Raw genomic sequence first — 68,224 nt, forward strand, 5'->3', positions numbered from 1 at the left:
CAGGTCATCTGCAGCCCACCAGAACCTAGAACCAGAAAGCAAGTAAGGGAATTCCTAGGAGCTGTGGGGTTTTACAGATTATGGATTCCAAACTTTGCAGTACTAGCCAAACCTTTGTACGGGGTTACAAAGGGTGGCAACCAGGAGCCTTTTGAATGGGGGCCTCCACAACAGCAAGTCTTTTGTAAGTTAAAGGAAAAACTTATGTCAGCCCCAGCTGACTACCAGATTTGACAAAGTCCTTTACACTCTATGTGTCAGAAAGAGAAAAAATAGCAGTTGGAGTTTTAACCCAGACTGTGGGGCCCTGGCCAAGGCCAGTGGCCTATCTCTCAAAACAACTAGATGGGGTTTCCAAAGGCTGGCCCCCATGTCTAAGGGCCCTGGCAGCAACGACCCTGTTAGCACAAGAAGCAGATAAACTAACCCTTGGGCAAAACCTGAATATAAAGGCTCCCCTTGCTGTGGTAACTTTGATGAATGCCAAAGGACATCATTGGTTAACAAATGCTAGATTAACCAAGTACCAAAGCCTGCTATGTGAAAATCCCCGCGTAACTATTGAAGTCTATAACACCCTAAATCCCGCCTTCCCGCTCCCAGTATCAGAGAGCCCGGCCAAGCATAACTGTGTAGAGGTGTTGGACTCAGTCTATTCTAGCAGACCTGACGTTCGAGACCAGCCATGGGCATCAGTAGACTGGGAGTGATAAGTGGACTGCAGCAGCTTCATCAACCCACAAGGAGAAAGATGTGCAGGATATGCGGTGGTAACTTTGGATGCTGTCATTGAAGCCAAACCGTTGCCACAGGGCACTTTAGCCCAGAAGGCTGAGCCCATTGCTTTAACTCGGGCTCTAGAACTCAGGGAAGGTAAGACTGTAAACATCTACGCTGACTCTCGATATGCCTTTCTAATCCTCCAAGTGCATAGAGCATTATATAAAGAAAAGGGCCTGTTAAACTCTGGGGGAAAGGACATAAAATATCAACAAGAAATTCTACAATTATTAGAGGCAGTGTGGAAACTTCAGAAGGTGGGCAGTCATGCACTGCAGGGGACACCAGCGAGCCTCCACCTCAGTGGCCTTAGGAAACTCTCGAGCTGAATCAGAAGCTCGAAAAGCAGCATCCACCCCTTACCGGGCATCGGTAGCAGCCCCTTACTCCCTCAAACACCTGACCTGGTACCTACCTATTCCAAGGAAGAAAAAGACTTCTTCCATGCAGTAGGTGGGCAAGTAATAAAAGGAGGATGGATCAGACTGCCAGATGGGAGGGCAGCTGTGCCGCAGTTGTTGGTAGCCACAATGGTATTGGCCATGCACGAAACCACTCATTTAAGACAAGAGTCACTTGAAAAATTATTAGGCTGGTACTTCTACGTCTCATACTTGCCAGCCCTTGACAAAGCAGTAGTACAACGGTGCGTTACTTGCTAACAACACAATGCGAGGCAGGGCCCCACTGTTCTGCCCGGCATACAAGCTTATGGAGCCGCTCCTTTTGAGGATCTTCAGGTAGATTTCACAGAAATGCCAAAATGTGGAGATAACAAGTATTTGCTGGTTCTTGTGTATACTTACTCTGGGTGGGTGGAGATTTATCCAACATGAACCGAAAAGGCCTACGAGGTAACCCATATGCTTCTTCGAGATCTTATTACTAGGTTTGGACTGCCTTTACGAATCGGCTCAGATAATAGGCTGGCATTTGTGGCTGACTTGGTACAGAAGACAGCAAAGGCATTAGGAATCACTTGGAAGCTACATGCCGCCTATCGACCTCAGAGTTCCGGAAAGGTGGAGCGAATGAATCACACTGTCAAAAATAGTTTAGGGAAAGTATGTCAGGAAACAGGATTAAAGTGGATACAGGCCCTTCCTATGGTATTGTTTAAAATTAGATGCACCCCTTCTAAGAAAACAGGATACTCCCCTTACGAAATACTGTATCATAGGCCTCCTCCTATACTACGGGAGCTTGCAGGCACTCCCTGAGAGTTAGGTGAAATTGAATTACAGCGACAGCTACAGGCTTTAGGAAAAATTACACAAACAATCTCAACTTGGGTAAATGAGAGGTGTCCCATCAGCTTATTCTCTCCAGGTGATCGCGTGTGGATCAAGGACTGGAATGTAGCCCCTTTGCGGCCACGGTGGAAAGGACCTCAGACTGTCATCCTGACCACCCCCACGGCTATAAAGGTAGAAGGAATCCCAGCCTGGATCCACCACATCCATGTGAAACCTCCAGCCACTGAAACCTGGGAGGCAAAACCGAGCCTGGACAACCCCTGCAAAGTGACTCTGAGGAGGACGACAAGCCCTGCTCCAGTCACACTCGGAAGCTGACTAGTCTATGCATGGCCGAAGCATGAGGAGAATCATCATGGGACTCATTTTCCTTATAATTTAGACTTGCATAGTAAAAACTTCCACTGATTTTCCCCGCATGGAGGACTGTTCCCAGTGTATACATCAAGTCACTAAGGTAGGACAAAAAGTTGCTCCAGTCCTATTATTTTATGGTTATTATAAGTGTACCAGAACTCTAAAAAGAACTTGTTTGTATAATGCTATTCTATGCAAGGTATGTAGCCCAGGAAATGACCAACCTGATATGTGTTATGACCCATCTGAGCCTCCATGACCACAGTTTTTAAAATAAGATTAAGGACTGAGAACTGGTGGGGACTCATAAATGATACGAGTAAAGTTTCAGCCAAAGCAAAAGAAAAAGGGGTGCCCAAACAAGTCACCTTGAAGTTTGATGCCTGTGCTGTCATTAATAGCAATAAGTTAGGAATGGGATGTGGCTCTTTTAGTTGGGAAAAAGGCTATATGGCTGAAAATGAGTACATTTGTCATAAATTAAGACTGTGTGAAAATGAATATAGGTACTGGTTTTGTGTAATTTAGACCACTTGGATAAAAAATGAAAAGGATCCAGTCTACCTTCAGAAAGGAAAAAATGGCCCTGCCTCGCCTCCCGAGTAGCTGGGATTACAAGATCCTGCCACCACATGTGGCTAATTTTTTTGTATTTTTAGTAGAGATGGGGTTTCACCATGTTGGCCAGGCTGGTCTCACACTTCTGACCTCAGGTGATCCGCCTGCCTCAGCCCGCCAAAGTGTTGGGATTACAGGCGTGAGCCACTGCGCCCGGCTTCCTTTTTAATTTTGTAGGCAAAACTTTCCAAAATAATTTCTTATGAAGTTTCCACTAAAGAAAGAAAACAATTACTAAATTCTGTGGTTTCTAAACAGCTAATAGATAGGAGCCTTAGGGCAAAGTTCTTACTTTCCTTCTTTCTTATTTCACCATGCAAGCTGGTGCTGAGGGCAAAATTCTTATTTATTTACTTATTTATTTATACATACTTTAAGTTCTGGGGTACATGTGCAGAACGTGCAGGTTTTTTGTTGTTTTGTTGTTGTTGTTTTTTTGAGACAGAGTCTCGCTCTGTCGCCCAAACTGGAGTATAGTGGCCAGATCTCAGCTCACTGCAAGCTCCGCCTTTGGGGTTCACACCATTCTCCTGCCTCAGCCTCCTGAGTAGCCGGGACTATAGGCGCCCGCCACCTCGCCCGGCTAGTTTTTTTTTTTTGTGCAGGTTTGTTACATAGGTATACACGTGCCCTGGTGGTTTGCTGCACGCATCAACATTAGTTATTTCTCCTAATGCTATCCCTCCCCAAAATTCTTTTTTTTTTTTTTTTTTTTTTTTGAGACGGAGTCTCGCTCTGTCGCCCAGGCTGGAGTGCAGTGGCCCTATCTCAGCTCACTGCAAGCTCCGCCTTTGGGGTTCACGCCATTCTTCTGCCTCAGCCTCCAGAGTGGCTGGGACTACAGGCGCCCGCCACCTCACCCGGCCAGTTTTTTGTATTTTTTAGTAGAGATGGGGTTTCACCATGTTGGCCAGGCTGGTCTCACACTTCTGACCTCAGGTGATCCGCCTGCCTCAGCCCGCCAAAGTGTTGGGATTACAGGCGTGAGCCACTGCGCCCGGCTTCCTTTTTAATTTTGTAGGCAAAACTTTCCAAAATAATTTCTTATGAAGTTTCCACTAAAGAAAGAAAACAATTACTAAATTCTGTGGTTTCTAAACAGCTAATAGATAGGAGCCTTAGGGCAAAGTTCTTACTTTCCTTCTTTCTTATTTCACCATGCAAGCTGGTGCTGAGGGCAAAATTCTTATTTATTTACTTATTTATTATACATACTTTAAGTTCTGGGGTACATGTGCAGAACGTGCAGGTTTTTGTTGTTTTGTTGTTGTTGTTTTTTTGAGACAGAGTCTCGCTCTGTCGCCCAAACTGGAGTATAGTGGCCAGATCTCAGCTCACTGCAAGCTCCGCCTTGGGGTTCACGCCATTCTCCTGCCTCAGCCTCCTGAGTAGCCGGGACTATAGGCGCCCGCCACCTCGCCCGGCTAGTTTTTTTTTTTTGTGCAGGTTTGTTACATAGGTATACACGTGCCCTGGTGGTTTGCTGCACGCATCAACATTAGTTATTTCTCCTAATGCTATCCCTCCCCAAAATTCTTTTTTTTTTTTTTTTTTTTTTTTGAGACGGAGTCTCGCTCTGTCGCCCAGGCTGGAGTGCAGTGGCCCTATCTCAGCTCACTGCAAGCTCCGCCTTTGGGGTTCACGCCATTCTTCTGCCTCAGCCTCCAGAGTGGCTGGGACTACAGGCGCCCGCCACCTCACCCGGCCAGTTTTTTTGTATTTTTTAGTAGAGACGGGGTTTCACCGTGTTCGCCAGGATGATCTCGATCTCCTGACCTCGTGATCCGCCCGTCTCAGCCTCCCAAAGTGCTGGGATTACAGGCTTGAGCCACCGCGTCCGGCCTTTTTTTTTTTTTTTTTTTTTGAGACAAGGTCTCTCTGTGTTGCCAAGGCTGGAGTGCAGTGGCACGATTTTGTATTTTTTGTAGAGACAGCATCTCATGATGTTGCCCATGCTGGTCTCAAACTCCTGGCCTCAAGTGCTGAGATTACAGGTGTGAGCCACCTCACCTGGTCACAATATTCTTTCACACACACACACACGCACGCACACACAACAATAAACACAACAGGAAAACTGCTTAGTTGGAAACAAATATCGACATTGGAAATTCCAAGAGATGTCCTTTTAGGGGTGTGTGTGTGCGTGTGTGTGTGTGTGTGTGTGCATTCTTGGTGTGTGTAGCCTGGGCAGAATCATCTTGGCGACCCACCCACCAGACTTTGAAGACTTAGTATGAAAAAAAAAAAAAAGGCTGGGCATGGTGGCTCACACCTGTAATCCCAGTACTCTGGGAGGCAGAGGCAGGTAGATTGCTTGAGTCCAGGAGCTCCAGACCAGCCTGCGCAGCATAGCAAAACCCTGTCTCTACTAAAAATACAAAAAATTAGCCAGGCATGGTGATGTGCACCTGTAATCCCAGCTTCTTGGGAGGCTGAGGTGGGAGGATGGTTTGAGCCCCGGAGTTCAAGGCTGCAGTGAGCCATGATCCCCACCACTGTACTCCAGCCTGGGTGACAGAGTGAGAACCTGTCTCGAAAAAAAAAAAAAAAATGATTCCAGTAAGGTGACCTCTAAGGGGACAGGGCTCTTGAAGGCCTTTGTGGGCCAGAAGAGTTCCTTCCTGGTGGACTGCAGCAAAGCCAGCTCCAACATGCTGCTGCTCCGGGTCCATGGGCCCACCACCCCCTACGAGGAGGTCTCCATGAAGCATGTAGGCAACCAGCAATACAACGTCACATACATCGTCAAGGAGAGGGGCGATTACGTGCTGGCTGTGAAGTGGGGGGAGGAACACATCCCTGGCAGCCCTTTTCATGTCACAGTGCCTTAAAACAGTTTTCTCAAAACAAACAAACAAACAAAAAAAATGTAGCTCCTAGAAAATTTAAAATTACGGCCGGGCGCAGTGGCTCACACCTGTAATCCCAGCACTTTGGGAGGCTGAGGCGGGCGGATGACTAGGTCAGCAGTTCGAAACCAGCCTGGCCAACATCGTGAAATCCCATCTTTACTAAAAATACAAAATTAGCCGGGCATGGTGGCAGAGGCCTGTAGTCCTAGCTACTCGGGAAACTGAGGTAGAATAATCGCTTGAACCCGGGAGGCAGAGGTTGCAGTGAGCCAGGACTGCACCATTACACTCTAGCCTGAGCAACAAGAGTGAAACTCCATCTTAAAAAAACAAAACAAAAAAAAATTAAAAAATATGTGTACGCCGGGTGTGGTGGCTCATGCCTGTAATCCCAGCACTTTGGGAGGTCGAGATGGACAGATTGCCTGAGCTTGGAAGTTTGAAACCAGCCTGGGCAACATGGCGAAACCTCATCTCTACTAAAAATACAAAAAATTAGCCGGGTGTGGTGGTGGGTACCTGTAATCCCAGCTACTCAGGAGGCTGAGGCAGGAGAATTGCTTGAACCGGGAGATGGAGGTTGCAGTGAGCCGACATCATGTCATTGCTCTCCAGCCTGGCGACAGAGTAAGACTCTGTCTAAAAAAAAATAAGGCAAGGCTAGGTGGCTCACGACTGTAATCCCAGCACTTTGGGAGGCCGAGGCAGGCGTATCACGAGGTCAGGAGATCGAGACCATCCTGGCTAACACAGTGAAACCCCATCTCTACTAAAAATACAAAAAATTAGCTGGGTGTGGTGGCGGGCATCTGTAGTCCCAGCGACTCAGGAGGCTGAGGCAGAAGAATGGCGTGAACCCGGGAGGCGGAGCTTGCAGTGAGCTGAGATCGTGCCACTGCACTCCAGCCTGGGCAACAAAGAGAGACTCCGTCTCGAAAAAAAATAAAATAAAATAAAAAATAAATATGTGTAATTTTTTTTTTTTTCAAGACGGAGTCTGACTCTGTCACCCAGGCTAGAGTGCAGTGGCGTGATCTCGGCTCACTGCAACCTCCACCTCCCGTGTTCAAGTGATGTCCTGCCTCAGCCTCTTGAGTAGCTGGGATTACAGGCACCCACCACCACACCTGGCTAATTTTTGTATTTTTAGTAGAGACGGGGTTTCACCATGTTGGCCAGGCTAGTCTTGAACTCCTGACCTCGTTATCTGCCTGCCTCAGCCTCCCAAAGTGCTGGGATTACAGGCGTGAGCCACATGCCTGGCCAAATATGTGTAATTTTTGTTTTAGCTGTCCCACAGAGAAAGTCAGAACTCTTCTCAGTAGTTTTACATGTATCTTCCTGGAAATATTTGCAAATTAATCTGAAAAAAAGTATACATACATATTTGGCATGTTAGGGTTTAAATCTCCTTGCAGGGTCAAACATAAACAAGTTTCTTTCTTTCTTTTTTTTCCTTTGAAACAGAGTCTCTGTCTCCCAGGCTGAAGTGTGGTGGCGCAATCACGACTCACTGCAGCCTTGAACTCCTGGGCTCAAATGATCCTGCCTCTTCAGCCTCCCCAGTAGCTGGGACTACAGGCATGTACCACTATGCCCAGCTAATTTTTTTATTTTTTATTTTTTTGAGACGGAGTTTGAGTCTTATTGCCCAGGATAGAGTGCAATGGCGCGATCTCAGCTCACTCCAACGTCTGTCTCCCGGGTTCAAGCGATCCTCTTGCCTCAGCTGCCCAAGTAGCTGGGATTATGGGCATGGGCCACCATGCCTGGTTAATTTTGTATTTTTTTAGTAGAGACAGGGTTTCTCCATGTTGGTCAGGCTGGTCTCCAACTCCTGACCTCAGGTGATCCTCCCGCCTTGGCCTTCCAAAGTGTTGGGATTACAGGGGTAGACCACTGTGCCCGGCCTAATTTTTTAAAGTTTTTGTAGAGACTGGGTCTGGCTATGTTTCCCAGGCTGATCTTGAACTCCTGGGCTCAAGTGATCCTCCAACGCTGGCCTCCCAGAGTGCTGGGATTACAGGTGTGAGCCACTGAGCTTAGCTTGAAGCATAAAGAAGTTTCTTCGTTCTTTTGCATATTTGTCCTGAAGCCCCTGTACTGATACTCTCTCTCACTCTTCTCCCTTCTCCTATTTAGAGCTAGAAAATCTGTAGCACTGAGTCCTTGAAAAAGGCAAACGATATGGAATTGTTAACAGATACTTTTACGTTACACCTTTTTTTTTTTGTTTTGAGACAGAATTTCACTCTTGTTGCCAGGCTGGAGTGCAATGGCACGATCTCGCCTCACTGCAACTTCCGCCTGCTGGGTTCAAGCGATTCTCCTGACTCAGCCTCCCGAGTAGCTGGGATTACAGGCCCCTGCCACCATGCACAGCTAACTTTTTGTATTTTTAGTAGAGACAGGATTTTACCATGTTGGCCAGGCTGGTCTCAAACTGCTGACCTCAGGTGATCCACCTGCCTCGGCCTCCCAAAGTGCTGGGAATACAGTGTGAGCCACCACGCCCAGCCTAAGTTACACTTTTGTTTTGTTTGTTTGTTTGAGACAGTGCCTGTTGCCTAGGCTGGAATGCAGTGGTACCATCTTGGTTCACTGCAACCTCTGCCTCCTGGGTTCAAGTGATTCTCCCACCTCAGCCTCCTGAGTAGCTGGGACTACAGGCACGTGCCACCACGCCTGGCTTATTTTTGTATTTTTAGTAGAGACAAGATTTCACCATGTTGATCAGGCTGGTCTCGAACTCCTGACCTCAGGTGATGCACCTGCCTCAGCCTCCCAAAGCGCTGGAATTACAGGCGTGAGCCACGGTGCCCCGCACACTTTTGTTTTTGTCCTTGAGAAACAGAGTTTTCTTCTGTGGCCCAGGCTGGAGTACAGTGGTTCAATCATAGCTCACTACAGCCTTGACCTCCTGGGCTCAAGCAATATCCCCCACCATCTCAGCCTCCCAAAGCCCTGGGATGACAGGTGTCAGCCACTGTGCCTGACCACACTATGTTTTTGCAAACCAGGTACCAGGATGCTCAATTTGTTTCCCTGGGACTTTAACCTGTTTGGAGATGGACCTGGCACAACAATGGTCAATTTCCCATTTGTTGCTGTGACTATTGCATACCTTGCCCCAGGCCCTTTTCCTGCCTCCAGGGGGACTTTCTGCAGTTTTCCCTCAGACCCAGCACTGTGTTGCTCTTTTCTAGCTGGTCCAAGCAGGTCTTTTCTTAGCATAGGCCAATTATCTGCCCAGCATTTACTTTCCCAGGCTGTTTACCATGACAACCTCTCCTAGAGACACAAAATCTGAGTGGGCCCCATGCAGACAGGGGCACTTCCTGTCCTGGGCACTGCCCAAGAAGATAATAAAGCAATTATTTCTCGCTTGAAGCAGTACATCTTGAGGGACGAGTGAGAGAGAAAAGGTCATTTATTCATGCCTACTATGTTCTAGGCCCAGTTAAGGGTAATTTGCAGATGGAAATGTCATTTAATATTCCCAGAAGTTGCTTTTTTTTTTGAGACAGTTCTTGCTCTGTTCTCCAGGCTGGAGTGCATTGGTGCAATCTCCAGTTGTTGCAACCTCTGCCTCTGGGGCTCAAGAGATCCTCCTACCTCAGCCTCCCGAGTAGCTGGGACCACAGGCGTGCACCACCAAGCCTGGCGAATTTTTGTATTTTTTGTAGAGACTTGGTTTCGCCATGTTCAAGATCAACCTGGGGTCTTGAACTGCTGGACTCAAGAAATCCACATGCTTTTGCTTCCCAAATTGCTGTGATTAAGAGGTGTGAGCAACCCCACGCCTGTTGTTTTGAGTGATGTGAAATAGCAGGTTGTCTCATACCTCAGGGCCTCTGCTTAGGAGTGTGACCATTTCGTCCTGCATGGAATTCTCTGTCCAGAGTTGAAATGGGGTGGAGAAAAATTCAGCTCCTGCTCTCCTTCCCAAGCCTTGGGCCCTGGGGGGCAGGGTAGGGGGTGGGTTTCTGCCTGGAGTAACGGATGCCTTTTCCTAATTTGCACAAAGATGTGCAGCAGGTTAGAGGTGGGGCCTGGGTCTGGCCCGAGCTGCACTCTCACCATCCCTCCACACTGCTCCCCAGGTCAGAGTGCTCCTGAGGGGAGGGCCTTGCCTGCTCTTCCTCCCTTGCCCTTCTATAGGGACCTAGGTAGGGCAGTGGCATACATCTGTGGTCCCAGCACTTTGGGAGGCTGAGGCGGGAGGACTGCTTGAGGCCAGGAGTTCGATGTTACAGTGAGCTATGATTGCACCACTGCACTCAAGAAGCCTGGGCAACAGAGCAAGATCCTGTCTCTAAAATATAAATACATACATACAAGAACCCAGCTAAAGTGCCTGGCCAGGACGGGCTCTGGGTCAAGCTTACTCTCTTCTGTTTGTGCAGTTTTTGTACTGAGAAATGCTTCATTCGTTCAGTTGAAATGTCAACTCCTCGCTGGGCACAGCTGCGCATGCCTGTAATACCAGCACTTTGGGAGGGTGGGGCAGGAGGATTGCTTGAGCCCAGGAGTTTGAGACCAGCCTGGGCAATGTGATGAGACCCCGTCTCTACAAAAAACAAAAATTACTGGGGCATGGTGGTGTGAGCTGCTGGGGAGGCTGAGGTGGGATGATCTTCTGAACCCAAGAGATTGAGGCTGCGGTGAGCAGAGATTGTGCCACTGTACTCCAGCCTGGGTGACAGGGTGAGACCCTATCTCAAAAAAAAAAAAAAAAAAGTCAACTCCTCAGTGAAGGCTGACCCAGCCTACTCACTGTAAAACTAATCACTCTTCCCCTGTGACTGGTCTTACCCTGTATAGTACTCTCCTCACCTACTATGCTGTGGTGCTTTGTAGGAGTCAGTTTGCTTTTAAATTGGTCATTATAGGCACATGATGAAAAATTAAAATATAAAAGGATCTAGAAAAAGTGAATTTCCTTCAATCCTTGATCCCAAGTTCCCCAGATTCCTTCCTCAGAAATAGGCTAGGAATTGTTGTTCTTCTTCCAGAGATATTTTATGCATAAGTAAACATACATAATTATCCCTAACTGTCCTCCTTCTCTTTATTTTATTTTATTTTTTTTTTGCTACAGGGTCTCACTCTGTTCAGGCTGAAGTACAGTGGGGCAGTCATAGGTCACTGCAGCCTTGACCTTTTGGGTAGTAACCCCCACCCCACCCCCGACTCAGCCTCCCAAGTAGCTGGGACCACAGTCACATACCACCAAACCCAGCGAATTTTTAATTTTTTTGTAGAGATAGGGTCTCACTATGTTATTAAGTGATCCTCCTGCCTCAGCCTCCCAAAGTGCTGGCATTACAGGAATGAGCCACTGCCTGGCCCTCTTTCTTTTTTAGAAACCCAAATAGAGGCCGGGCACGGTGGCTCACACCTTTTATCCCAGCACTTTGGGAGGCTGAGGCAGGCAGATCATGAGGTCAGGAGATTGAGACCATCCTGGCTAACACGGTGAAACCCCATCTTTACAGGCCGGGCACGGTGGTTCACGCCTGTAATCCCAGCACTTTGGGAGGCCGAGGTGGGCAGATCATGAGGTCAGAAGATCGAGACCATCCTGGCTAACACGGTGAAACCCCATCCTGGCTAACACGGTGAAACCCCATCCTGGCTAACACGGTGAAACCCTGTCTCTACTAAAAATACAAAAAACTAGCCGGGCCTGGTGGTGGGCGCCTGTAGTCCCAGCTACTCCAGAGGCTGAGGCAGGAGAATGGCGTGAACCCGGGAGGCGGAGCTTGCAGTGAGGCAAGACAGCACCACTGCACTCCAGCCTGGGCGACAGATCGAGACTCTGTCTCAAAAAAAAAAAAAAAAAAAATTAGAAGCTGGGGCTGGTGGTGCAGGCCTGTAGGCCCAGATGCTGGTGAGGCCAAATTTGGAGGATTGCTTGAACCCAGGAATTTGAGGCTGCAGTGAGCTTTGATTGCGCCACTGCACTCCAGCCTGGGCGACAGATTGAGATCCTATCTCAAAAAAAAAGAAAAAAAGAAAAAAGAGGCCAGGCGTGATGGCTCACGCCTGTAATCCCAGCACTTTGGGAGGCCTAGGCAGGCAGATCACGAGGTCAGGAGTTCGAGAGCAGCCTGGCCAACATGGTGAAACCCCATTTCTACTAAACATACAAAAATTAGCTGGGTGTGGTGGCACGCGCCTATAATCCCAGCTACTCAGGAGCCTGAGGCAGGGGAATTGCTTGAACCTGTGAGGCAGAGGTTGCAGTGAGCCGAGATCACGCTACTGCACTCCAGCCTGGGTGACAGAGCAAGATTCAATCTCAAAAAAAAAAAAAAAGGCCACTGTCGCCACCACCAAGACCAAGATGGCCACGAGACTCAGCATTTTCCTCAAGATTTCCTGGGCCAGGGAGCCAGTGCTGGTCGGGTCCTTCATCATCTGGAGCCTCGCTGTAATTCTACCCCCACTTAGCCCCTACACCAAGTACTCCACCATGATCAATGAGGCAATGCCCTACGTGCCCGACGTGCCCAGCCACCCCCAGGACCCCCAAGGCCCCAGTTTGGAGTGGTTGAAGAAATTGTGAGCACCTCCACTGACAGAGGAGGACCCTCCCATGGCTCCCACTAAAAACATGAAAACCAACCTCTCCCCACCCAAAAAAAAAAAAGAAAGAGAAAGAAAAATTGCATTAAATATCTGATCTAGGCCAGGCACAGTGGCTCAGGCCTGTAACTGTAACTCTAGCACTTTGGGAGGCCGAGGCAGGAAGATTGCTTGAGGCCATGGGTTCAAGACAAAACTGGCCAACAAAATGAGACCTCGTCTTTAAAAAACAAATTCTGGGGCCAGGCGTGGTGGCTCACGCCTGTAACAGCACTTTGGGAGGCCGAGGCGGGTGGATCACGAGGTCAGGTGTTTGAGACCAGCCTGGCCAACATAGTGAAATCCCATCTCTACTAAAAAAAAATACAAAAAATTAGCCAGGCGTGGTGGCGGGTGCCTGTAATCCCAGCTACTTGGGACGCTGAGGCAGGAGAATCGCTTGAACCTGGGAGGCGGAGGTTGTGGTGAGCCGAGATCACGCCATTGCACTCCAGCCCAGGCAACAGTGCAAGACTCCGTCTCAAAAAAATATATATAAATACAAATAAATAAATAAATAAATATAAATTCCTGGCACGGTGCACACGCCTGTAATCCCAGCACTTTGGGAGTCCGAGGCGGGTGGATCACGAGGTCAGGAGTTCAAGACCAGCCTGGCCAAGACGGTGAAATCCTGTCTCTACTAAAAACACAAAAAATTAGCCAGGTGTAATGGCGGGCGCCTGTAATCCCAGCTACTCAGGAGGCTGAGGCAGCGAATTGCTTGAACTCGGGAGGTGGAGGTTGCAGTGAGCCGAGATCGTGCCACTGCACTCCAGCCTGGGTGACAGAGTAAGACTCCATCTCAAAAAAAAAAAAAAATTAAATAAGTAAATTAAAAGTAACTAACTAAATATCTGGATATCTGAGCCGGGTGCGGTGGCTCATGCCTCTAATCCCAGCACTGTGGGAGGCCAAGGCAGGCAGATCATGAGGTCAGGAGTTAGAGACCAGCCTGGCCAACATAGGGAAACCTTGTCTCTACTAAAAAAATTAGCCGGTGTGGTGGTGCACATCTGTAATCTCAGTTACCCAGGAGGCTGAGGCAGGAGAATCGCTGGAACCTGGGAAGTAGAGGTTGCAGTAAGCCGAGATTGTACCACTGCTCTCCAGCCTAGGTGACAGAGTGAGACTCTGTCTCAAAAAAAAAAAAAAAATCAATATCTGATATACATGTTTGTTTGTTTGTTTATTTATTTATTTATTTATTTATTTTTGAGACGGAGTCTCGCTCTATCGCCGGGGCTGGAGTGCAGTGGCCAGATCTCAGCTCACTGCAAGCTCTGCCTCCTGGGTTCCCGCCATTCTCCTGCCTCAGCCTCCGGAGTAGCTGGGACTACAGGCGCCCGCCACCTCGCCCGGCTAGATTTTTGTATTTTTTTTTTAGTAGAGACGGGGTTTCACCGTGTTAGCCAGGATGGTCTCTATCTCCTGACCTCGTGATCCGCCCGTCTCGGCCTCCCAAAGTGCTGGGATTACAGGCTTGAGCCACTGCGCCCGGCCTCATTTATTTATTTACTGAGATGGAGTCTCACTCTGTCGCCCAGGCTGGAGTGCAATGGTGCAATCTCGGCTCACTGCAACCTCTGTCTCCCTGGCTCAAGCGATTCTCCTGCCTCAGCCTCCCGATTAGCTGGGACTACAGATGTGCACCACCACGCTCGGCCAGTTTCTGTATCTCTAGTAGAGACGGGGTTTCACCATCTCGGTCAGGCTGGTCTCGAACTCCTGACCTCGTGATCTGCCCGCCTCAGCCTCCCAAAGTGCTGGGATTACAGGTGTGAGCCAACATATCCGGCCCAATATCTGATATACATGTTAATTGAAGCTGGGTGTAGTGGTCACACCTTTAATCACAGCATTTTGGGAGGATCACTTGAGCCCAGGAGTTCAAGACCAGCTTGGGCAACATAGCAAGACCTTGTCTCAAAAAAAAAAATTTAACATTGACTTTCCTGTCAGAGATAGGAAGTAAATAAGACATTTATGGTGAATTTAAAGCACATATGGCAGCTAATGGTGACAGCATCTCACTCCAGCTGACCCTAGGCCTATGGAAGTGGGCCTGGAATGGCCCACTATTCTTAGTGTTGGCAACTAGTTAAAAAATTAAAACATTCGAGGTGGGCGGATCACTTGAGGTCAGGAGTTTGAGAACAGCCTGGGCAATATAGTAAAACCCTGTCTCTACTAAAAAATAGGAAAATTAGCTGGGCATGGTGATGCATGCCTGTAATCCCAGCTACTCGGGAGGCTGCGGCACGAGAATCACTTGAATCCGGGAGGCAGAGGTTGCAGTGAGCTGAGATAATGTCGCTGCACTCCGGGCTGGGTGACAGAGTGAGACTCCATCTCAAAAAAAAAAAAAAAAAAAAAAAAAAAAAAAAAGAAATGACCACTTGATGTAGTCTTTCAGAGTCACAAATATTTTTTTTGAGACCGAGTCTCATCTGCCACCACAACCGGCCAGAGTCACAGTTGGAGCCTGAACTCTGCCTCAGCATCTTCACCACTTGTGCCTTTATCTTTGCAGTTCTGCCTATTATAGCCTTTCCTCCCTTGCTGCTTGGCGAACTTCTACTTATCCAGTAAGGCCTGGCTTCAGTGTTACCATCTCTTTTTAGTGTCCTGTGGTTGTCCACCTGATGGATGACTTACCCTCCTGGGAGGGTTTCCAGTCTGATTCCATGTGATGGCACTTACTACACTCAAGTATACTTTGTGGTCTGTGTGTCTCACCCACATTCACCCACTGGCTGGTCCTGTGGTTTAGGGACTGAGCTTTTCTTTATCCATATCCATCCAGTCGGCCCCATGATTGGAACATACTATGCAGTGCTCAGGCAATGTTTGCTGAAGCGCAGGGGTTAAGAGCAGGCTACCTGGCTTGGGAACCCAGCTTTGCCACTTCCTGTGTAGCTTCGGCATAACTTTCCATCTTTCTTTTTTTTTTTTTTGAGATGGAGTCTTGCTCTGTCACCCACGCTGGAGTGCAGTGACGTGATCTTGGCTCACTGCAACCTCCGCCTCCTGGGTTCAAGCAATTCTCCTGCCTCAGCCTCCCGAGTAGCTGGGACTACAGGTGCCTACCACCATGCCCGGGTAATGTTTGTATTTTTAGTAGAGACAGGGTTTCACCATGTTCGTCAGGCTGGTCTCGAACTCCTGACCTTGTGATCTGCCCTCCTTGGCCTCCCAAAGTGCTGGGATTACAGGGGTGAGCCACTGTGCCCAGTCAGCTTTCTGTCTTTCTACGCTTATTTCCTCATCTGTAAAATGTCATCCTTAGCAGGGCGAGGTGGCTCACACCTGTAATTCCAGCAATGTGGGAGGCCGAAGCAGGTGGATCCTCTGAGGCCAGGAGTCCGAGACCAGCCTGGCCAACATGGTGAAACCCCGTCTCTACTAAAAATACAAACATTAGCCAGGTGTGGTGGCACACACCTGTACTCCCAGCTACTCAGGAGATTGAGGTGGTAGAATCGCTTGAATACAGGAGGTGGAGGTTGCAGTGAGCTGAGATGGCACCACTGCACTTCAACCTGGGTGACAGAGTGAGACCGTGTCTCAAAAAAAAAAAGATAAAATGTCATCCTCACATCAGCCTTTTGTTGTGAAAAATAAAATCAAGAGTTTACTCAAAGCAGTCAGAACAGTGCCTGACAGTAAGTCTTGTTAAAGTGTTAGCTATCATATATTATAGATGAGCACAATGTATACCATTATTAAATGTCAGCTTTATTATTATTATTTGTTTTGAGACAGAGTCTTCCTCTGTCGCCCAGGCTAGAGTGCAATGGCACGTCTTGGCTCACTGCAACCTCCGCCTACTGGGTTTAAGTGATTCTCCCGTCTCATCCTCATGAGTAGCTGGGATTACAGGTGTGCGCCACCATGCCTGGGTAATTTTTGTATTTTTAGTAGAGACGGGGTTTCACCACATTGGCCAGGTTGGTCTCAAACTCCTGACCTCATGATCTGCCCGCCTCGGCCTCCCAAAGTGCTGGGATTACAGACGTGAGCCACCGCGCTCGGTCAGCTTTATTATTAAATGTTAGCTTCATCTGCTTTGTACACTAATGCATACCCAGTGCCCAGAACAGTGCCTGGAACATACTAGGTGCTAAATAAATATTTATGACTTAATGTATGAATGAGGGTGGACTTCCTTTCTTTTGCTCCCACTGGAGAGTTGAACTCTCCTTCCAACGCGGGTGGGGTGGATATTGGCGTATTCAGGGCCATCAGGGCTGAAGTCAAGGGCTTAGTGGGGCTTAATTTGTTGGGGGGGCCCAGGGCAGGCCCTCATTGTTTCTCTAGAAGGAAAGGTCCAACCCTCAAAAGACCTTCCGAAATCCCGCTGAAAGTTAAGTTGGGAAGGAAAACCTGCATGCCTATGTATCAGGAATTAACGTCCTTTGTCTTGCTTTGTTCAGTAGTTTCAAATTGCCTTCTCCAGGCAAGGCTGATGAAAGTGCAAGTTGCAAGTTAATGTGAATTTTTCTTTCTGATTTTGCTCTCACAGGAAGTGGAAAGGGGACCAAACACTCTAGCATTCATGCCACCAAAAAGAGGAGTGTTTTGCAGTTACAAGACCTGGATTCCAATCACGACTCCTCTTAGCTGCCCTGTAATCAGGCACAATTACTTGGGTCTCTGAGTCTCACTTTTCTTATGTAGAAAACGGAGATATGTTTACTTCCTTCATAAGACTGATGAGAAGGAAATTATCTGTGCATTTTGAAACCACTGAAGCCTTGTACAGGTTTTATTTCTGGGATCGCCACTGGTTCCCTGGTAGGGCTTCAGAAAAATAAAAAGGAGGTCCCTGAGCAAAGGCTGGGGGGCCCTTCATCTGAGGCCAACCCTCTCTTGTCCCAAGGATGGCCTGGACTGCTCCGCCCCGCGGCTCCCCAGGGGCAAAGCCGTGAGGGTCCGGGTGAGAGCCCAGTGCTGGACCAGCCCGGCGCCCAGGGGTCCCTGCTGTCTTTCAGGTCAAACGTCATAATTCCCGAACCCCAGAAAGGCCGAAAAGCAAGGCAACCCCGAAAGATGACGAAGTCAACACCAGGGCGCAGGGCCAGTGTGCTGACGACGAGGGAGGCTGGAGCCGCGGGGACAAGGCGCCCCATACAGCGGCAAGAGGGCGGAGGGCAGGAGCTCGCCGTCCTGGGTGAAAGCGGGGCCCAGTGAAGAGGCCCGGCCACAGGAATCTCGGTTCCACCCCACGACTCCCGGCTGTGACTCCAGTTTTGTCCCCAGCCGCCCGGCCCGGCCCCGCCCCGCCCCCAGCGGGCACTCAGGCTTTACCACTGTGCCTTCATGGGGGTGGAGTTAGATCGTGGGCTAGTCCTGCCGATGAGAGAGGGGTTCTTCCTCAAAAAATATCATTGTGTATAGTATTCGCATTATTCTAGTTAACTCGTTTCCCTTCTGCATGCCCAGAACCCCTACCTGCGCTAGGAAGGGGGCGGAGCGCTTTCCTGCCTCCCCCTGGTCTTCCGCGTTTGGTGCGCGCCTGCGCGGTGCGTAGGCGGCGGGACGTACTTAAGCTTCGACGCAGGAGGCGGGGCTGCTCAGTCCTCCAGGCGTCGGTGCTCTGCGGTGTTGGAACATTGTTGCTTGCTTGGCTGTGCGCGCGTGCGCGGACATGGCCTCAAACGGTAGGTAAGGGCGCGAGGCGGCGGCGGCAGCGGCGCACCGGGCCGAGGCCTCCCAGCTGGGCTTTTCATTTTCGGTGGGACCGGGGTGGCGGTCCCGTGTGGGATTCTTTCGCGCCCCTGTGGCGGGAAACCGCGGAGAGGGGTAGCTGGAGGAGGCTGGTGTCGCCATTTTGTTTCGCTCTTCTGGCCCTCGCGCGCGGGGCGGTAAGTCTTCTCTTCGCAGTCCGTTTGCTTGGGGTGGTCGTTGGGAGGGACGCTTTTTAGGGGTTTGAAGCGTCAGGTGAGGGTGGAAAATGGCCGGTTTCCGTGGCCTCGCCTCCCCCAACTCCCGGCCCCGAGCTCAGGCCCGCTTTGTCGCAGTGCTGCATCCGGGCACTCGCGGCGCGCACGCGCTCTGCGGGCCCCTCCCCCTTCGCGGCGCGGGTACCCCTTCCCCGCCTCGTGTCGGTTCAGCTTTTTGTCGCGAGACCCTTCGCGGAAGACTCGGCGGCGCGCGTGCGGTGTGAGCCTTGTTCCTCTGTGGTCTTTCGCGAAGGGGCGGGACCGCTCCGTTCCCGCCTCGTTTGCCACGCGGCGGGGGCGGAGGCTGGGGATCGGGGCCGCGCTCCCGCTTAACGGTTTGGAGGCGGTGGTCGTGGTTCCGCCAACGGACTGGGGGACCTGGCCCGAGGGTTTTTCCCGCCTAAATTTCTTTCTTTCTTTTTTTTTTTTTTTTTGAGTCAGGGTCTCCCTCTCGCCCAGGCTGGAGTGCAGTGGTGCGATCTCAGTTTACTGCAATGTCCGCCTCCTGGGTTCAAGTAATTCTCCTGCCTCAGCTTCCTGAGTAGTTGGGATTACAGGCGCCTGCCACCACGGACCGGCTAATTTTTGTGTTTTTTAGTAGAGACGGGGTTTCACCATGTTGGTCAGGCCCGTCTCTACATGCTGGCCTCGGGTGATCCGCCCTCCTCGGCCTCCCAAAGTGGCAGGATTACAGGCGTGAGCTACCGCCCCTGGTCTAAATTTCTTTTTTCTGAGATAGGGACGGAGAATAAGAGCCATCCAGGCCACACCCTCTCCTGGTCCTTTTCCTGCGGGGGAAGCGCCGTGTTTCCTGCGCTGGGGGGATGAGTTGATCTTGTTCGTATATCTAAAGTGGGGCGTTTCAAAAGGGCTTTCGTTGCTTTTGGTTCGCCCAGGGGAAGGCAGGGTAGATGAGAAAACAGAACCATCTGGAGCCCCACGGCCGGGGACTCGAGTACCTGTTGACTTTCGCCTCTTAAGGCGAGCACTTGGGATGATCTTTGTCATTTGGGGTCCAAGGGCTCTTTTGATTCTCTGGCTTTGCACTAAAAAGCCCACTTCATCTCCGGAATTGGTCAAAGAGTGACCTTTTTTGAGACATTCTTGTTCTGTGGGTCTGGGCTGAGAGAGCAGAGGCCACGATCTGAACACTGCTCGAATTCAAACCTGTGCCACTTGGTAGCTCTGCGACTTTGGGCGAGTTAGTCTGTTTTGACTCCTGGCAATAATGGCATTGTCATAGAGTGGATGAAGCGAATGCGCGATGTTTTAGAGCAATCACTGACATGAATTGGTCTTGCAGAAAGTTGTGGCTGTCCACCAAGACCTTGGTTTTTCCAACGGTTAAGGCTTCTGGGACTCTGTAGAAACTTGCATTTTCTTCACTTTTTCTTTTTTGTAAGAACACTTGGCTGATAGGCCAGTTTGCTACTCGTCTCAACCAGTGTCTCATGGGGCAATTTTATGCCCTTTGTTGAAACGTGGTGCTATCTTTTTTTTTTTTTGAGACAGAGTCTGGCTCTGTCGCCCACGCTGGAGTGCAATGGCGCGATCTGCAACCTCCGTCTCATGGGTTCAGGCGATTCTTCTGCTTCAGCCTCCCAAATAGCTGGGATTACAGGCGTGCGCCACCATACCCGGCTAATTTTTTGTATTTTTATTAGAGAGGGGGCTTCATGTTGGTCAGGCCGGTCTCGAATTCCTGACCCCAAGTGATCCATCCACCTCAGCCTCCCAAAGTGCTGGGATTATAGGCGTGAGCGTCGGCACCTGGCCTGTGTGGTCCTATTTATTCATCAGTGCTTGAGTTAAGGAATTTAGCTTTAATTCAGCTCTTTCAGAGTGGCGGCTGAAAATAATATGATTTTTTTTTTTTTTTTTTTTTTTGCAGATTATACCCAACAAGCAACCCAAAGGTGAGTGCTATTTTTGGGCTTCCAGAGTTTGTAGAGGGGAAGGGTGGTCAAGCTGTGTTTTCTGATCACACTGGTTTTCCTTTCATCTAGCTATGGGGCCTACCCCACCCAGCCCGGGCAGGGCTATTCCCAGCAGAGCAGTCAGCCCTACGGACAGCAGAGTTACAGCGGTTACAGCCAGTCCACGGACACTTCAGGCTATGGCCAGAGCAGCTATTCTTCTTACGGCCAGAGCCAGAACAGTGAGTCTCTCTCAGCAGGTCACCTCTTCCTGCTCTTTCTGAATATTGCTTTTCTTTTTTTTTTTTTTTGGGAGACGGAGTCTCATCCTGTTGCCCAGGCTGGAGTGCAATGGTGCTATCTCAGCTCACTGCAATATCCACCTCCTGGGTTCAAACAATTCTCCTGCCTCAGCCTCCTGAGTAGCTGGAATTACAGGCACCTGCTACCACACCCTACTAATTTTTTTTATTTTTAGTAGAGATGGGGTTTCACCATGTTGGGCAGGCTGGTCTAGAACTCCTGACCTCGTGATCCACCTGCGTCGCTCTCCCAAAGTGCTGGGATTACAGGCGTGAGCCATCACGCCCTGAATGTTGCTTTTCTTAAACCTGAGGACTGAAGTGTTGAAACTCTTCCATATTCTTTTCCCTGAACGAGTGTATAATTCTTAAAACTGTTTGGGGTCTGAGTCCTTTACAGGGAATTGTGGCACACCCAGCTACTGAGGAGTCTGAGGCAGGAGGATCCCTTGAGTTTGGGGTTGCAGTGAGCTATGATGGTGACTGAACAGCAACTGCATTCTAGCCTGGGCAGTGTATTACGGCTCCATTTCAAAAAACAAACAAAAATGGTTATTGGTTTGTGATTCTGTTTACATTTGTTTTTTTTGGCTTTTAATTTTTTTGACTCTTATTTCCCATCTTAGCATGAAAGAGCATATTTTCTTAAGGGAGAACCAGTTTTAGGCCAATTCTTAAATGGAGAAAATGGTTTTGCTCGAAACAAATCTATGAAATCATGTGATACATAAGGAAGTGGGATTTGCCCCAAGGTCCTGAAGTGTAACTAAGAAAGGTGGTTGTCCTGTAGATACTGCATGCACAGCTGCATATCACAGTGCTGTTAACAGGAATCCTTGGGCCTGGGATTAGAGGGTGGTGCTGGAGATGGTTGGTGTTGGGGTTGGCGGGGTGAAATTGGAACTGTCTTAGAGAGATGATAGAAGTTGGAGCATTAACTTGGCTTTGAAAGGAGGGTAACTATATGAGTTGCAAGATTATGAACAGCTTCTGAAAGGCTGACTTTTTGAGTATAGGTGAGTATTAGGTCGTATATGTTTTAACACATTCCTTACATTTTTTCTTTCCTGGTGGCTTTTGCGACTTCTTTTTTCTTATTCTCGTAGCAGGCTATGGAACTCAGTCAGCTCCCCAGGGATATGGCTCGACTGGCGGCTATGGCAGTAGCCAGAGCTCCCAATCTTCTTACGGGCAGCAGTCCTCCTACCCTGGTTATGGCCAGCAGCCAGCTCCCAGCAGCACCTCGGGAAGGTACGGTGGTGTCAATGTTGGGGAAGGCTTGAAAAGAGGGGTGAATTGATGGGGAGTGATAAAGGGACCAGCAGCAGTAGAAGCAGTTTAGAGGTGTAATTGGGGTAGGGGACCCTGTGTTGAGTACAGAGAATGGAATCCACTACAAGGAAATTGGGGGGGTATGCTGGGATTGTGATTGTGTTTTTTTGTTTGTTTTCCTTAGTTACGGTAGCAGTTCTCAGACCAGCAGCTATGGGCAGCCCCCAAGTGGGGGCTACGGCCAGCAGCCTAGCTATGGTGGACAGCAGCAAAGCTATGGACAGCAGCAAAGCTATAATCCCCCTCAGGGCTATGGACAGCAAAACCAGTACAACAGCAGCAGCAGTGGTAGTGGAAGTGGAGGTGAGATGTCCTCAGCTTTGTCTGCAGCCCATTTTCTATAAGGATTTGTATTCTCGTGTTTTAGCCTAAAAGGGTTCCTGTTTTATTTCCTAGCTGTCTTTTTAATTTCTTTTGTACTTCATTGCCTGGCAGCCTGGCACTTGTCAAACCTTTTGTGCTACTTTGCAATTTTTTTTTTTTTTTTTTTTAAACCGTCCTTTCTTTTCTCAGGTAACTATGGGCAAGATCAACCCTCCATGAGTGGTGGTGGCGGCGGCGGCGGTGGTGGTGGCGGCGGCGGTGGCGGCTGTGGCAGTGGTGGTGGTTATGGCAATCAAGACCAGAGTGGTGGAGGCGGCGGTGGCTACGGACAGCAGGACCGTGGAGGCCGTGGCAGGGGCGGCAGCAGTGGTGGCGGCGGCGGCGGTGGTGGTTACAACCGCAGCAGTGGTGGCTATGAACCCAGAGGTCGTGGAGGTGGCCGTGGAGGCAGAGGTGGCATGGGGTAGGTGTCTCATGAGCCAGGGAGTATCTTTGGTGGGGAGTGTGGAGGATTGCATGAATCTCCCTGAAGCCAGTCCCTAATGCATGGTTTAGTATTCTTGTTGTCTAGGGATCTGTGAGGGCTTTGATTTGGGGGCAGTGATTTTCTTTTTACATCCCCATTTTATTTTTGTGAGAATTTGGGAGCCTGAACTCCCATCCATACCACCGAAAAGAGATTTTGAGTATTGATACTTGTTTCCAAAGAAAAGGAATCATACATAGATTTCCAACACGTATGGATTGGAGTCATTGATATCCTAGGCAAGAAACATGGAAGTGAAGACTTCTTTCTCTGCAAGGGAAACCGATGATCCCACTCCTGGGAAATAGTAGGGAAACTTGGTATGTGTATTCCCATGTGTCCTCTAGGGAGTTGGTAATGGTTAACCTGACTTCAGCTTCCAGGAATTGGTTATTCTTCCCGTTTTCTGTAGTCATTTGAATCCACGAGTTTGATTTGCACCAGTTTGACCGACATTGATTTTGGGTGTGACTTGGTTTATGGGGCCAACTGACTGAAGTGTGCAGACCTTTTGGGCAAAAATATGCTTGACAGTGGTCTCCCACCTAGTTGTTCCACTGTCTGCCTTACCCTGGTTACTTAAAATTCATCAGCTTGTCCAACTGGACCTTCTTCCTGCTGAAGTTGATTTGAAGTAAAACCTTAGATTTGATGTTAAAACAGTTGTCAGATCTGTCGGTAAATACGATTTGAAGGACCCTACTCTGTCTCTCTTGAAAAAGGGGAGGAATGTCAGTGTAACTGTTTTTGGAAAAAGTAAATTTTTAAACTGAGCTTGGATATGGTAAGTATGCAGAGGTGGGTGGGGGCAATCTCAAAAACGTACAAAAATGAGGAAAACTCTGTTGTGTGCGTGTGTTTAATGCAAAACTTTAAAAAGAAAAACAACTGTTATGTGACTGTTAACTTGCTCTGCATTTTATGTGCCACAGGTATGAAAGGTGACATTGCAAAATACTCCGCTCTTCTCGCAGTGTAGAAGGGGTGACCCCGGGGGTTGGGGGAGATCAAAAACAGCTCAGTAGTTAGGACAGAGCTTAGCTAAGTTTGTCTTGCTTTAAGGGGAAGTTGCCTTTGGTTTTGACTTTTTATGGAATGGGGTTGGGTCTGCTTGCTGCTTTCAAAGCAAAAACCACAAAAGTGTGTTCAAGGCTACCCCAGCCTGGTGTGAAACGTCTTCTGGGTAAATTGGGGTAGGGTTTTTAAACCAACTACTTGGTTGTCAACCACTTGCGACAAGAGGAAAAAAAAACATCTGCTCCATCGGAAGAACGACCAAGGAAAATGGGTCATTTTTTTTCCAGAGGAAATAGATACATAACCTTTTAAAGCAAAATCTTTATAAACTGTGTCTGAGAAATTGCACACGTGTGTGTGACATGCTCAAAGGTCAGACAAGGGGTGGTCAGGAAGGGATGTATTTTAGTAGCCACTTGTATCTTTTTCCAAAAACACCTACCCGTGTTTGGGAAATGTTAAACAAAATCAAAAAACACCCTTTTGTAGCCGTTGGAAGCTTCATGTCCTTTCTTCTAACTTGTCTTCTCCAGCGGAAGTGACCGTGGTGGCTTCAATAAATTTGGTGGTAAGTGAACAGAGTTTCCAAAATTCCCAACTCCCAGCAATGCTTTGTCTGATTGTTCATTTGCAGATGTCTTAGCGTGTTAATTTAAATGTCAAAGGTTTTGAGGTGTCCAGAACTACCTCCGTAAAGGGGTAGGGTAGAATGCCACCTGTTGCCTGGTGTTTGCTAACTCGGAGCAGGCAGGGGTATGACTCAATAGTCGTCTTTTACCAAATGGGTTTGCCCCAGGTTAATAAGAGGGGTTTAGTAGGCCTTGGACAGGGCTGTTGCCACACCTGGCACTTAGTGACCATCATCATGAGAAACTGGAGAGTGCGTGCTGGAACACGTGGTGCCATCTTGACTTTAGGATCCTTTTGATCATTGTGTCCAAGGCTTGTGTGTGTGTGTGAGAGTGGGAGACAACCTCCAAATGTTTTAATTCTGGAAGAGGGATGTAACATTGCCCTAAGAATGGTGAAGTTGGTATACCTTTATAAAGTACGGAATGGTGTCAATGAATGCAATTCTATGTATATGGACTTAACTCAGATGGGCAAATAGAAACTAGCTCTGGGAAGGAACATGTGCACTACTTCAAGAAAGATTGGAAGCATGTGTGGCTCATGGGAAATAACCAGGTCTTAAACAGCACAAACTGAATTCATGGACCAGGAAGGTCTTAAACAGCACAAACTGAATTCATGGAAAAATGACAAATTTGAGAAGTCTCCCAGTAAGCTGGAACTTTTCTGGTTTGGTTAACTAACAAAAGGTTTCTTGATTTGTCTCAACATTTAAAGCCAAAGGCTTGGGTTCATGACTTAGGTGTCATTGCGTGTGGGTACAATATTTATATATGGCGAATTCAGATAAACATTGGTCAAAGATGGTCTCTGGAAAAACAAAATAGAGGCTACATTACGGAAATAAGATTTCTGGTCTGTTCCCTGGGACATGCTTAAAAAATACAATAGCTATTATGTATGGTTTTAATTTTCATGTGGTTTTGGGGAAACAACACGGTTTTAAGGATGGTTTCTAAAGATGAAATTAAAAATTGTTCCACAAGGGATTAAGTGTCTTTGGTGGTAAAGTTGGGAGAAACTGGATGGATGCACATCTCATGGCTGGTGGCGAGCCCATCTCTCTTCTCTCGGGTGAGAGAACCGGGCCAAGCTGAGTTGGTTTGTTCACTTTAATGGGTCTCCCTTTCCCCTGCCATCTGTGCTGAGGACATTTCCCAGCTTGAGCTGGGGGAGGCAGCATTTTCTGAAGTGTGGGGTTGTCTCTGTGGAGACTCAAGTTACAGATCTTAAGGGGCCTGCCTAGAATTTTCTCCGGGCAGGCGACCCAGGAAAGGGTTTGGAGTGAGGCTATGAGCACTTACATGATATTTTACAAGTTTGGATTTGGTGTTAATTTTTTTCCTTGTCCGTTTTTTCCTGTTGACTAACGGCTCCTCTTTTCCTTGTTTTTGTTTTTTTTTTGTTCTTTTCTTCCATGTCACTTAAGGCCCTCGGGACCAAGGATCACGTCATGACTCCGGTGAGTTCACAGGTGGTGGCATGAAAAGAATGGCTAAAGTGGTATCAAGACTTTGCCTGGATATTCTTTGAAACTATTATAAAAAGGAAACTGAAAAAAAGGGGATAGAGAAGGAAGGGAGTTAGGTGTATCCTTAGCTAGCAGTGAGAAGTATTCATTATTAAGTATTTCTCAGAAATACGTGGCTTGTGGGTTCCACCCCCAGCGATTTAGAAGGTCTGAGATGACCCTGAAAATCTACCTTTCTATCAAGTCCCTAGTGATGTTGATGTGTCTGCACCACACTCAGATGGGTTTACAGCAGTGGTTTTTTTCAAAATGTGGATCATATCCAAGCTGGTAAATAAAAACTACTGAACGAAAGACCAGACCACATGAAGTAAAGCATTGAACTCTTGTTTAGATTGTATTGATGTTTGTGTACTAAATTTGAATGTAAAATGGGTCTCTTACTTAATTCGGGACCTTCAACTGAAAGTTGATAAGTACTGATGGGCTTTTTTGTGTGGTCTTGGGCATTTCACTCCTGAGCCCTGATTTCCATACTGTATACTGTGTGTTAACATGTTTCAAAGGATAATTTTCAAAGTAAATCTGAAATTTATCAGCATGGCTGGCATATAGGGACTCAAAAGGGATGTGGATTTTTCAGTTGTCTTCATAAACCAAATAATACGAGTTGCTTGATGGATACTAGGTGCTTTAGGTTTTTTCCTCTGTCATTTATTTTACCTTTTCACATTTGCATTTTTTTCTGTTCAACAAGCAGAACAGGATAATTCAGACAACAACACCATCTTTGTGCAAGGCCTGGGTGAGAATGTTACAATTGAGTCTGTGGCTGATTACTTCAAGCAGATTGGTATTATTAAGGTACTTGTGGAGCGGAGTGGGTGCTTTCTGTCAGTGTTGCAGGCTTTTGGATTTCACACATTAGTAAAAGCAAGTCTTTAATGGTTGCCAGCAGTAAAAATAAGTCTTAAGGGTTGTTGCCAGCTTAATTTGTTGAGGAAAGAACCTTAGTTACTGTTTTCTAAAAGAAGTTCTGTCTTAACACAAAAAGTATAACTGATAAGAATGCCCTAAACTCTGAGATTTGTACTTTATAGTAACTTTTAGTTTTATCCTTCAATATTGGAGGGAAGGACAGTTTTCCTCAATGGAGGTTTACATGTGAGGTAGGACGAAGTAACTGGGAAGAGGGGAGCTGAAGTTTGGGAGTGATAAACCTCATGTTCTAGAGGAAGAAGATGGAAAGGGAGTACTGGAGCCTTTAAAATTGATGTTACCTCATTTTGCTTTCTTCAGACAAACAAGAAAACGGGACAGCCCATGATTAATTTGTACACAGACAGGGAGACTGGCAAGCTGAAGGGAGAGGCAACGGTCTCTTTTGATGACCCACCTTCCGCTAAAGCAGCTATTGACTGGTTTGATGGTATGTATGAGAAGGCTGGCAGAGGTGGGGCTGGGGATATAGGGCAGCAGGCCATAGGAAGAAGGTCATGGTTTGAGGGTTCATTTGAGTCTTCCAACATTTTAGCTGTGGTATCAAGTAGTCTCATTTTTGCTTATGTGTCAGTAGATTATAAACCATTTGAGAAAGGCACGCTTATCTTGTGTTTTTGGATTAATGTATCTTGCATTTAAAGTCTCTTGATACTTTTTTATTTCTCTAGGTAAAGAATTCTCTGGAAATCCTATCAAGGTCTCATTTGCTACTCGCCGGGCAGACTTTAATCGGGGTGGTGGCAATGGTCGTGGAGGCCGAGGGCGAGGAGGTGAGGAGCTACCTGCTGTTGGTGCAGAGGGGTGATGGGGAGAGTGCAGAAGATGGTAAAGGCTTGCATGGAGTGGGTTAGGTTTACCAAACTTGGAGGGGGAGCAGACCCATACTTGTTTTATCTGCATTAGGACCCATGGGCCGTGGAGGCTATGGAGGTGGTGGCAGTGGTGGTGGTGGCCGGGGAGGATTTCCCAGTGGAGGTGGTGGCGGTGGAGGACAGCAGCGAGCTGGTGACTGGAAGTGTCCTAATCCGTGAGTGAAACTTAAATTTTTTTTAGTTCTCTCACATGCATTCTGTTTGATATTATGGTAATGAGGTGTGTGTGTGTTTTCCAAAGAAGTAAATGTCCAGGCCACACTGTTGGGGTCAAATTTAGCCAAAAGCTTACCTAGGTAAGGTTGATGTAATGGGAAAGGTAATGGATTGGGTTCAGTAATGATTTTTGTTCCTGGCTTTGAGAAGCAAGCCTTTTTGTCTTTCTGAAGCCTCAGTTTCCTCACTGTATCTCTAAAGTCATGGTAGTTTCTTCCTACTTCTAGGTCTCGCCTATTCCCCATGCCTCTAGACTAATTGTTTTCCTTCTCCTTAGCACCTGTGAGAATATGAACTTCTCTTGGAGGAATGAATGCAACCAGTGTAAGGCCCCTAAACCAGATGGCCCAGGAGGGGGTCCAGGTGGCTCTCACATGGGTAAGAAAGGCAGACCTGGTGCTAAGGAGCTGGGACCAAAGAATCCTTTATTTTTCAGCAGGGAGGCTCGGGGAAAGTAGAGGAATGGGAATGTGATAGATCTTATTTCTTTTGTCCTAGGGGGAAACTACGGGGATGATCGTCGTGGTGGCAGAGGAGGCTATGATCGAGGCGGCTACCGGGGCCGCGGAGGGGACCGTGGAGGCTTTCGAGGGGGCCGGGGTGGTGGGGACAGAGGCGGCTTTGGCCCTGGCAAGATGGATTCCAGGTGAGACTTTAAATCAGAATAAAAAAGTAGAGCAGGTAAACAGAGACCATAGGATAACAAGGTTTTGTTGAGAAAGTGGTTTCATTTTGAGGGCTAGATGGAAGGACCTGATATTATAACCAGTAGTGGAGAGGGAAGGAAAATTAACTCAGGAGGAATGAATCTGTAGACCCACTTGAGATAAGACTCGCTAGTGTAGGTAGGAGGGGCAGATAGGATATCTAGGCTTGGAGAGACTGGTAACTCAAATACAATGGATACTTAATTTTTTTTTTTTTTTTTTTGCAGGGGTGAGCACAGACAGGATCGCAGGGAGAGGCCGTATTAATTAGCCTGGCTCCCCAGGTTCTGGAACAGCTTTTTGTCCTGTACCCAGTGTTACCCTCGTTATTTTGTAACCTTCCAATTCCTGATCACCCAAGGGTTTTTTTGTGTCGGACTATGTAATTGTAACTATACCTCTGGTTCCCATTAAAAATGACCATTTTAGTTAAATTTTGTTCGTTCCTCTTCCCCCTCTTCACTTCCCTGGAAGATTGATGATGTCCCAATCAGGAAGGTGGGGAGTTTTCCTGTTCAGATTACCCTGTCCAGCAGGAACTGGAATACAGTGTTTGATCCAGGGGAGAAGGCCAAATGATACCCCTTGAGAGCAGATACGAAATTTTTCTATCATGGGCAAAGTGGGATGTATAAATGAGAAATGAAGAACATGGGGTGTCATGAGTGTTGGCCCAAATTTGCCCAGCTATGGGGAATTTTTCCTTTACCACATTTATTAGCATACTGGTCTTAGTTTATTTGCAGCAGTTTAAGAACTTTTTAAGAACTCTTGAATCTTTTGGCACATTTAATGGTGAGGCTTAAACAAATTAGATTTAAATGGGGCAGTATTCACATCTGACCATGGTGGAGAGTGCTTAGCCACTCTGGGTCTTTCACAGGGAGAGTAACTTAGTGCCTGCTGAGTGCTGCAGAGTTTGTGGAGTCAGGATCTAATCGTCAGCCCTGGGAAACCAGACAGTTAATGGCTGAGAAGGAAGTACATGAATTACATGGCTCTCAGAACCAGAAAATGGGAAAGCTGGAAGTGAGTCCTACTCAAGATTTCTTGACTACATTTCCATTTTACGGCGTTTTGATTTGAAACCATCATGCAGGAGATCCTGAAGAGGCCAAATTCCTATCCCAGACTGGTTTACTTAGGTCTTAATAGGTTGCTACAATAAGAGACTTGGGAAATGGAGATGGTGAAGAGGGGGAAGGTTTTCTGGGAAAGGAAGGTAGAGGGTAGTTGCTTGTATTTAAAAGAGGCGAGTGACTCCCTTCCTAGCTGCACTGGTGAATGGGGCTTGGGTAGATACTTGCTGTAAGGAGACTGGTCTGGCTGGGTCACTCACATCTTGCCTGTACTCAGAGGGCTTGAGGTCATTGACATTTTGAGATTTTAGGCTTGATCGTTTTTGATTGGAGGGTGGAAGGCCCTCCTGAGGGAATGAGTGATAGAGCGGAGAAGGGGTTGCAGCCAGTGAGTTAAAACCTTAGAGCAGTACCCCTCAGCCTCTTACCATGTGGCTGTAAGTTTGCACATATCTGGCAAGCAGTTACTTTAAAGCATGCTTTTTATTTTAATTATACAGAGCGTAAAATTAACCCAAGAGCAGAAAGGTTTTAGTTAACGGAGTTTTCAAACTTGGTTTGTAAGACAGCTGCCATCACAAGCATAGCTTACAAATGTGCTGGGGACCCCTGATTGGGAAGTGCTTTCCTCTCAAATTTTTATTTTTGGAGACTTGCTCTGTCATGCAGACTAGAGTGCACTCTTGGCTCACTGTAACCTCTGCCTCCCGAGTTCAAGCGATTCTCCTGCCTCAGCCTTCCGAGTAGCTGGGACTATAGGCCCACCTAATTTTTGTGTTTTTAGTAGAGATACGGTTTCACCATGTTGGCCAGGCTGGTCTCTTAATTCCTGACCTCAGGTGATCCACCCACCTTGGCCTCCCAAAGTGCTGGGATTACAGGCATGAGCCGCTGCACCCGGCCGTCCTCTCAAATTTTCGAGTGTGTTTGCTAAGTATGTTCTTTACAGAAGAGTTGCTGCAACCTTGAATCTTGGTGACTTGAGGCACAGAAGCTAGGACTTTATTTTTTGAGATGGAGCTTTGCTCTCGTTGCCCAGGCTGGAGTGCAGTGGCGCATTCTCGGCTCACTACAACCTCTGCCTCCTGGGTTCAAGCGGTAGCTGGGATTACAGGCATGCGCCACTATGCCCAGCTAATTTATTTGTATTTGTAGTAGAGACAGGGTTTCTCCATGTTGGTCAGGCTGGTCTTGAACTCCTCACCTCAGGTGATGCGCCCACCTCGGCCTCCCAAGAAACTGACTTTTAAAAGGAATAGCAGGTTTACCTTCCCTGCCAGCATTGAGGTGCTCTCTAAGCAACAGTAGGCTGAGAGTAGTCTGGCATATTGAAGGATTGTCAAGTGGGCCTTCCCAGGCATTGCTTTGACTTGGTACATGTAGAGAAGTTCTCTGAGAACAAGGATGTGGCAGTTCTCTCCCTGTCCCTGCTGCTGTTGGTTTCTTTGTTAAATGTTTAGTTGAAATGACTCGATAGGATATTTCTGAGTAGTTCACTGTTGGTGCTTTGCCTATCAGGATTCTAGCTTTGGTTGTGGTCCCCTGATCCCCTTCTTCCAGGAGTGGAGGAGGTTGAAGCTCCTTGTAAGAGCTGATTACTGGGACCATTAGTGTCAAATTCCTGTGCCCTTCAAATGGCTTATGTGATTGGCCTTGGCATTAAAAGGAAATAGGGTCCCAAGTGACTGTTCAGTGGGTAGGTCCAGTTTGGGGGGATTTTCCAGGAGAACGGATAGAGATACCTAGCAGCAGAGAGAACATTGGTGCCTCTGAAGCCAACCTCCCACCTCAACCTCCCAAGTAGCTGGGACTACAGGTGCTCCCTCGCTACCACACCTGGGTAATTTTTTTTTTTTTTTTTTTTTTAATTTTAGGAGGATTTCGCTGGGTTGCCCAGGCTGGTCTTGAACTGGGCTTAAGTGACTTTCCTACCTCAGCCTCCCAAAGTGCTGGGATTACAGGTGTGACCCACCGTGCTTGGCCAGAATACTCTTTTTTTTTTTTTTTTTTTTTCAAGATGGAGTCTCGCTCTGTTGCCCAGGCTGGAGTGCAGTGGCACAATCTTGGCTCACTGCAAGCTCAGCCTCCTGAGTAGCTGGGACTACAGGCACCCACATGGTGCTGGGCTCTTTTTTTTTTTTTTTTCTTCTTTAGTAGAGACGGGGTTTCACTGTGGTCTCGATCTCCTGACCTTGTGATCCACCTGTCTCGGCCTTCCAGAGTGCTGGGATTACAGGCGTGAGCCACCGCGCCCGGCCGAATACTCTTAACTGAATGATTGAAATCTGTCTTGAAGCATTAGGTGCCCCATTTTTGTGAGTTCGAATAGGGACAGGCTAACTAGGAAGTGAGGAGGGTGGGGAGAGGTGTGCTGTAGGTCTGTTTGCCCCTTCCTTGATGTAGCCTTTGGTTAGCCCTATCAGCTTTTTTTCCCCATCTCGTGCCAGGCCTTCCTGGGTTTCAGTACTTGGATGTAGGGCTGCAGTTAAGTCAGTGATGGGTAAATTGACCAGGAGTTAAGGTCTAGGGTCCAGCTCGTGTGAGACTTGACTCACTGATCTACCTTTAGGCATGTCTTCCTACTTCCAGTCTCATCCTTTTTAAAGAAAAAAAAATTTTGTTTTTTTGAGACAGTGTGTCACTCTGTTGCCTAGACTGAATTGCAGTGGTGTGATCTTGACCAACTGCAACCTCTGCCTTCCACCCCCAAGCAATCCGCCCACCTCAGCCTCCGGAGTAGCTGGGACGCGACTACGGGCACCTGCCACCATGACTGGCTAATTTTTTTTGTATTTTCTGTAGAGATGGGATCTTGCTATGTTGCTCAGGCTCGTCTCAAAACTGCTCTGGGCTCAAGTGATTCTCCCACTTTGGCCTCCCAGAGCGCTCGGATTAGAGATATGGGACACTGGGTCCGGCTATGAAAATTTTATTTTCAGTTGACTTGCATATATTTATGGGGTACAATGTCCTATTTCTGTACATGTACATATTGTGGAATCAAATCAGGCTAATATATCTTAACTATGTCATTAGCTATGAATGAGAACGTATAAAACCACTCTTAACAAATTTTGAAATTTATGTTACTTCAGCCCTTTTATGCTGGAGGTTGCAAATTTTGTGTGTGTGAATTATCAGACCAAAAATAAAAACAAAAAATGATTGAAGACAGACTTCAATCATTCAGGAATAGTGTATTCTGGGCAAGCGTGGTGGGTCACACCTGTAATGGAACACTCAGCATGGTGTAAATGGGTCGAGACGGGTCTCCTTATGTCGCTCAGGCTGGACTCGAACTCCTGGGCTTAAGTGATCTTGCCCTCAGCCTCTTAGCTGGGACTATGGATGCATGCCACTGTGTCTGGCATTTTTATGAACTGTAGTCACCATGCTGTGCAGTGGCTTACCAGAACTCAATTTCTTGTACCCTTTGTCTCCCTGCTTACCCATACCTCCAAGCCTCTGGTAACCCCCATTCTGTTTTCAGCTTCTGAGTTTGACTTTCTAGATTCCATGTATATGAATTCAGGCGGTCTTTCTGTGGCTTGCTTCATTTAGCATAATGTCTTCTAGATTCATTGATTCACCCATGTTGTTACAAATAACAGTTTCCTTTTAAAAAGCTGAATAGTGTTCTGTTGTGTCAACATACCACATTTAAAAATCCATCCGTTAATTGGGCACTTGGGTTGCTTGCGTATCTTGGCTAGTGTGAATAACACTGCATTGGGTGGGAGTGCAGATGTCTCTGACGTACGGATTTTTTTTTTGATCAGACAGATCAGTCTTGGTCTGTCACCCAGGCTGGAGTGCAGTGGTACAGTCTTGGCTCATTGCAACCTCGGCCTCCCAGGTTCAAGCGATTCTCCTGCCTCAGCCTCCCAAGTGGTTGGGATTATAGGTGTGCACCACCACGCCCAGCTAACTTTTGTGTTTTTAGTAGAGATGGGGTTTCTCCATGTTGGCCAGGCTGGTCTCAAACTCCTGACCTCAGGTGATATGCCTGCTTCCATTTTCCAAAGTGTTGGGATTACAGGCGTGAGCCACCGTGTCCAGCCAACGTAGATTTCAGTTCCCTTCAATGTACACCCAGAAGTGGTATTGCTAGGTCATAGGGCACTTCTATTAGCTATTTGAGGAGACTTCCTACTATTTTCCATAATGGCTGTATTAGTCCACATTTCCACCAGCAGTGTACAGGGGTTCCCTTCCTCCACATCTTTGCTAGTTATCTTTCGTCTTTTTGATACAACCATTCTGACAGGTGTGAGGTGACATTTCTTGTCCTTTTTAACCATCTACCATGGAGTCTGTAACCAGGTCTCACTTTCTATCCTAGCTTGCAAGAGAGGCTAAACTTAGTATGGAATGTGGGGTCCTATCTGCAGTCATTCTTCCCTAGTACTCTTGACTCCATTTTTACCTTTGGATCCTCAGTTCTGACCAACCCTCTTTTCATCTGTAACTATATTTTGAAATTTTAAAGACACGAAGTCTCACTTTTGGCCTGGCTGGTCTCAGTGGGCCCCAGCGATCCTTCCACCTTAGGCTCCTGAATGACTGGGACTACAGGTGTGCTACTGCACCTGGCTATTTTGAAATAATTTGACTTAGAAGAATATGTCTACAATTGCCGTGCTCACCTTTTTAATGCAAATATCTTCAATGGCGCTGGCATATACAAGCTGAGAAAGTATTGTCAAGTGGGTTGTGCCAGCACATTTGACCAGGATTTTTTGTTGTAGAAATATTGGATCCTCACCTGAGGCCAGGAGTTCGAGATCAGCCTGGCCAACATGGTGAAACTCCGACTCTACTAAAAATACAAAAATTAGCCGGGCGTGGTGGCAGGCGCCTGCAGTCCCAGCTACTTGGGAGGTTGAGGCAGGACAATCGCTTGTTGAACCCAGGAGGTGGAGGTTGCAGTGAGCCGAGATTGCGCCACTGCACTCCAGCCTGGGCGATGGAGTGAGACTCTTTGTCTCAAAAAAAAAAGAAGTATTAGATCCTCAATCTCAAGGTATTCTAAGAGCTTTTGGAGACCATTGAGTCTAAAATTACCAGTATCCTTGAGGCAGTAACAGACTTGGAGAATGTAGTTTATGAGCAGGAGTTTGGAGCTGGAAGAAATACTGCTTTCTGTTGGTGGTTAATGCTGTCAGCTCCTTGGATTGTGGCTTTAGCTCTAAATATTGGGGCAGTAGAGACTCTTAACTGGAAAACAATTGAGGGCCACTGGTGTAGGGGCAAGAGGCAGAGGAAGCTTGGGTGCTTGGGTTGAAGATGGTGGATGTGCTGTCCCTGTGAGAGTGCTGCTGCTGGACCCTGGAGCCAACGACGAAGCATTTCAGCGAGCGGGGTCCAAGCAAGGGCAGTAGAGGGCCGGATGAAGTGGGCAGGAACCATTTCCCAGGTGACATCTTGCCTGTGCTCATCACGCCGAGGGGTGGCAGTGTTGCACAATCACACAGATTCCTTGTCACTGTTGAGTGCAGTGTTCTTAAGAACGGACCTGGCAGCTGGGCGCGAGGGCTCACGCCTGTAATCCCAACACTTCAAGAGGCTGAAGTAGGCAGATCACGAGGTCAGGAGTTCGAGAGCAGCCTGGCCAACATAGTGAACCCTGTCTCTACCAAAAATACAAAAAATTAGCCAGGCGTGGTGGCAGGCATCTGTAATCCCAGCTACTTGAGAGGCTGAGGCAGGAGAATCGGTTGAAACCGGGAGGTGGAGGTTGCAGTGAGCCAAGATTGTGCCATTACCCGCTGGCCTGGGTGACAGTGCAAGACTCTATCTAAAAAAAAAAAAAATAGGTAGGGGGGAACTTAGGCTTGTTGTGCTTGTTTTTTGGTTTTGATTTTCCAGACTTTGAGGGAAAGTTGAGCCATCCTGTTTATTGTGCCCTTGAGGAGGAAACAAGGCAAATCCCCATCCTTGTGAGCAGGGGCACAAACCTGTCAGTCTGAGATGCCTAGAACTACATCCTCTATAACGGGGGGGAATATATATGTATACACACAGATTAAAAAGATATATATACACACACACACACGAATCCTCCCTTATCCATGGTTTTGTCTTATACAGTTTCAGTACAGTATAATAATCTCCTGTGCTTAATTTATAAATTGAACTTTATCTTTGGTCAGCATATGGATTCTAGCTCAGTAGGTCCAGATGGGGCCCAAGATGTCCATTTCAGGCCAGGTGCGGTGGCTCATTCCTGTAATCCCAGCACTTTGGGAGGCCAAGGTGGGCGGCTTAGCCAACACGGTGAAACCCTACCTCTACTAATAGTACAAAATTTAGCTAGGTGTGGTGGCATGCACCTGTAATCTCAGCTACTTGGGAGGCTTAGGCACGAAAATCGCGTGAACCTGGGAGGTGGAGGTTGCAGTGAGCTGAGATCATGCCACTGCACTCAAGCCTGGGCGATAGAAATGAGACTCCATCTCAAAAAAAAAAAAAAAAAAAAAGTGTGGTGACATGTACCTGTGGTCCCAACCAGGGAGGTTGAGGCTGCAGTGAGCTGTGTTCCCACCACTGCACTCCAGCCTGCAGACCTGGGTGACAGAACAAGACTGTCCCCCTGCCCTCCCCCCAAAGAAAGCATTTATGACAGGCTTTTTGGTGACAATGATGCTGTTGGTTCAACACTTCTCTTAGAGTAACGTTCTAGAGTTTGGCAGAGTCAAATTGTTTCTGAAAGGGAACTTGACTTTGTACAAAACTTTCATCTTTCTCCCTCCACCACCCCACTGCTTTATTTTTTTGAGACAGGTCTTGCTCTGTGGCCCAAGCTGGAGTGCAGTAGCATGATCACAGCTCACTGCAACCTCCAACTGCTGGGCTCAAGTAATTCTCCCACCTCAGCCACCCGAGTGGCTTGGACTGCAGGCATGAACCACCATGTCCAGCTAATTTAAAAAATTATTTTGTGGCGATGAGGTCTCACTGGGTTGTTCAGGCTGGTCTTGAACTCTTGAGCTCAAGCAATCCTCTCTGCTCGGCCTCCCTAAGTGCTAGGATTATATTTCTATATAAACTGTGCTGGCTGGGAGCTAAGGAAAGGGAAGACAGGGTCCTGCATGTGGGTTTTTGTAATTAGCACAGGCCCAGCCAACACTGGCTTGTGAAGCTTAGATGGGAGGTTTGAGCAAAAAAGAGGATGCTGTCCTCTTTGTGGGATTTTTGCTGGTGTACAGAGACCTGGACCATCATGGAGGGAGTCCTCAGCACAGGGATGGGATTTGGTTCTTGTAGGGCCTCAGAGAAGCATGGGAGAGCCCTTCAGGTGTTAGGGGAAGGTGATTTTGAGTTGCTCCTTCACTTTGTTGAATGTCTCTGAAATCCAGTTCTAGGGCTTGGCAGGAGTGTTGCCATTTGCAGTGGTTGCCCTTCAGCTTATCTGGGATGTGTCCCAAGGTGCTGGAGTTGTCTGGGGCCATCTGGACTGGGGCTGGGCTTTCCACATCCATGGAGCCACTACTAGGACTGGGAGCAACAGAATGAGTCTGGGGGTGCTGCCAGAGAGGCACTCTAGATTGTTTTTGGGATAGCACAGGTGCCCACCTACAGTTCTCAGCCACTGAGGGGCTAGGAGCAGAACCGTCCTAGTGGAGGTGATTGCTAACTCGGAGGTGTACTTAACATGAGCCAGCTGCTGTTAGGGGATGAGCTACGTCCTGTCACTCCCACTTTACAGAGGGGATGCTGACACAGCTAGTGAGAGTTGGGGCTGGGACTTGAACCTCTATTCTTGAGCTATAGAACTGTCGTTAACCACTATGCTATGCCTAAAATCTGAGGAGATTCCTGGTAGGACTCATTCTCCTAGAGCCCAAAGGAAAAAGGAAGCCCCAAGAAATGTTTTATCTTAGGGAAACCTTATTGGAACCACTTCCTTCCCTCAGGCCTGCCCTGGTTTTTATAGTGACTCTAAGGATGTCTGTTATGCAAGGATGTGTTACCTATATGGCCCCATGCCATGGGAATGATTAGGTTCCTGTGAAATTTTAAAAAATCCTATTAGATACTAGAGATACACAGTAACTGCCATATATTGACTACTTTCTACATGCAAGGCACTTGTACAGAGGTTGAAAAGATGTCTCCCTTTTAAGCGTCCATTTAAGCGGGGGAGTGGTGGAGTCTTCTGTGAAGGTAGACCAGCACATGATTTGCATTGCCACAGAGACACTGGGAAAAGCCTCTAAAACCCAGAGGAATGCATGCGTATGGGCAGTCTGGGGCACGTAGAAGATGTCAGCGTGTCCAGAGATAAAGGGGTCAGCATGTGCTAGGGCACCGGGTGTGAGCAGATAGTGGTGGGATCCTGGGTATGTGAGGAGAGGAGACGTTGCATGGGGTTAAGCGCCAGGTTAGGAGGAGAGTTTAGGTGTCCTGTTAAAAGTGACAGTCAGCTGGGCATGGTGGTGTGCACCTGTAGTCCCAGCTATTCAGGAGGCTGAGGCTGGAAGATTGCTTGAACCCAGGGATTTGAGGCTGCAGTGAACCATGATCACACCACTGCACTCCAGCCAGAGCAACAGATGAGATCCTGTCTCAAAAAAAGTGAGAGTCTGTTCCCATGATCAGTTTGGATTTCTTAGGCTCTTGGAGCTAGAGGCAGGGAGGACAAGGTAGGAAGTATTGCAGATAAGATGTAATTAGAGATAAGGCTGTTGCGGCAGTGAGGTTGGAAAGTGGTTGTCTGGTGATTCCTAAGGATAGGATCCAGGGCCTCCTTGGTGTCTGCCCATTGCTTTGCAAATCTTCCCTCTTCAAGGCCAGAAAGGATTGCTTGTAAAGTGTACTCAGAAGTAGCCCTAGATTCCTGCTTTCCCAAACAGCCTCTGGAAAGACCAAGTTTCCTGGAGTGAGAGACTCATATTTCCCTTTGTAGGCAAAAAATGCATCAAGAAGGCGGGCGCGGTGGCTCGCACATGTAATCCCAGCACTTTGGGTGGCTGAGGTGGATGGATCACTTGAGGGAGGCCAGGCGTTTGAGACCAGCCTGGGCAACGTGGCAAAATCCCGTTTCTACTAAAAATGCAAAAATTAATTGGGTGTGGTGGCAAGCACCTGTAATCTCAGTTACTTGACTGACTGAGGCACGAGAATAGCTTGAACCTGAGAGGTGGAGGTTGCAGTGAGCTGAGGTCGCACCACTGTACTCCAGTCTGGGTGACACAGCGAGATTCCATCTCAAAAAAAAATTTTTTTAAAATGTTCCTTTCAAATGAATGAATAAATAATAACCCTCCAAAAAATTGCATCAAGAAAAGAGGCAGCTACCACAACTCATTTCCTGAAAATTTGCTTTGGTGGTGGGCATGTTTTTTGAGCAAAGTGTAACCTATCAGCCTTACCCCCACGGGATGGGGTGGGGCAGAGGGGACGTTTAAGCCTGTTAGAGCCAGGGCCAGAAGGAGCCCTCGAGCAATTTGGTGACTTGTGCTCTTCTGTCCTATGTTTAGATAATGCTCTAATGTGTCTCCCCCTGAAAATTTCTCTAATTTTGCATTTTTCTCCTGTGGAGAGCTGCCCACCACAGTTCGCGCCCTTTGCTACATGCCTCTTTTAACCTTTGGAACTGGGCCACAGGCTGTTATCTATAATGGCAAGGTTAGACCCTTTAGGGGAGCACTGAAGGAGCACCACCTGGTGAATGAGGAGGGATAGTCCATGGCCATACCAGGAAGGATGGAGGAAGCATTTGGGGTGCAGGAAGCATAAGGGACACGGAGCTGGAGGCTGGGCGGCCTCTGAAGCATAGCTGAGCTCTGCACATGCCAGCAGGCTAGAAGCAGGAAAACACACAAGTTCAAGCTGGCTTTTCATATATTGTGTATAAAAACATCAGATGCAGGATGAGTTTGTTGGGATTGCCAGGGGCTGACTGGAGTGTTGCTGGGAAGGAGCCTCAGCTCCGCTCCAGGTCCTCCACCAGGTAGGACTGGGTCTCCCTTAGGGCCTGGAGGAGCAAGTCCTTGCAGGTCCAGTTCCAGGCTGGCGTGAAGCTGAAGAGCTTCCGCATCTTGCTTGGGTTGGTGGACTCGGCCCGCACTTCCTGGTACTGCTCATCCTTCAAGACCTTCCCGTACAAGGCATCCAGCAGCCCCTCAACGTCTGTGACCCTTGTGATAAGCGCAGCCCGGTGCTGGTCTATAAAGTGCAGGCCTGGGGGTGGGAGGAGAACATGAGCCAGCAGCCAGGGTGTGCGGCCTGTCCCTGCTGAACTTGAGTTCTTCAGGAATTCCTCTGCAAACCTAGAGGCCGGGGCTTTATGGGGCGGCCCAAGAGGACCCCACATGCAGTGGGATGAGGGTAATATTGTCTCCCTTCCCCGGCAGGGTGTGGGCTGGTGGGTGGGGCGCGCAGGGTTGCCAAGCCATGCCCTGCCTTGCCCTAGTTGCGGGAGCACAGATGGAGGCTGTGCAGGAGTACAGTGGAGCCGGGCTGGGTGTGGAGGCCTCACCTGGCTTGGCTGCCGACTGAGGAGGGACCTGGATCCCAGCTGGCGCAGCTCCAGAGCCTGAAAGGATATGAGCCAAGTGGGGCGGGGTCCTCTCGGTCGGGAGGCTGAGCGCGGGGAGTCTCTTTTCCGGTACAGGAGCTTTGTTTAGGGGTAGGAGGAACAGAAAGCGGAAGAGCCCGAGGGGTAAGTGCTGGTGTGGGTGGAGGGGAACCGAGGCGGCTTACCCTGGTGCGTGGCCGCCTGCAGCTGCCCGGCCATCTCCTGCATGCCCATGTCGCGCAGCACGTTAGCGGTGAGCTCGGCGCCGTAGGTCTCCAGGTAGAAGCTGACCAGCTTGTCGGTGAGGTCCAAGGCGTCCATGGATAGCAGCGCGCCCCTTGGGATGCGCCCGTAGCCCTCGCGCAGCGGCACTGACAGTAGCTTCAGCTTGAACTTCTTGAGCTCCTCGGCTGTCAGGTTCTCCAGCGCATCCAGGATGGCATCGCGCGCGCGCCCCATGGCTCCGGGATCCCCGGCCGCTGCCGCCGCTCACCCGGCTGCTGCCGCCGCTCACCCGGCTGCTGCAGCCGACCAGGAGGAAGTCAGCTCTGGGGCGGAATCTGGACTCCCCGCCTTCCTCCCACTCTGGTCTCCCGACTCCCCGCCCCGGTCCGTTGCCCTCCAGCAAAAGGCACTCCCTGACTACGCCCTTGGTCCCCGCCCACCCAGGCCTCTGGATTGGGGCCCCAGGCCGTCGGGGGACGTCAGGATCGCGCCCTCCAGCTGGCCTGTGAGGTGGGACCCGGGAGGGGACCCGCAGAGGGGCTCATTGGTGGCGCCTGCTTGTCTCTGGGCTTGCACCAGCGGGTACAGACCAGAAACCTGGGCTTGGTCTCACTGGGTTTATTGGAGCACCTAGGCTTAGGATCTCCTATTTCTAGAACCCCCGAAACCTCTGCGGCTCCCCGAACCTTAGGATCCTCTCCCACATGTCATAGAATCTTGGAATCATGACAGTTAGAAGCATGAAGCTCCCTCAATTCCACATGCTGGAGAAAAATGAGGTGTAAAAAAGGGTAGGGAGTGCAAATCTCTCGAGCTTCAGTTTCATTTTCTACCACATGGGGATGATAACCCTCAGGTGCTTATAAAGATTCCAGCATAACATGGCCGACCCGATGGCTCCCGAAACCTTGCCAGATGCTTCCTAGGGGAGCCAGAATTTGATCCCAAGAGCTGAATTTCTTGGGAAGTGATGACAACAGCTATTGGTTGAGAACATTCTCAACTGGAGGGAGCATCCTGGGTAGAGAGTCAGCCACTCTGGGCCCACGGGCTTGGGATAGCATTGGAACCTGTGCTGTGCCAAAAATTCTTCCTTTTTTTTTCTCTTTTCTTTTAGAGACAGCGTCTCACTGTGTTGCCCAGGCTGGAATGCAGTGGCGCCACCATTGCTCCCTGCAGCTTTGAACTCCTGGGCTCAAGCGATCCTCCTGCTTCACCTCCCAAAATACTGAGATTATGGGCACCAGGCACGGTGGCCCGCCCTCAATTTGTTCCTAACGTGGCTGGGGAGGTCTGCTGGTCTGACCTCTGTGGGCCTCCCTGGCCTTGTCTTAGGCCACGCCCTGCTTTCTCCCTCCATCTCTGAGCTGTGGCCACGCTGGTCTCTCAGTTTCTCAAGCGTGCCAGCCTCCTTTTTTACCTTTCCAAGCCTTTGCACGTGCTGTTCCCTCAGCCTTGAAATCTCTTCCCTCTTTGCCTGAGAAACTTTAGGCCTCAAGTTAAATGTCACTTCCTCTGGGAGACCAGGCTTAAAGCTTTTCCCAGGCTAGTTCATAACATGTACTACGTATCTGTAGCTCTCATGGCAAGTGTAACGAATCCTGTGCACTTGTTTAAAACCACTTCTCCCTGCCAGTCTGTAAATCGTGCCTGTCCAGATCATTGTTATCTCCTCAGCATCCAGAACAGGGCTTGACAAATAGTAGGTGCTCAATAAATGGTTCCAGAATGAATAATGAATGAATGGACCTTGTGGCTCAAGGGAGGATACCAGTAACTGCAAGTTATGCCTTATACACAAGCTCTTCAAAGAGAGGCAGCCTCCAGGAGATTAAAGACCATGAACTTGAAGCCATACAGTTCTTCGTTTGAATCCTGACTCTACTTCCCAGGGTGGGGTATTTGGAATCCTTTATTTTTCCCTCTCATCTGGGTTGTAACAATCACTGTTCCTTATAGTCATACGACCCTGACATATTATACATTTATTTACTTATTGGACATTAATCCCTCTCTAAAATGTGAGCCCTGTGAGCATCAGAGACCTTAACTGTCTTGTTCTTTGCTGAATCCCTAGCGTCAAGAATGTACCTGGAAATAGCTGGGTGTGGTGGAGGGCGCCTGTAATCCTAGCTAATAGGGAGGCTGGGGCATGAGAATCTCTTGAACCTGGGAGGCAGAGGCTACAGTGAGCCGAGATTGCACCACTGCACTCCAGCCTGGGTGACAGAGCTAGATCCCATCTAAAAAAAAAAAAAAATCTATAACACAGTAGGTGCTGAGTAAAGATTTGCTGAGTGAAGGAATGAATGAGGCTGTGATACCTGCAGCATGTTGTATTCAAAAGCTTCCAGCATGGCTGAGTGCGGTAACTCATCATGCCTGTAATGTCAGTGGTTTGGGAGGCTGAGGCTGGAGAGTCACTTGAGCACAGGAGGTTGAGGGTGCAGTGAGCTATGATTGTGCCACTCCGCAACAGAGACCTTGTCTCAAAAACAAGACAAACAAAAAACCAGGATGGGCCGGGCACAGTAACTCATGCCTGTAATCCCAGCATTTTGGGAGGGCGAGGTGGGTGAAGGTCAGGAGTTCGAGACCAGCCTGGCCAACAGGGTGAAACCCCATCTCTACTAAAAATACAAAAATTAGCTGGGCATGGTGGTACGTGCCTGTAATCCCAGCTACTTGGGAGGATGAGGCAGGAGAATCACCTGAACCCAGGAGGTGGAGGTTGCAGTGAGGCAAGGTCACACCATTGCACTCCAGCCCAGGCAACAAGAGCGAAACTCCATCTCAAACAAACAACAACAACAAAACAAAAACAAAAACACCAGGATGGGGAGCAGTGCTCTGCTACCCTGCTGAAAGCCTTTTTGTTGTTGTTGTTTTTTCTTTTGAAGACAGGGCCTCACTCTGTTGCCCAGGCTGGAGTACACCGGAGGGATTGTGGCTCACTGCAACCTCGAACTCCTGGGCTCAAGCAATTCTCTCATCTCAGCCTCCCGAGTACCTGGGACTACAGGTGTGCCACCATGCCTGGCTAGTTTTTAAAATTTTTATGGAGAATGGGTCTCCCTATGTTGTTCAGGCTGGTCTCGAACTCCTGGGCTCAGCAATCCTCCTGCCTTGGCCTCCCAACATGCTAGGATTACAGGTATGAGCCACCATGTTCGACCTTGCTCCCCATCCTTGTAGCGTGTAGGCTGGGGTAAGCTGTGTGCCAACATCCTCACCATGGGTGGCACTTGTGGTCCAACAGCCAGTGTTCCTTGGCTCATGGATGTTTATCATGCCTTCTCACTGGCCTTTATTCTTCCAGAATCTCCATCTTCTTTTGTGCACTGTGGCCAGAAGGATACATCTTCCTAACCCACACATATGATCCTGCCCCTGCCTGGCTCAGAGACCCCCCATGACTCCCCAGTGCCCTCAGACTCAAGTCCCAAGACCTTGGCTTGGCCTTCAAGGTCCTCACCAACCTCTTCAGCTGCCCCTTCCACCCTGCTGAACTGTGAACCTCTGCCCCTGTGGGGGCTGCTCTCTGCTTGGCCTCTTTTTCCTTCTGGTCTACTTGGTGAGTTCCCACCTGTCTTCTGATATTCATCAGGCATCATTTTTTCTTTTCTGCTTTTTTTTTTTCAGAGATGAGATCTCACTCTGTTGCCCAGGCTGGAGTGCAGTATGTAATCATAGCTCACTGTAGCCTCAAACTCCTGGGTTCAGGCGATCCTCCTACTTCAGCTTCCTGTGTAGCTGGAACTACAGGCACATGCCACCACACTCAGCTAATTTTTGAATTTTTTTTGTAGAGATGAAGTCTTGCTATGTTGCCCAGGCTGATCTCCAACACCTGGGCTCAGCGATCCTCCTTCCTAGGCCTCCCAAAGCACTGGGATTACAGGTGTGAGCCAACACACCCAACCTAGGAGTCACCTCTTCTAATAAATAATAGAAATAAGCCTTTAGTCTGCAGTCTTTCACATGCCTCCTTCCTTCCCTCCCTTCCCTCTTTCCTTCTTTTTTTTCCCCTTTCTCTCTCCCTCTCTTTTTTTTGAGACAGAGTCTCACTGTGTTGCCAGGCTGGAGTGCAGTAGCGTGATCTCGGCTCACTGCAACCTCCACCTCCCAGGTTCAAGCAATTCTCCTGCCTCAGCCTCCCGAGTAGCTGGGACTACAGGCGCGCGCTACCATGCCTAGCTAATTTTTGTATTTTTATTAGAGATGAGGTTTCACCATGCTGGCCAGGATGGTCTTGATCTCTTGACCTTGTGATCCTCCCGCCTCTGCCTCCCAAAGTGGTGGGATTACAGGCATGAGCCACCGCGCCCAGCCTCTTTCTCTCCTTCCTTCCTTCTTTCCTTCCTTCCTTCCTTCCTACTTTCCTTCCTCTCTCTCTCTCTCTCTCTTTCTCTCTCTCTCTTTCTTTCTTTCTCTCTCTCTTTCTTTCTTTCTTTTTCTTTCCATCTTTTCCTCCCTCCCTCCTTCCCTCCCTCCCTCCCTCTCTTCCTTCCTTCCTCTTTCTTTCTCTCTTTCTTTCCTTCCTTCCTTCTCTCACTCCCTCCCCCTCTCCCTTCCTTCGTTCCTTCCTCCTTCCTTCCTTCCTCTTTCTTTCTCTCTTTCTTTCCTTCCTTCCTTCTCTCACTCCCTCCCCCTCTCCCTTCCTTCGTTCCTTCCTCCTTCCTTCCTTCCTTCCTTCCTTCCTTCCTTCCTTCCTTCCTTTTCTTTCTCTCTCTTTTTTTTTTTTTTTTTTTTTGAGACAGGGTCTCAGTCTGTTGCCCAGGCTGGAATGCAATGGCATGATCATAGCTCACTACAGCCTTGACCTCCTGGGCTTAAATGATCCTCCCATCTCAGCCTCCCAAATAGCTGATACTACAGGTGCATGCCATGATGCCCAGCCAATTTTTGTAATATATATATTTAGACAGAATCTTCCTCTGTCACCCAGGCTGGAGTGCAGTGGTGCAATGTCCCCTTACTGCAACCTCTGCCTCATGGGTTCAAGCGATTCTTGTGCTTCAGCCTCCTAACTGGGATGACAGGCGTGAGCCATCATGCCCAGCTACCTTTTGTATTTTTAATAGAGACGGGGTTTTGGCATGTTGCCCAGACTGGTCTCAAACCCCTTGGCTCAAGTAATCTTGCCTGCCTTGGCCCCCCCCTGCCCCAGGTACTGGAATTACCGGCGTGAGCCATCATGCCCAGCCCATGTGCATTATTTCTAAGCCTTATAGCAATCCCTCTGAGATAGGGAATTGTGGCCCCACGTTGTAAATGAGAAGATAGGTTCAGAGAGGTGGAAGGGCTTGTCCAAGGTCACATTCCAGCACAGAGCTTGGCACTGACCCAACCTTGATAAGCCGTTGTAGAATGACACAAGAATCCTAGAATGTAGAATCATCGAAACCTGCTCTTTTCACTTTGGTAGAATTGGAAGAGCTTTGGGTGTTTGATACATTTAAAAATGATTGCCTGATTCAATCCCTACAACACAGAGCTGGGGGCCCCTTTGCCATGTAGCCTCCTGCCTGCATCTCTGGAGCCCTTGTTTGGATGGGGTGGCCTTTGCTTTAGGTAAAACAAATGTGATGCCTTTCAATGGAACCTTTGGGGCTGCAGGAAAATGCACCTACAGGAGTATGTGTATGTGTGTATGTGTGTGCGTGTGTGTGAGTGATGCTTCTCTCCTCCTCACACCCAGCTTCTTGGTAGAGAGGGAGGCGAGCATGTGAGTTCTTGTGAGGTGAAGCTCTCCTTGTTTCTGAGCATCACCACCCAGGGTCCTTCCTTTGGGGCCCAGCTTGGCCCTGGGATCTGACCCCTGTTACGTCCTACTGACGCACACAAGTCAGATGGAGACGGGGAAGCTCCTGGCTGTGACCGTCACCTGACATCACCTCAGAACAAGTGTTAGCACTTCGGTGAGATGTCACAGGGAGGCAAGGGACAAGGGACTGGGGAAATGCAGCCGTTTCTCTCGGATAACTGGAAGCATCCCTCCTGCAGCAGTTTCAGGTCGGAGCTCGGTGAGAACAAGTGACATCTTTTGGCAGGTGCATGTGCTCTGTGAGCTGACTGCAAATTCTTTTGTTGCTTTTGTTTTTGAGACAGGGTCAGGCTCTGTTGCCCAGCCTGGAGTGTAATGGCACCCTCTCGGCTCACTGTAGCCTCAACCTCCCAAGCCCAAGCGATCCTCCCATTTCTGCCTCCCAAGCAGCTGGGACCGTAGGCATGTGCCACCATGCCTGGCTAATTTTTGTATCTTTTTTTAGAGATGGGATTTCACCATGTTGCCCAGGCTGGTCTCGAACTCCTGGGCTCAAGCAATCTTCCCGCCTCGGCCTCCCAAAGTGCCGGGATTACATGCGTGAACCACCGTGCCCGGTCTGACCCTCCCCCCGTGGCAGGAAAGAGCCTCCAGTTCTCAGCCCAGGCTTACCCTTGCCCCCCTGGACAGGAGCCAGAGCAGTTGGTGGAATTAGGATGCCTGCTTCCTGGGTGTGACCCCCACCCCCACAACAAAGTAATTCCTTGATTGCTGGAGTCAGATTGCTTCTCCTGGGGCAAGAAGGACTACAGACTGCCAGGACATTGGGCAAGTCACTTAGCCCCTGTGCCCCATGGCCTCCCTGTAGGATAGTGAAAGCATTGTTATGAGGCTGCAATGAGTTCAGAATTGTGAAGAGCTTGTGCAGTGGCTCACACCTGCAATCCCAGCACTTTGGGAGGCTGAGGCAGGTGGATCAACTGAGGTCAGGAGTTTGAGACCAGCCTGGCCAATAGGGTGAAACCTTGTATCTACTAAAAACACAAAAATTAGCTGGGTGTGTTGGCGGGTGCTTGTAATCCCAGCTACTCGGGAGGCTGAGGCAGGAGAATTGCTTGAACCCGGGAGGCGGTTCAAGCACTATACTCCAGCCTCTGAGACAAGAGTGAAACTCTGTTTCAAAACAAAATAAAATAGCTGGGTGTGGTGGCTCACACCTGCAATCCTAGCACTTTGGGAGGCCAAGGTGGGTGGATTGCCTAAGTTTAGGATTTTTAGACCAGCCTGGGCAATATGGCGAAACCCCATCTCTACTAAAACACAAAAATTAGCTGGGCGTGGTGGTGTGTGCCTGTAATCCTAGCACTTTGTGAGGCTGAGGTGGAATAATCACTTGAACTTGGGAGGCAGAGATTGCAGTCAGCTGAGGTGACAGAGTGACTCCATCTCAAAAAACAAACAAACAAGAAACAAAACAATTTACTTGTTGCATCTTTACAGAAATCCGTAGTCTTGATACTAATCCTTACACGATTCTCATTTTATAGGTGAGAAAATCAGGTTAAGGAACTTGCCCAAGGTCACACAACAAGGAAATTCTAGTCAGGATTGAAACCTGGTAGTGGCAGTCACTGCACGCTTGGGTGCCAGCACACTGTCCCTGTTTATGTGGCATATACATTTTTTCTTTTTCTTTCTTTCTTCTGGTTTTTGTTGTTGTTGTTGTTGTTGTTTTGAGACCGAGTTTCGTTCTTGTTGCCCAGGATGGAGTGCAATGGCTCGATCTCAGCTCACTGCAACCTCCGCCTCCTGAGTTCAAGCAATTCTCCTGCCTCAGCCTCCCAAGTAGCTGGGATTACAGGCACCAGCCACCATGTCCAGCTAATTTTGTAATTTTAGTAGAGACAGGGTTTCTGTCTCTACTAAAGAAAGAAGTAGACCATGTTGGTCAGGCTGGTCTTGAACTCCTGACCTCAAGTGATCTACCCACCTTGGCCTCCCAAACAGCTGGGATTACAGGTGTGAGCCACTGCACCCAGGCTATGTGGCATATTTTTTAGTTTAATCCTCAAGACGACTCTACGGGGTTTTTTTTTTTTTTTCTTTTCTTTTTGAGACAGGGTTCAAGCAATTCTCCTGGCTCAGCCTTTGGAGTAGCTGGGATTATGGGACTACAGGCATGAGCCACCATAGTGTTTTGTTTGTTTGTTTGTTTTTGGTAGAGACGGGGGTCTTGCTGTGTTGCCCAGGTTGGTCTCGAATTTCTGGACTCAAGTGATCCTCCCACCTTGGCCTCCCAAAGTGCTGGGATTACAGGTGTGAGCCACCACACCCGGCCAGAATGGTGTTATTTATCCTTATATTGTAACTGAAGGTGCTGAGGCCCAGAGAGACAGGTGATTTTCCCTGGGAGTGCCCAGCATGAGCTCGTGAAGTCAGCATTCAGGACTTGCTTCTGTAGCAGCCCTGACTGGGGCTTTCTGGCCTGTCTCTGCATGTATCCAATAACCAGGGGCTCTCACCTTCCAAGGCACTCATTGCTTGAGCTGTTGGGAAGCTTTCCCTTAGCACAAGCTGAAATCTGTCCCTAGCGAGCTCTTTAGGTCTGAGTGACCTCGTAAGGCCAGCTACACTGGTTCACCACTCCCTCCTTCCTTGCACATGGCTTCTTGCCTCTTCTTGTTCTCAGTCTGCTTAGGACAATCAATGTTCTTTCCATGGATCAGAGGTCAGTCCTTGCCTATCTGCAGGGAGGGATTGAGTTGACTATCACCCACCTGTGTTGGACACCTGACAGCAGGACCTTCAGCCCCAACTTGGCCATGATGGAAACTCCAGATGAGATTTAAGTTCTGGAAGTTGAGTTTTTTAGCCTGAGCAGCTTGTGGTTTCAGAGACCAGCTCCAGATATACCCTCTTTCAAACCCTCTTCCTACTGCTAATATAAGGCTGAGTCTGAGCCATCAAGAATGGAAGAAACCAGGGGCTTTTAGCCAGGCATGGCAGCAAACGCCTGTGGTCCCCGTTACTTGGGAGGCTGAGGTGGGAGGATCACTTGAGCCTGGGAGATCGAGGCTGTAGTGAGCTATGATTGCACCATTGCACTCCAGCCTGGGCGACACCGTGAGACCTCAGAGACTTAAGGACAAAGAAGGCGGGGACACAAAACTCCCCTGGATTTCTCAGTGTGCCGGTAAAGAGCGCCAGCTTTGGCTGGGTGCGGTGGCTCACGCCCGTAATCCCAGCACTTTGGGAAGCCGAGGAAGGCGGATCATGAAGCTAGGAGATTGAGACCATCCTGGCCAACATGGTGAAACCCCATCTCTACTAAAAATACAAAAAATTAGCTGGGTGTGGTGGCAGGCGCCTGTAGTCCCAGCTACTCGGGAGGCAGAGGTGGGAGAATGGTGTGAACTCGGGAGGCGGAGCTTGCAGTGAGCCGAGATCTTGCCACTGCACTCCAGCCTGGGGGACAAAGCGAGACCCCATCTCAAAAAAAAAAAAAAAAGCGCCAGCTTCCTGAGACTTTTCACATACCCCGAGAATCTGCAGTCATTTACACAGGTAATTGCTCTTATCCGGAAGAATAATAGAACTTTTCTCCTCCTAAAAGAACCAAATGGTTACAGCCTGAATGAGGGCCTAGGTTAAACAAGGTGTCAGGCAGCCTGAAGTAGCTACCTTCCTAAGCAGACCAGCAGAAGTTTGTGCTGTCACCATGCAACATGCAAGAAGGAATGAGCAGCTGGGTGCAGTGGCTCATGCCTGGAATCCCAGCACTTTGGGAGGCTGAGGCGGGTGGATCACCTGAGGTCAGAAGTTCGAGACCAGCCTGGGCGAAATGGTGAAACCCCGTCTCTACTAAAAATACAAAAATTAGCTGGGCGTGGTGGAGCGTGCCTATAATCTCAGCTACTTGGGAGGCTGAGGCAGGAGAATCGCTTGAACCTGGGAAGTGGAGGTTGCAGTGAGCTGAGATCATGCCACTGCACTCCAGCTTGGGTGACAGAGTGAGATTCCATCTCAAAAAAAAAAAAAAAAATGAAAACAAAAAGAAAAAGAAAAAGAAAAAATTAAGAACCTAAGAGAGAAGGCAAAGGGAGAGTCCAAAGGGGAGATTAAGAGAATGAAACAGAAACAAAAATTCATTCTGAGAGAGAGAGCAGTTGAGATAAGAAAGAGTAAAACAAGGGAAAGGTTTGAGGGAAGCTAAGAGAAAGATGGAGAGACCAAATGCATGTTTATTCATTCACCTAGTGTCTGTAGAGCGCCTAATGTGTGTCACACACTTTAGTCTAAGCTGGAGACAAGCAGTAAACACAATTTCTATTCTGTAGGAAGAGACAGACAAGAAACCAGCAAACAAGTAGAATGGTGATAAATGTTATGGAGAAAAAGAAAGCCAGGCCGTGAGATGTTGAGGAGATAGGGGATTTGAAATCAGGGAATTGGGAGAGGCCTTGCTGGAAAGGTGATATTGAGCAAAGTCTGAGGGAGGAAAAAGAGGAAGCCATGCAGTACTTGGGTTGGAGAGTGTTCCAGGCAGAGGGGAACTTAATTGAAAAGTCCCTGATGCGAGTGATCAATGGGGAAAGGGGTGATAAATGGGTCAGAGTGATTAATGGGGTCATAGCAGATAGGGCTCTGTGGGCCACAGCACTTTGGTTTTTATTCTAGATGAAATTTATTTTCTTTCTTTCTTTCTTTTTTAAAAATATGTATTGATTTTTTTTTTTTTTTTTGAGACAGACTTTGGCTCTTGTTGCCCATGCTGGAGTGCAATGGTATGATCTTGGCTCACTGCAACCTCTGCGAGACGGAGTTTCACTCTTGTCACCCAGGCTGGAGGGCAATGGTGCGATCTCTGTTCACTGCAACCTCTGCCTCCCGGTTCAAGCGATTCTCCTGCCTCAGCGTCCCAAGTAGCTGGGTTTACAGACACCTGTCACCACACCTGGCTAAGTTTTGTATTTTTCATAGAGACGAGGTTTCACCATGTTGGCCAGATTGGTCTCAAACTCCTGACTTCAAGTGTTCCACCCGCCTGGACCCCCCCAAAATGCTGGGATTACAGGTGTGAGCCACCGCACCTGGCCCTTGCCAACTTTTTAATGGAGTTGTTTTCTGCTTGTTGAAATGTTTAGTTTCCTTATATATTCTGGATAGTAGATCTTTGTTGGATGCATAGTTTGTGAATATTTTCTTCCATTCTTCAGTTGTCTGTTTGTTGATAGTTGCTTTTGCTTTTGCTGTGAAGAAGCTCTTTAGTTTAATGAGGTCCCACTTAACAATTTTTGTTTTTGTTGCTTTTGAGGACTTAGTCACGAATGCTTTACCAAGGCTGATATCCAGAATGGTATTTCTCCGGGGGTTTCTTCTACAATTTTTATGGTTTGAAGTCTTACATTTAAGTCTTTAACCCATCTTGAGTTAATTTTTTATATGGTGAAAGGCAGGGGTCCAGTTTCATTCTCTTGCATATGGCTAGCCAGTTATCCCAGCGCCACTTAAATGAAATTTCAGCTGAGATTTGAAAGATACACATACAGGAACCAGGGCAGAATTGAGTTCTGGGCTGCAGGCTCTGGATTCAGTTCATTCATTTATTCAATCTCTCTCTGTCATTAATTCTCCAAGCATTTAGAGAGGCCTACTTTGCCCCAGGGCTTGTCCTGGGTGTACCAGAGAGACCAACTTGGAAAAGACCCTCCCCTCACCTCTGGAGGAAGAAAACATTTCAGAGCGGGGTGAGGTCCTGCCCTCCTGCAGGTGGGATAATCCTGCCAGGGTGACCTTGGTCAGCCATAAGCTTGGGGAATGAATGGGCGACAGGCTGGAGAGGGGCTGCCAGCAAGGAGGAGGGAGCTGGAGAGTGTGGAGGTGGGAGTTGGGGGAGAAAGGGGAGATCCTCCCTCAATTTTCTGTCTTTTCTATGGTGAGAAAGGTCTTGTCTCCCCGCTGGCTCTGAGCTCTGGTTACAGGCTGGCTGGGGAGAGAACAGTGGATGGGCCAAGACAGGTGGCCCTGGCATGTGATGCGTGCGCTGGGACTACTCAGCCCTCACTTTTAGAACGGTTTCCGGAAGTGATGGGAGGGATTGGGCAGGGCAGCTAAATATAGTCCTGGAGCCATGGCTCAATCTGGGAGGGTCTTCCACTGAGCACTGTGTGCCCATCACGCGTGGTGTCCACTGCCAGCTTCCCCTGTGAGTCCCTGTCCTTGCTTGGACGCTGCTACTTGTCTCAGATCTTTGGACACAGCCCTGACCTCAGTCCAGCTAGGCTAGACCCTGACCGGTCCTCCTTCCAGTCTCTTTCAGCCTAAGATCTCCAACCAGACCTGTGAGTCCCGTGGGCTGGAGCGGGGGGAGGGGGGGGAGGAGGGGAGGGCTGGAGAGCTTGGTAAAGTGGGGGAGGGAAGTCTCGAAGTGGGGGCTCTGGAGAATTTGGGGCCGGGGCTGAGGTCAGAGGCTGAGGCCTGGGGCTAAGGCGAAGGCAAGGACAGTGGGCTAGGACATGGGCTTGTGTTCAGGAACTGGGGTTGACCGATAGCGCATATTTTTGGGCTGGAGCTGAGAATTGCAGTGGAGGCTGCTTTTGGGACTGAGACCGAGTTCCTCTTCCTCCTTGACCGTCAGAGCCCCATCCAGTATAGGATGTGAGGTCTTTACAGGCTGGGGCTTCTCCCTGCGGCGCGGCAGACCCGGCCTGGGCTAGGGCTGGGCCGGGAGCGCGGCACAGCGGGTCCTCCAACCGACTCCTCCTCCACCCAGGCCCGCCATGTCGGCTGCACCCGGCCTCCTGCACCAGGAGCTATCCTGCCCGCTGTGCCTGCAGCTGTTCGACGCGCCCGTGACAGCCGAGTGCGGCCACAGTTTCTGTCGCGCCTGCCTGGGCCGCGTGGCCGGGGAGCCGGCGGCGGATGGCACCGTTCTCTGCCCCTGCTGTCAGGCCCCCACGCGGCCGCAGGCACTCAGCACCAACCTGCAGCTGGCGCGCCTGGTGGAGGGGCTGGCCCAGGTGCCTCAGGGCCACTGCGAGGAGCACTTGGACCCGCTGAGCATCTACTGTGAGCAGGACCGCGCGCTGGTGTGCGGAGTGTGCGCCTCACTCGGCTCGCACCGCGGTCATCGCCTCCTGCCCGCAGCGGAGGCCCACGCACGCCTCAAGGTGCGGGATCCGAGCGCATCGGGGTCGGAGGGGTTGTTCGGCGGCGCGGGGCCTGGCCGATGGGGAGGTCGCTGTACTGATTTGGATTCTGAATCTCTAAAGAGGCTCAGGAGCACCTGGAGTTGCGGGAGTCGGGGCGGGGCGAAGCAGCCAGGAAAGAGTGTCTGAGGAGCTGAAGGCGGGGCTGACAGAGGAAAGCCGCGCAGGGACGGAGACTGGCGAGAAGGGCGCTGAGCAAACCTAGGTTCCCGGCCTTAGCCTCTAGAGGGACCTGGACATGGGCGGGCGGAGCCCCAGGGATGGTCTGATGGGCGGGGCGGAACCAGGCGGAGCAGCGACTGACCAGCCCCTACGGCCCACGCGCTTATTCCTGCACCAGGTGGGCCGGTCGGGCAGGCTCCCTGCGCTGCGCTGGCCCACTTTGGACTGGAGGCGCGGCGTTCCGGGCAGAGCCAGGCGGCCGGGGCAGGGCTGTCCTGCTGTGCTCAGCGGAGGCCCACGCACCCCTGAAACTTCGGAACTTTGGCTGGCCTCACGGTCCCCAGGCGGGGCCTCACCAAAAGGGAGACTGGAAGCGCCAGGCAGCCGGGATCTGCACTTGCGTGCGCGGACCCAGGGTGGCACCGAGAGCCCCGTCCAGGATGTTTTTCTGGGTGGAGCTGGAAGTCCCAAACGCCTTGGGAGCCCACACGTGGTTGTGTGCGTCCCGAGGTACCCAGCAGACACCCAGACAGACACCCAGACAGAGGCAAATAGAGACCCACGCACACTGGCTAGTGCGTGTCATACGTGTGGCAAAAGCACACATTTAGAAGAAATGACAGGTGCAGGGGCTGGAGAAGGCGGGGTCTGGACGCACAGAGGCGTCCTTGGTCCCCGAGGTGGAGACACTGCCGTCGTCTTACGCGACTGGTGCGCGCGCGGGGCTGGCTTCACAGGCGTTGCACTACTCCTTCCCTTGGCCAGCCTCCTAGAGGTGGTAGACCACCGTCCTTTCGTTGGTATTCGAGGCCCCTGGACTTCCCAAGGACCCAGCCTCTCAGTCCCGCCAGCTCCTGCCTGGCCCAGTTCAGCCCAGTCCTAGCTGGTGGTCTCCTAGCTCAGGGCAGGAGCCTCCTCCTGGGAGCCCTCCCATCCCAGCACACCTGTGCTTAAGAAAGAAAAGAAAGAAAGAAATTCAAGATGAAGCTGGGGACTGTGCCACTGCGAGAGGGCTTTGAGCACATCCCAACCTCGCCCAACCTTGCCGGTCTTTATCTGCGAAGAGAGCACAGAACCCATGAAACGGAACAGGGCCCAGGCAGCCCAGGAGCCTGGAAGGGGGCAGTGGGGCGAGATGCAGCCCACCGGGGTTCGCGGCAGCCCAGCCCTTCGCTGCCGGGAGGGGCCGACCGGAGGTCTGAGGGAGGACCCCAGGAGGGACCCTGAAGGAAGAGGGGAACAGGAAGGCTCTGGGCGGGACCCGACGCCTCGGTCCTAGGCGAGGAAGCGGGGTTGGGTCCCTAGATCACGTACCAGCTCAGAGTGGCCCTCACGCGGCCCGCGGCAGCTGTGCCGCCTCCTCCAGCATGCCCATGTCGAGCAGCACGGTCACGACGAGTTCGGCTGCGTAGTCCTCGTAGTAGGAGGCGACCAGCTTGTCGGTGAGGTCCACGATTTCTAGCTGCCCGAGTGCGCCCCGCGGGATACGCTCAAAGCCCTCGCGCAGCGGCACAGCCCCCAGCTTCATCTTGAATTTTTCTTTCTTTTATTTTCTTTCTTTCTTTTTTTTTTTTTTGAGACTGAGTCTTGCTCTGTAGCCCAGACTGGAGTGCAGTGGCGCGATCTCCGCTCACTGCAAGCTCCACCGCCTCCCGTGTTCACGCCATTCTCCTGCCTCATCCTCCCGAGTAGCTGGGACTACAGGCGCCCGCCACCACGCCAGGCTAATTTTTTTGTATTTTTAGTGGAGACGGGGTTTCACCGTGTTAGCTAGGCTGGTCTCCATCTCCTGACCTCGTGATCCGCCCGCCTCGGCCTCGCCTCCCAAAGTGCTGGGATTAAAGGCCTGAGCCACCCTGCCCGGCCCATCTTGAACTTCTTGAGCTCCTCCGGGGTCAGGTTCTCCAGCACCTTCAGGACGGCCTCGCGCTTCCTTCCTATGGCTCAGCCCTGAGCCTCTGAGAGGGCCTGGAGCCATCAGGTACTACCTTTCCTGCAGCAGGTGGAGCCGCAGTCCTTGGGGATGAACCGGGGAGGAGACTGATCTGGCAGCTCATATTCAACCCTGTGGCTCCTGCTGGGAGGGGACTCTGCAAACACCACCTAGAGGGTCCCCCAGTTTCCCCTGGGAAAGTGGGGGCGCCAAATTGTTGAGGTGGGGATTGCTGTTCCCAATCTGCAGAGGAGGAAACAGATTGGAAGTCATGGAGGCAGGAGTGGAACTCATTCCATGGCCAGGCACCTTCCAGCAAAGAAGTGGCTTTGTAGCCTGGCATGGTTGCTCATGCTTGTAGTGCCAGCTATTTAGGAGGCTGAAGCAGAAGGATTGCTTGAGCCTAGGAGTTGGAGGATGCAGAGCTGTGATTGTGCCACTGCACTCCAGCCTAGGCAATCCTGTCTCAAAAAAAAAAATTTTTTTTTTCTTTGGCAGGAGTATTGGGAGCTCTCCTATATTTGCATATTTGCATTTGAGGTCTTGGGTAAGATCTAGACCACAGAGTGTTTGGTTGGTTTATGCAGGGGACTTTTTTTTTTTTTTTTGAAACGGAGTCTTGCTCTGTCTCCCAGGCTGGAGTGGAGTGGCACATTCTTGGCTCACTGCAACCTCTGCCTCCCTAGTTCAAACCATTCTCCTGCCTCAGCCTTCCAAGTAGCTGGGATTACAGGCACCTGCCACTGCCCCCAGCTAATTTTTGTATTTTTGGTAGAGATGGGGTTTCACCATCTTGGCCTGGCTGACCTCGAACTCATGACCTTGTGATCCAACCGCCTCAGCCTCCCAAAGTGCCGGGATTACAGGCGTGAGCCACCACGCCCAGCCAGCAGGGGACATTTTAATTAAATTCCGTGCCCCCCACTCCAAGCCCATGCATGTACAGGCTGGCTGACGTGGGGGTTAGGCTGACAGTCTGACTGAGGCTGATGTTCTGCTTTTAGGTAAGAGAGGAAGCCCAGGCGTAGGGGGAATTTGCCTTTCTTCTTTCATATATCCTTCACGTACCCCCTGAGGTCTGTTGTGTGCCAAGCTCTAGTGCCTGCCTGTCTGGTGGGAGAGACCAAACCACTTTGGCGTTTGCTATCCTCACAAAGGGTGAGGGCTATGGGGCTGACTGCTGAGCAGAGGGGATCAGGGAAGGCAAGGCCAGGGAGGGGTCAACAAAACAGACAAGGGGCTGGGGGTGTGGTGGTTCACACCTGTAATCCCAGCATGCTGGGAGGCTGAGGTGGGAGGATTGCTTGAGGTCAGGAGTTGGAGACTAGCCTGGGCAATATAGTGAGATTGTCTCTACAAAAACATTTTAGAAAATCTGGCCGGGCGCGGTGGCTCAAGCCTGTAATCCCAGCACTTTGGGAGGCCGAGACGGGCGGATCACGAGGTCAGGAGATCGAGACCATCCTGGCTAATACGGTGAAACCCTGTCTCTACTTAAAAATACAAAAAACTAGCCGGGCGACGAGGCGGGCGCCTGTAGTCCCAGCTACTCAGGAGGCTGAGGCAGGAGAATGGCATAAACCCGGGAGGCGGAGCTTGCAGTGAGCTGAGATCCGCCACTGCACTCCAGCCTGGGTGGCAGAGCAAGACTCCGTCTCAAAAAAAAAAAAAAAAAAAAAAAAAAAAAAATCATGGCTAGGCGTGGTGGCTCATGTCTATAATTCCAGCACTTTGGGAGGCTGAGGTGGGTGGATCACCTGAGGTCAGAAGTTTGAGAGCAGCCTGACCAACATGGTGAAACGCTGCCTCTATTAAAAATATCACAATTAAGCCAGGCATGGTGGTGCACCAAAATTAGTCCCAGCTACTTGGGAGGCTGAAGCGGGAGAATCACTTGAACCCAGGAGGTGGAGGTTGCAGTGAGCCGAGATTGTGCCACTGCATTGCAGCCTGGGTGACAGAGAGAGACTCCATCTCAAAAAAAAAAAAAAAAATCAAAAAATTTGCTGGGCATGGTGGTGTGTGCCTATAGTTCCAGCTACTTGGGACTTGGGAGACTGTGGTGGGAGGGTCAATTAAGCCTGGGAGGTTGGGGCTGTAGTTAGCTGTGATCATGACACTGCACTCCAGGGTCACTCCAGAGCGAGACCCTGTCTGAAAACAAAACATCAAAATAAATAAATAAAAAAACCGTACCAAAATAGGCAAGTGGCAGGGGAAGCATTCGGACCTCAGGAGTAGCACTGGCTGGGGCTGGTAGGCATGTAAGTGGATTTGGGGATGGGAAGATGGCTGGAGGAGAAAGTGGCATTGAGGTTGAGCCACAGAGGGCAGGTTTAGGTTGGGAGGTGTGGGTTTGGGGTGAGTGGCATCCCCATTACTTCTCCATGCCTCGCCCCCCAGACACAGCTGCCACAGCAGAAACTGCAGCTGCAGGAGGCATGCATGCGCAAGGAGAAGAGTGTAGCTGTGCTGGAGCATCAGCTGGTGGAGGTGGAGGTGAGGACTTCATAGGGCCATGTCTCAGGGGCTGGGGGCCAGGCTAGGGGTCTCCAGCCAAGAGCCTTTATTCTGCCAATCACTGCCCCATTCCTGCAGGAGACAGTGCGTCAGTTCCGGGGGGCCGTGGGGGAGCAGCTGGGCAAGATGCGGGTGTTCCTGGCTGCACTGGAGGGCTCCTTGGACCGCGAGGCAGAGCGTGTGCGGGGTGAGGCAGGGGTCGCCTTGCGCCGGGAGCTGGGGAGCCTGAACTCTTACCTGGAGCAGCTGCGGCAGATGGAGAAGGTGCTGGAGGAGGTGGCCGACAAGCCACAGACTGAGTTCCTAATGGTGAGCACCGGGTGACCCCCCGTCTCCTCCTTGCCTCAGCCCCCTCACTGCTCAGGCCCCAGAGACCTCATCCCATTGTCAGATAGGCCCAGAGAGGGGCAGGGATGAGCCAGCATCACGTGTCTGGGAGGGGCAGGCCTCAGGACTGCTGTATGGTTGTTTAGGCTGAGCACTGCATAAGGACATTGTATTAAGTAAACACTATTCATATCACAGACCTTGTCAGTTTATATTTATTAGGACTTTTTTTTTTTTAAGGCAGTGTCTCACTCTGTCACCCAGACTGGAGTGCAGTGGCATGACCATAGCTCATTGCAGCCTTGACTTTGTAGGCTCAGGCAGTCCTCCAATCTCAGCCTCCCATAGCTGGGACTATAGACACTTACCACCATGCCTGGCTAATTTTTGTATTTTTAGTAGAGATAGGGTCTCACTATGTTGCCCAGACTGGTCTCAAATGCCTGGACTCAAGCAATCTGCCTGCCTTGGCCTCCAACAGTGCTGGGATTACAGGTGTGAGCCACTGTACCTGGCCTATTAGGACAGTTTTCTATCAGGTGGAATCAGAGTTGCTTGGAGGCGAAGATACTTTTTTGTAATCCACATAAAAGTGAAGGGCTGGGGTGGCCTTGAGTTCTAGGTCTCTTCTGGCTTTTTTGTTTTTTTTTGAGATAGGACTTTGCTCTGTTGCCCAGGCTGGAGTGCAGTGGTGTGATCTCGGCTCACTGCAACCTCCTCTTCCCAGGTTCAAGTGATTTTCCTGGCTCAGCCTCCCAAGTAGCTGGGATTACAGGTTCCTGCTGCCACGCCCAGCTAATTTTTTTGTAATGTTGGTAGAGATGGGTTTCACGATGTTGGCCAGGCTGGTCTCGAACTCCTGGCCTCAAGCAATCCATCCGCCTTGGCCTCCCAAAATGTTGAGATTGCAGGCATGAGCCACATCATCTGGCCTCTTTGAGCTTTTCTGATTCTTCCTGACCTTGCACTCAGCATTCCTAGTTGTCTACCCCATCCTCAAAAGTCTCCAGTGTCCCCAACATCGGCTTCACCACCATTCTCTTTTTCTCTCTTTCCAGAAATACTGCCTGGTGACCAGCAGGTGAGAGCAACCTGGCCCTGTCCCTTTGCCCGACTTGTCCCAGTCTTCTAGGGACACCAGCCGGCTCACTCTCCACTCACTACTGTGCCTGCACACCTGCAATTCAGTCTGCTGCCCCACCCCTGCCTGAACACATGGTTGTAGACAGAAATGATCTGGATGCATCCTTTTGCTCAGGGACCTCCTAGACTGGTGTCATGAGACACATGTGGGTGGGGACAAAGGCATCACTGTGTGCTCAGTGTGGCTGTGGAGGGAAAGTGGTGGCCAGGCATGGAGTGAATGTTTGAGATGGGCCCTGGAGGGATGAACAGGAGTTGGCTAGGCAAAGTGCTGGGAGAAGAAGGGCATTGCAAGGAGAAGGGCATTGCGGGGAGAAGGTCATTGCTGAGAGAAGAAGGGCATTGCTGAGAGAAGAAGGACATTGCTGGGAGAAGGGCATTGCTGGGAGAAGAAGGGCATTGCTGGGAGAAGGACATTGCTGGAAGAAGAAGGGCATTGTGAGGAGAAGGGCATTGCTGGGAGGAGGGCATTACTGGGAGAAGAAGAAGGGCATTGCTGGGAGAAGGACATTGCTGGAAGAAGAAGGGCATTGTGAGGAGAAGGGCATTGCTGGGAGGAGGGCATTATGGGGAGAAGGGCATTGCGGGGAGAAGGGCATTGCGGGGAGAAGGGCATTGCTGGAAGAAGGGCATTGCGGGGAGAAGGGCATTGCTGGGAGGAGGGCATTATGGGGAGAAGGGCATTGCGGGGAGAAGGGCATTGCTGGGAGAAGGGCATTGCGGGGATAACGGCATTGTGGGGAGAAGGGCATTGCGGGGAGAAGGGCATTGCTGGGATAAGGGTATTGCGGGGAGAAGGGTATTGCTGGAAGAAGAAGGGCATTGCAGGGAGAAGGGTATTGCTGGAAGAAGAACATTGCTGGGAGAAGAAGGACATTGTGAGGAGAAGAACATTGCTGGGAGAAGAAGGGCATTATGAGGAGAAGGGCATTGCTGAGAGAAGGGCATTACGGGGAGAAGGGTATTGCTGGGAGAAGGGCATTGCTGGGAGAAGGGCATCGCGGGGAGAAGGGTATTGCTGGAAGAAGAACACTGCTGGGAGAAGAAGAGCATTGTGAGGAGAAGGGCATTGCTGGGAGAAGGGCATTGCGGGGAGAAGGGCATTGCTGGGAGGAGAAATGCATTGTGAGGAGAAGGGCATTGCTGGGAGAAGGGCATTGCGGGGAGAAGAGCATTGCTGGGAGAAGGGCATTGCGGGGAGAAGGGTATTGCTGGAAGAAGAAGGGCATTGCAGGGAAAAGGCCATTACGGGGAGAAGGGCGTTGCTGGGAGAAGGGCATTGTGGGGAGAATGGTATTGCTGGAAGAAGAAGGCATTGCAGGGAGAAGGGCACTGTGTGGAGAAGAAGGACATTGCAAGGAGAAGGGCATTGTGGGGAGAAGGGCATTGCTGGGAGAAGGACATTGTGGGGAGAAGGGCATTGCTGGAAGAAGGGTGTGGGAGAAGAGCATTGTTGGGAGAAGGGTGTTTCTGGGAGAAGGGCATTGCTGGGAGAGGGGACAGCCAGCTAGAGGGCTGGTGAGTGGGAGGGAAGAGGAACTGGGGTAGTAGGTGTGTGTACACTGGCAAAGCTGAGAAGCTTGGACCTTATCCCAAAAGAAGGATGAAAAAAAAGTGTAGTTGGGCCAGGTGTGGTGGCTCACGCCTGTCATCCAAGCATTTTGGGAGGCTGAGGTGGGTGGATCATCTGAGGTCAGGAGTTTGAGACCAGCCTGGCCAACATGGCAAAACTTCCTCTCTACTAAAAACACAAAAATTAGCCAGGCATGGTGGCAGACACCTATAATCCCAGCTACTTGGGTGGCTGAGGCAGGAGAATTGCTTGAACTCGGGAGGCAGAGGCTGCAGTGAGCCAAGATCATGCCACTACACCCCAGTCGGGTGATAGAGCCAGACTCAATCTCAAAAAAAAAAAAAAAAAAAAAAAAAAAAAAAAATCAATAAACAGTGGTAAAATATATGTAACATAAAATTGACAATTTTAAGCTTCTTCTTTTTTTTTTTTTTTAAAGACAGGATCTTGCTATGTTGCCCAGACTGGACTCAATTTTCTGAGCTCCAGTGAGCCTCCTGAGTCAGCCTCCTTGAGCAGCTGGGACTACACTCTATCTGTCTCATTTTAAGCATTTTTAAGTGTGCATTTAAAATTCAGTGGTGCTAAGTACATTCACATTGTATAACCATCACCAGTGCTTACCTCCAGAATTTTCTCATCTTCCCAAACCAAAACTCCAAAGGAAGAGTTTTTTTTTTTTTTTTTTTTTGAGACGGAGTCTCGCTCTGTCGCCCAGGCTGGAGTGCAATGGCCGGATCTCAGCTCACTGCAAGCTCCGCCTCCCAGATTTACGCCATTCTCCTGCCTCAGCCTCCCGAGTAGCTGGGACTACAGGCGCCCGCCACCTCGCCCGGCTAGTTTTTTGTATTTTTAGTAGAGACGGGGTTTCACCGGGTTAGCCAGGATGGTCTCGATCTCCTGACCTCGTGATCCACCCATCTCGGCCTCCCAAAGTGCTGGGATTACAGGCTTGAGCCACCGTGCCCGGCCGGTAGGAAGAGTTTTAAGCAGGGGTGTGATGTGGGGATATCCTGGAATACCCCCAGCCCTTGTCCTCCCCACTCACAGATGCCTCCCCTTACCCTCCCCACCCCCAGGCTGCAGAAGATCCTGGCAGAGTCTCCCCCACCCGCCCGTCTGGACATCCAGCTGCCAATCATCTCAGATGACTTCAAATTCCAAGTGTGGAGGAAGATGTTCCGGGCTCTGATGCCAGGTACCGGGAGGGACTGGCTCAGGTTTGTGTGTGACTGGGCAGTTGATGGGAGGCCCTACCCAACCTGGAGAGGCCTCCCAGTCCCAACTGGGGAGGCCACTGAAGGAAGTACCCAGTGCCCCTTTGCCTCTGGGGTTCCCCCCTGCAGTCCCCTAACCTGTGTTGGGAGGAGGGCCTTTGAGAGCATGGGGTTTGCAGTGGGTGACTGACACCAAGATGCTGTTGCTGTTGGCAGCTCAGAATGCTGGAACCTAGGTCTGAGCCACTGACTTGCTGTGTGATCCTTGGTCAGTCTCGGCCGCTCTCTGGACAGTGGAGATGATAAATCCTGCCAACTGGGGACTGAGGCTCTGCAGAGCTCCTGGAACCCTGGGGACTGGCCCGGGTTAGAGAGTGACTCTGGCGGCCTGTGGCTGGGGAGGCCCAAGGGCTCAGTTCCTCCCTGCAAGTGCTGGATGATGCAGGTTACAGAGCTCTGGGGCATACACATTGCTGGGGTAGCCCTTCCTTGCCTCAGCGGAGGTGGGAATGCAGACAGCCTCATTTTATTTTTTTATTTTTATTTTTATTTTTTTTTGAGGCGGAGTCTTGCTCTGTCGCCCAGGCTGGAGTGTAGTGGCCGGATCTCAGCTCACTGCAAGCTCCGCCTCGCGGGTTCTCGCCATTCTCCTGTCTCAGCCTCCCAAGTAGCTGGGACTACAGGCGCCCGCCACCTCGCCCGGCTAGTTTTTTGTATTTTTAGTAGAGACGGGGTTTCACTGTGTTCGCCAGGATGGTCTCGATCTCCTGACCTTGTGATCCACCCGTCTCGGCCTCCCAAAGTGCTGGGATTACAGGCTTGAGCCACCGCGCCCGGCAACAGCCTCATTTTATTCAAGAGAAAACTAAGACTCAGAGACTGGGTCTAGGTTGATGTCAAGATCGGGCTCCTTGGGCCTTGTCTGGGCCTCAGATGGTGATGCCTTGTGTCAATTTAGTTCTGTTGGCCGGGCTCGGTGGCTCACGCTTGTAATCCCAAAACTTTGGGAGGCCGAGGTGGGAGGATCACTTGAGCCCAGGAGTTCGAGACCAGCCTGGGCAACATAGTGAGACCCCCTGTCTCTACAAAAACTTAAAAAAATTAGCCAGGTGTGGTGGCACATGCCTGTAGTACCAGCTACTTGGCAGATGGGAGGATTGCTTGAGCCTGGGAGTTGGAGGTTGCAGTGAGCCAAAGTTGCACCACTGTGCTCCAGCCTGGGCCACAGAGTGAGACCCTGCCTCAAAAAAAAAAAAAAAAAAAAAAAAAGGAAGAAAATGCAGGCCTGCCTGCCACCCTAGAGGGAAGCAAAAGCAATCATGGCCTCATCTCACAGCTGAGCAAACTGAAGTTGAGCCAGGTGTGATCTTGTGGCCCAACCCGGTGAGCAGAGATGCCAAGAGGATTAGGGGAGACAAAGCTGGCCTGTAATTGGTCGGGAGAAGGCCCCAGCGAGGCAGAAACCTAGGGTTTTCTGATCGTGGTCTCTCTGGCAGCGCTGGAGGAGCTGACCTTTGACCCGAGCTCTGCGCACCCGAGCCTAGTTGTGTCTTCCTCCGGCCGCCGCGTGGAGTGCTCGGAGCAGAAGGCGCCGCCGGCAGGGGAGGACCCGCGCCAGTTCGACAAGGCGGTGGCGGTGGTGGCGCACCAGCAGCTCTCCGAGGGCGAACACTACTGGGAGGTGGAGGTGGGCGACAAGCCGCGCTGGGCGCTGGGCGTGATCGCGGCCGAGGGCCCCCGCCGCGGGCGTCTGCACGCGGTGCCCTCGCAGGGCCTGTGGCTGCTGGGGCTGCGTGAGGGCAAGATCCTGGAGGCTCACGTGGAGGCCAAGGAGCCGCGAGCTCTGCGCAGCCCCGAGCGGCGGCCCACGCGCATCGGCCTCTACCTGAGCTTCGGCGACGGCGTCCTCTCCTTCTACGATGCCAGCGACGCCGACGCGCTCGTGCCGCTTTTTGCCTTCCACGAGCGCCTGCCTGGGCCCGTGTATCCCTTCTTCGACGTGTGCTGGCACGACAAGGGCAAGAACTCCCAGCCGCTGCTGCTCGTGGGGTCCGAAGGCGCCGAGGCCTGAGCCTCCGGACGGGTCGGGGAGGGGCGCAGGGACCTGGGTTGGAGCTTAGGTCTCCTTGGTCGGGTCTGAAGGTAGAAGGGTGGGGTGCGAGTTGCCAGGGCCCAGGGGGCTGGGAACGGCGGGGGGGGGGGGTCTCCCAGAATACTGCCGTGGGGGTAGGACTGGCTTGGTGGCTCATGCCTATAATCCCAGCACTTTGGGAGACGGAGTCGGGTGGATCACCTGAGGTAAGGAGTTCAAGACCAGTCTGGGCAACATGGTGAAACCCCTCTCTACTAAAAATACAAAAATTAGCTGGGCGCGGTGGTGTAGCCTGTAATCCTAGCTACTTGGGAGGCTGAGGCAAGAGAATTGCTTGAACCCAGGAGGTGGAGGTTGCAGTGAGCAGACATTGTGCCACTGCACTCTAACCTGGGGGACAAGAGCCAGACTTTGTCTCAGAAAAAAAAAAAAGCGTGAGGGTTGGCATGGCCTGGGGACTGCCGGTGAGGGGTTGGGGTGATGCTGGGGACAAGACCCAGTGGGGTAGGGAGATCTGGAGTCAGGTCAGTGGGGGAAATCAGAATTTGGGAACCAGGAGCCCTGAGAATTCCAGGAAGAAACTAAGGTTGAGCGAGGGAGGGCCAGGGCCAGGTAGGGGGATTGACAGGAGGAGCTTGAGAACCTGTAGAGTAAGGGGCTTCTTCAGCCTCACACTCCCCTCCTCCTTAGGCCTTGGGTCCCCCACTCCAGACTCACCTTACCCAAAGGCCTTCCCCTTAGTTCTCCACCTTAGGCATGCGTTAAAATCACCTTTTTAAAGCCCTTAACCATGATTTGTTAAAGCATAGGGTGCTAAGTTTCTGATTTAGTAGGTCGGACAGGTCAAAAATGCTCATTTCTTTCTTTCTTTCTTTTTTTGAGACAGAGTCTTGCTCTTTCACCCAAAGCTAGAGTGCAGTGGTGCCATCTCGGCTCACTGTAACCTCTGCCTTCAGGGTTCAAGCAATTCTCATGCCTCAGTCTCCCAAGTAGCTGGGACTACAGACGCCCGCCACCACACCTGGCTATTTATTTTTCTTTTTTCTTTTTAGTAGGGGTTTCACCATGTTGGCCAAGCTGATCTCGAACTTCTGACCTCAAGTGAGTCACCCGCCTTGGCCTCCCAAAGTGCTGGGATTACAGGCGTGAGCCACTGCGCCTGGCCGAAAATGCTCATTTTTTTTGTTTTTAATTTAGTTTTTGTAGAAATGGTGTCTCATTATGTTGCCCAGGCTGATCTTGAACTCTTGGCCTCAAGTGATTCTCCTGCCTTGGCCTTCCAAGTGCTGGGATTATAGGTGTGAGCCACCATGCCCTGCCAAAAATGTGCATTTCTGGCAGGTTCCCAGGTGACGCTGCTGGCCACAGGGGCTGACGCTGGGGGAAGCCCTGACCTAGTGCACATCCCACTGGGCTCTTCACTCTCAGTGTAGATCGAGGAGAGGCATAGGTCCAAACATACGTTTCTCCAGTCAAAAACATGGAAGGTTTGCACCAGGAGTGGAAGGAAACAAATAAGCATAAACCAACGCAGAGACATTTAAGGGCTGGGCACTCATGCCTGTAATCCCAACACTTTGGGAGATTGAGGCAAGAGGATCATTTGAGGCCTGGAGTTTGAGACCAGCCTGGGCAAACATAGCGAGACCCTGTTGCAACAAAAACCAGAAAAACAACAAAAAGAAGACATTGGAAAACTGCCAGAGCCGATTCTAGGCAAATAAACAACCCTCAACTTCACTTGCTTTGCCTCTGGGATATGTTTATCGAGCGTCTTGAACGTTGAGGAAGCCAGCCAAGAGAAAAAGCCTGATGCCAAGGTCACACTGGTCCCTGCTGCTCATGGGGAAGAGAAGGGCCCCCACTAGATGTCCGAGAACTGGCCACTCCCCACTTACTTGCTGGTTCACACCTTCTTTGGTTTTAGCGCACAGGCATTTCTTGGGCTCTGGAGTAACCACTGAGGCTAGAGTGAGAGTCCCTCTTCCCTGGAGGGAGAGGCCTTTGGGGATCCAGACAGTCTTCTCTCCTGAGGGAGAGGGTTCTCTCAGGAGAGAGAGAACATTCTCACGGGGAGGGTGTGCTGGCGGGATAGGTGGAAGGGCCTGGGGCCCGGGCAGCCCATTGCGGGGGTTTTCTCAGGAGATGGTGGGTATGGGACTAAGGGTGAAAGGGAGGTTGTGAGTTGGGTAAGAGGCCTGAGGATCTGGCAGGAGAAGGCGGCACACCTGGGTGTGTCTCCCAGAGGAAGGCCTGTGGAGCCCTGGCTTCAGGAGACAGAAGAGAGGATTAATGGTAGAAGCTCTTTCATGTTAGAAAATAAAACAATATAGTAAAGGGATTATTTGGTTGTAAAATTCAACACCATTAATAAAGCTATTATATTTTGACTCCTTCCTCATTAAATCTGCGTGAAAAGACAAATGACTTACTGCAAGGCCTCCTAATTTCCCTCTAGCCTTCAATCTTGACTTGGTAATGTTTCTAAAAATGCAAATGTGGTCACGGACTCAGTTGCTCAAAACTTTCAACAACTCCCTCTTGCCTATAGGATAAAGCCCCCAGTCTTCGGCTCAGCATTTGAGCTGTTCTGCCATGTTTTTCGTTTGTTTGTTTGTTTTGTTTTTTGAGATGGCGTCTTGCTCTGTTGCCCAGGCTGGAGTGCAATGGCGTGATCTCGGCTCACTGCAACCTCTGTCTCCCGGGTTCAAGCAATTCTCCTGCCTCAGCCTCCCAAATAGCTGGGACTACAGGTGCCCGCCACCATGCCCAGCTAATTTATATATATATATATATAATATATATATATATATATATATATTTTTGAGACGGAGTCTCGCTCTGTCGCCCAGGCTGGAGTGCAGTGGCCGGATCTCAGCTCACTGCAAGTTCCGCCTCCTGAGTTCACACCATTCTCCTGCCTCAGCCTCCCACATAGCTGGGACTACAGGCGCCCGCCACAATCGCCCAACGGGGTTTCACCATGTTGGTCAGGATGGTCTCGATCTCTTGACCTCATGATCCGCCCGCCTCGGCCTCCCAAAGTGCTGGGATTACAGGCGTGAACCACCGTGCCCAGCTGCCATGTTTTTGTTTGTTTGTTTGTTTGTTTTGTTTGAGACAGAGTCTTGTTCTGTTGCCCAGGCTCGAGTACACTGGTGTGATCACTGCAACCTCCGTCTCCTAGGTTCAAGGGATTCTCCTGCCTCAGCCTCCGGAGTAGCTGGGATTACAGGCACCTGCCACCGCGCCCAGCTAATTTTTGTATTTTTAGTAGAGATGGGGGTTCCACCATGTTGGCCAGGCTGGTCTCGAACTCCTGACCTCAGGTGATCCACCCGTCTTGGCCTCCCAAAGTGCTAGGATTATAGGCTGGCCTTCCAGCCTCATCTGTTTTTAATTAAAAAACAGGCCGGGCGCGGTGGCTCAAGCCTGTAATCCCAGCACTTTGGGAGGCTGAGACGGGCGGATCACGAGGTCGGGAGATCGAGACCATCCTGGCTAACACGGTGAAACCCCGTCTCTAATAAAAAATACAAAAAGCTAGCCGGGCGAGGTGGCGGGCGCCTGTAGTCCCAGCTACTTGGGAGGCTGAGGCAGGAGAATGGCGTAAACCTGGGAGGCGGAGCTTGCAGTGAGCTGAGATCCGGCCACTGCACTCCAGCCCGGGCGACAGAGCGAGACTCCGTCTAAAAAA

General features: G+C 50.1%; 5 protein-coding genes across 9 annotated transcripts; 3 read left to right on the top strand and 2 right to left on the bottom strand.

Moving 5' to 3' along the window:
- Positions 1-12,119: 12,119 nt before the first annotated feature.
- On the top strand, positions 12,120-12,477 carry LOC117087695 (NADH dehydrogenase [ubiquinone] 1 alpha subcomplex subunit 3-like). The gene has a single exon (XM_033218221.1). It carries the CDS (start codon positions 12,216-12,218, stop codon positions 12,435-12,437), a length of 222 nt encoding a protein of 73 aa, XP_033074112.1. The 5' UTR covers positions 12,120-12,215; the 3' UTR covers positions 12,438-12,477.
- Positions 12,478-17,399: 4,922 nt separating this feature from the next.
- FUS (FUS RNA binding protein) lies at positions 17,400-29,193 on the top strand. 3 transcript variants are annotated; one of them, XM_033218218.1, is made up of 15 exons: positions 17,400-18,159; positions 20,333-20,357; positions 20,448-20,617; positions 21,769-21,910; positions 22,116-22,294; positions 22,505-22,778; positions 24,392-24,426; positions 25,921-25,953; positions 26,723-26,826; positions 27,262-27,391; positions 27,633-27,734; positions 27,868-27,991; positions 28,330-28,430; positions 28,551-28,698; positions 28,987-29,193. In XM_033218218.1, exons 1-15 carry the CDS (start codon positions 18,147-18,149, stop codon positions 29,024-29,026), a joined length of 1,620 nt encoding a protein of 539 aa, XP_033074109.1. In that variant the 5' UTR covers positions 17,400-18,146; the 3' UTR covers positions 29,027-29,193. The 3 variants fall into 3 exon arrangements, with proteins under 3 accessions (XP_033074109.1, XP_033074110.1, XP_033074111.1); XM_033218219.1 differs by having other exon boundaries at positions 20,448-20,599; positions 21,766-21,910; XM_033218220.1 differs by having other exon boundaries at positions 20,448-20,599.
- Positions 29,194-39,666: 10,473 nt separating this feature from the next.
- Positions 39,667-41,535, bottom strand: PYCARD (PYD and CARD domain containing). Of its 2 annotated transcripts, XM_033218222.1 has the most exons (3): positions 40,546-41,535; positions 40,322-40,378; positions 39,667-40,023 (listed from the first exon to the last, which is right to left on the bottom strand). In XM_033218222.1, exons 1-3 carry the CDS (start codon positions 40,817-40,819, stop codon positions 39,767-39,769), a joined length of 588 nt encoding a protein of 195 aa, XP_033074113.1. In that variant the 5' UTR covers positions 40,820-41,535; the 3' UTR covers positions 39,667-39,766. The 2 variants fall into 2 exon arrangements, with proteins under 2 accessions (XP_033074113.1, XP_033074114.1); XM_033218223.1 differs by lacking the exon at positions 40,322-40,378.
- A 10,886-nt stretch (positions 41,536-52,421) lies between these two features.
- Positions 52,422-65,383, top strand: TRIM72 (tripartite motif containing 72). 2 transcript variants are annotated; one of them, XM_033218224.1, is made up of 8 exons: positions 52,422-52,693; positions 53,125-53,521; positions 58,059-58,154; positions 58,254-58,484; positions 59,561-59,583; positions 62,298-62,416; positions 62,709-62,801; positions 63,932-65,383. In XM_033218224.1, the coding sequence occupies exons 2-8, from the start codon at positions 53,132-53,134 to the stop codon at positions 64,504-64,506; spliced, it is 1,527 nt and encodes a 508-aa protein (XP_033074115.1). In that variant the 5' UTR covers positions 52,422-52,693; positions 53,125-53,131; the 3' UTR covers positions 64,507-65,383. The 2 variants fall into 2 exon arrangements, with proteins under 2 accessions (XP_033074115.1, XP_033074116.1); XM_033218225.1 differs by lacking the exon at positions 62,709-62,801.
- Positions 55,039-55,998, bottom strand: PYDC1 (pyrin domain containing 1). Its single transcript, XM_033219470.1, is given in 3 exon segments — positions 55,039-55,275; positions 55,599-55,659; positions 55,965-55,998. Coding segments are annotated over 3 exon segments (318 nt in total). The 3' UTR covers positions 55,039-55,052.
- Positions 65,384-68,224: the final 2,841 nt, after the last annotated feature.

This window comes from Trachypithecus francoisi, unplaced genomic scaffold, assembly GCF_009764315.1.
Source record: "Trachypithecus francoisi isolate TF-2019V2 unplaced genomic scaffold, Tfra_2.0 Lachesis_group10, whole genome shotgun sequence".
Lineage (NCBI taxonomy): Eukaryota > Metazoa > Chordata > Mammalia > Primates > Cercopithecidae > Trachypithecus > Trachypithecus francoisi.

Bases quoted from the DNA above. Each gene is read 5' to 3' on its own strand.
- TRIM72 (XM_033218224.1), top strand. From the start codon at position 53,132: ATGTCGGCTGCACCCGGCCTCCTGCACCAGGAGCTATCCTGCCCGCTG. The intron at 58,485-59,560 runs GTGAGCACCGGG...CTCTCTTTCCAG, and splicing joins CACAGACTGAGTTCCTAATG to AAATACTGCCTGGTGACCAG. The intron at 62,417-62,708 runs GTACCGGGAGGG...ATCCTTGGTCAG, and splicing joins GTTCCGGGCTCTGATGCCAG to TCTCGGCCGCTCTCTGGACA.
- FUS (XM_033218218.1), top strand. The intron at 27,392-27,632 runs GTATGTATGAGA...TTATTTCTCTAG, and splicing joins AGCTATTGACTGGTTTGATG to GTAAAGAATTCTCTGGAAAT. The intron at 27,735-27,867 runs GTGAGGAGCTAC...TATCTGCATTAG, and splicing joins TGGAGGCCGAGGGCGAGGAG to GACCCATGGGCCGTGGAGGC.
- LOC117087695 (XM_033218221.1), top strand. From the start codon at position 12,216: ATGGCCACGAGACTCAGCATTTTCCTCAAGATTTCCTGGGCCAGGGAG.
- PYCARD (XM_033218222.1), bottom strand. From the start codon at position 40,819: ATGGGGCGCGCGCGCGATGCCATCCTGGATGCGCTGGAGAACCTGACA. The intron at 40,379-40,545 runs GTAAGCCGCCTC...ATATCCTTTCAG, and splicing joins GCAGGCGGCCACGCACCAGG to GCTCTGGAGCTGCGCCAGCT. The intron at 40,024-40,321 runs GTGAGGCCTCCA...TCCCACCCCCAG, and splicing joins TCAGTCGGCAGCCAAGCCAG to GCCTGCACTTTATAGACCAG.